Consider the following 70,100-nt stretch of genomic DNA (forward strand, 5'->3'; position numbering starts at 1 on the left):
CGTGGTGAGGCGAAGCCTGACCCAGCAAAATAGGGTGTAAGGCTGGAGAGAGAGGGGACACACTAAGGACAGGATGCCAGTGTGTCACAAGGCACCCCAAGAAGGACTTGAACCCCAGACCCACCAGAGAGCAGGACCTGGCCAAACCTGCTGTGCCACTGCTCACCCCAGTAGTGTACAGTTGACAAGGAGGTTTTGCTATTGCTTTACAGTAAATGTTGGCTTTAGGGAATGAATTGAATGCAAAAATTTCCAAAGTAACAAGAAGATGGTGACAGAAATGTGACACAAAACAATTTTTCTGTTCACAAAACCTGTTCTTTCTGATCATTGACAACAGAGCACTGCTGCAGACACCTCTCTGTGCTTCTGTACTGGAGTCAGTATATAGTAGGACAAGAATATCATCATCATTTTCCCATCATGTGTTTGACAAGATATTAAATTCTGCTGTTCAGTAAAGTGTTTTGGTGCTGTCAGTAGATGGAGAAGAAACACATTGCATTGTCTACAACCGCCCATCCCTTCTCCTGGAGAACTTGAACCAGCTCCTGGAATGTTTCAGCAAATTTGGCCATCATCTGTTCATGCATGCCTAGTAGCATGCCCTGGGATGAAAGTGCCTACTGTAGGCAGTTCATTGTTGCTGGGTCTGAAGGTGAGGTGGAACCTTCTGTCATATCAGCCAGGATGAGAAGGACCCAAGCGCGGTTGCACAATTTTATTCTCCACAGTATCAGCAAAGGGACAGGCAGAATGTAAAGTAGTAATCATGGCATGGGTTACCGATGAGCAGACATCAATACAAAGTAGAATCCAAAGTCATAATCCAAGAAACAAAGTCAATGGTCAGGGTACCAAGAGACCAACCAGGAGACCGAGGGACTGGGTTCGAGGAAGACAGGAACAGGGCAGGCTAGGAACCAGGACGTGGGTGAGCGGACGGCTCAAATGAGGTTCTGCGATCTGGTCAATCTGGCGCCATCTTCTCTGGCTCCGTCTCTCTGATCATCCACAGATGCATTGAGTCCCGACAAGGTCATAGGCGTGACACTCTAGGGCTCCTGACCAAGGTACTTCTGATAGATTGCCCAATAACTTAACATGTCACTTTAGAGAAAAGCATTGTTATATAAATATGAAAGTAGGTATCTCATTTCAGTGATGGGAGGAAAGGTCCTGTTAGTGAAAGCAAAATAAAAAGTCTTACATGGAATTTTTACAGGGATTTTCTTTTAGCAGGATGAAACCTGTGAATAAATTTAAGGATTAAGATCTGTTCTGCCCACAGATTTGTTTAGTTCATGTGATTAATTGCTTTGTTGAGCGGAACCTTTATTTCCATAAGTTATACGCAATTTGTGCATGTGCGCTATTTCCATGATGCACTACTCTCGGGATAGGCATAGTGGAAGCGTCTTGAGTTCTGTGTGCTTTTCCCACGCCCGTGGAAGCAATAACTGTAAGTTGCGAAGTTCTTACAGACATTAGTTAAAATGTTTACTTGCCTTTAAGTTTGACCTCTGTAATGTGAACTCTGTTTATTCAGCCGTAACTCCACGTTACTGTCCTTGTGAAACGCGTGTGTGAGTTCGCGCTGTGAGTCCTGGTCCAGACCGTTGTGATGTCCTGCCTGGACTACAGCAACTCTCTCTTCTCTAGCATTCCAGTCTCTGACCATCAAGACAGTTGGTACAGAACGCTGCTGTACGAGTCGTGTTTGACCTTCCAAAGCGTTTTCATGTATCACCCCTCCGTTTTGAAATACAAAAACAATATAAATATACAGATTAAAAATACCGGTATAAATTTAAGCATGCACAAAGTATTTCACTCAGCAAATGCAGTATGTTTCCATAGATTACTGTATCATCTGTCTGATTTCTGTCAGGCCACATGTCCTCATTATCATCACATCTTACTCTATCTTTGTCAATGCAGCTTAGGAAGAAACATCTTGCACAGAGTTTCCACCATATTCCTGTACTGATCTCCTGCTATAATATCATTGAAATATGGAGTGGTCTTTGTGTTTGCACCTCGATCTTACTTCTGAGCAATGTTCTCAGAATTTTGAAAAAGAGTTGCTGACCTATGCGCTTTGTGTTTATGCAGTGAGAATGCATCTAGATCTTTGTAGAATAATCTCGCTACTATCAGGTTCACCTGAAAGTTTTAAAAATGTATTGAAATTTTGGATAATTGTGTCTACATTTACATTTACATTTACAGTGATTCATTTAGCAGACGTACAACTCAGTAAAAGTACAACTTATGCATTACATTAAGAGAAAGATACATAGCTGCAGACATGTGACTCTCAAGTAAACCTAGTTTTCTACCTACCACTTGTTGCTCCGAGGTTCGTCGTTTGAGTACGTGTATAAAAACACAGGATAGACAGATCCTGATACCCTCCTACCAATTTTTTTTTTTCATAAGTATACACAAGCATGCAAAAACAATGCCGGAGTAGTGGCTGAATAAACGTTTTATCTGGTGATGCTCATGAAGTTACGGTGCATGAACATTTACACCGTACATGAGCTGGAGAAATCTTGGGCGAAATGGGTCCGGAAAAGGTGAGTTTCAGACCCTTCTTGAATGTAAACAGAGTTTCCGCAGTTCTGAGTGAGAGGGGAAGGCCGTTCCACCACAACGGAGCCAGAACCAAGAAGTTCTGTGCTTTACCAAGTGTCTAAGCAACTGAGAAAAATTGTAATGATACAGACATCCCCTGTTTTATTCATAGTTTAGTTTTTGCAAAATCCTCACATGATGGTATGAAAAGGTATTCTTTGAATTTCATTGTATTGTTTTATGATGCTTATAGAGCGTGAGGGGTGCGATGGCACACGGGCTTGGCCTGTGCCTGCTCTCTGGCGGATCTGGGTTTTGAGTCCTGCGTGGGGTGCCTACTGGCATCCAAGCCTGGCTGTGTCTCCTCCCCCTCCAGCCTTGTGCCCTCTGTTACCGGGTTAGGCTCCGGTTCACCGCGACCCTAGGACAAGTGGATTCAGACAGCATATGCGTTTATAGAGCATTAACATGAAAACAAAACTTACTGAAAATAAAGGTAGAAAAGTTCAAAATTGCTGAAAATGAAAACATCTCATCATCAAAACCACCTGTTTAATCCTGATTGCTGACCTATTGATTCTGTTAGCCTGCACACCACTGTCACATTCTGCAAATAGCTAATCTAAAGTCAACAGGAGCTGCTGCCTTTGTATCTGAAGGTTGCTGGTTCAAATATGACCTACTGCACTAGTACCCTTGAGCAACATAATCACCATAAATTGTTCCAGTAAAATTACAGTTTCAGGAATGGGTAAATATTTCTAGGTACCTTAACATGGGAAGCTGTTGCATAGAAAATAAATTTTAAAAGAACTATCAATTGCCTGTAGGGCATCCCATCCAGGATGTGTCATCCCCCCCTTCCAGCCTTGTATCCTCTGTTGCCAGGTTAGGCTCTGGTTCACAGCAACCCTGCTTGGGACAAGTGGTTTCAGACACTGTTTGTGTGATTTCTGTTATAAAATTGTCAGACAGGCTGGAAACAGAAGGTAAGTGGATGGACCCAATTGCAGGTCAGTTTTATTTTCACTAAAGGCAGGCAAAGGCATTCGAACACAGACATCACAAAACTGAGTGGCCAGGAACCTAAGAACAAGGCAGAGCACCAAGGTCAAGCCAACACCTCTGAGCCCACAAATCCACAAGGGCACTTGCAAGAATCTGCATCCATATGCCCTCCCAAAACCTCCCTATATGCCGGGACTCATCACTTAGTCGCAGGTGTTGCCACTCTGCTTGTTCCTGGGGGTGTGACAGTTATATCACTAATGATTTAATCAGTTAAAAGAATATATTAGAAGATTAGGGCAAAAGACACATCGCATAATTTCAGCTGTGGAAGATAAATACATTTTTTTTCTTCGGTTTAGACATTTGTCGCTGTTTCAGACACACATGATTTTGAATGGTAACAGCTGTCGTGTCCGGAAACGATGAACACGGGACAAAGAGGCACACAGTGTATTTTCACAAAGGTGAAAAGTGAAACACGAATCTGTGAGCAGGACTTGAACACGGAGGTGTGATGAAATATCAAACTAGAACAATGGATCTGGACTGGATAATGAAAGGGAGGAGTAGACAGGACAGGCGTTTGGGACTGGAACATAAACACCTCTGGAATAAGACTGCGAAACAAGTAACTATGGTTCGTTAGGAAATCGCAATCCTGTCTCAGTTCTTTAGTCCTTCTATACTTATAAAGCACTGCACTCTGGATTCGGATGGGGCGAAGAAGGGTGCACAGGCAGTGTTTATTATGAATGTTTATTGGAACACTGCACACAGCAAGAGATATAAGCACAACCACAAGGAAATAATGTTCTCAGTCAGAGGACATTTTTTCTCCAAGAATCTACACCTCAAACTTTTTTCCATACTTTATTTTCTACCATAAGAATAAGAGTTAAAACCCTCCAAAATTCTACATTACGAAGCACAGACACGAAACCACATCCAAACATATCATCATAAAAATATCTCATCATAAACATGACAGAGTTTATTCACTCATCTGACCTGGGACTTTAAAACCCTTAACTGTTAAAATTGTTTTAAGAAAACAGCAAAAAAAATACATCAGTGTATAAAACCCACAAGAAAAGTACCCAAGCGCCCATGTCAAACTTCTACACTCTGACTTTACTCTGTTATTAAAAACCATAAACATTCATACAATATACATCTAAAACTTAACATTATTAAATTTAAAATGGTACAAAATCTACAGTTTTTTTTTATTTTTGCATACTTTATTTCATATCATAAGAATAAACGTTACAACCCTCCAATATTCTACATCACAAATCACAAACACGAAATCACATCCAAACATTTCATCATCGGGCAGCATGGTGGCACAGCAGCACAGTGAGTAGCGCTGCTGTCTTACAGCGCCTGAGTGGTGTGAGAGAACATGGGCTTGATCCCTGCTCAGTCTGTGTGGAGTTTGCCTGTTGTCTCGGGGTTTCCTCCGGGTGCTCTGGTTTCCTCCCACGGTCTAAAGACATGCTTTTCAGGTTCCCCCACAGTGTGTGAGTGACAGAGAGAGTGTGTGTGTTCCACTGATGTATGGATGAGTGACCCATGGTAAGTAGTGTATCTAGCAGTGTAAGTCACCTTGGTGAATAAGGTGTGTGGGCTGGTAACACTACATAGAGTTCATTGGAAGTTGCTTTGGAGAAAAGTGTCTGCTAAGTGAATAAATGTAAACATCTCTGCGTCACCCTGCGGGGACGGTGGATAAGCCACCTGAAACCCTGCACCTTAGGCTCAGCAGGCTACCCAAAAAATAAAATAATTCCTACAAGGGAGCAGAGCTTTGCCCCAGGAAAGCTGCAGTCATGCTACACACAGGCTTGTACTAGGCTCCGCTCTGCCCCTGCTAAAATCTCCGGTACTGCACTTCAATCTTGACCAAGAAGCAATAGTTAACCAAATCTACAAGTTAAACGAGCCTACTTAGCACTTTTCATTCTACCTCACACTGCCCAACAAACACTCACCCCCTTATATTCCCTGTGAGTCCCCACAGCAGTTGAACAACTCATTCACATTTTACTCACAATTCTCAACTATTTACAATAAACCCATTTTCCTGCTCAAACATAACACTCTCCAGGAATGCGGGCTGTTACAGTATCATGATTGTATTTGCGCAGTTGTATTGGCTCTGGTGTAAAAGATGCAAATTCTAATTCTAAACCTGTCTTTGTGTCCCAGTCACAGACTTTCTGCAATATATCTTTGTAGCAAGAATTACACTAATAAAACAAACTCCACATTCCAGTTAATTTCAGTTTTTATATTGTGTTTGTATTCATAATGTAAATTTTGCTTCGTGTAGAAGGTTTCTAAATTTAGCACTGTGTCATTCCCTTTTTCTTAAAAGTCCAGTTACTGCTCCAATTATTGCTCTAATTGCTGCTATAACTACTATTCCCACGGGACCCCATACTGCTTCGACTGCTGCACCAATTATTATTCCTCCTGTTAAGAATCCTTCTAGGTCTTTAGCTGTGAAAGTATTTGATTTCTCAGCCAATGCTCTTGTTTCTTTTTCAAGTTTTTGTTTCATGCTATCAATTTTCTTCTGATATTCCTTTTTCAGGGGGTGCGGTGGCGCAGTGGGTTGGACCACGGTCCTGCTGTCCGGTGGGTCTGGGGTTCGAGTCTCGCTTGGGGTGCCTTGCGACGGACTGGCGTCCCGTCCTGGGTGTGTCCCCTCCCCCTCTGGCCTTACGCCCTGTGTTGCCGGGTAGGCTCCGGTTCCCCGTGACCCCGTATGGGATGAGCGGTTCTGAAAATGTGTGTGTGTGTGTGTGTGTGTGTGTGTGTGTGTGTGTGTGTGTGTGTGTGTGTGTGTGTATTCCTTTTTCAACCTTTCAGTTTCTTCAGCTAGTTTTGCTTTAACTTTGTCTATTTCCTCCTCAAGTTCCTTCTTCTTCTGCTTATCTTCTTCTTGCAACTTAAGCATTTTCTGCATCTCTTTTTCATGTGTTTCTTTTTGCTTCTCTGCATAATTTTTCCACTTTTCTTCTTTGTCCTTCATTTCCTTAAGTTGTTTTTGACATTTTTCTAATTCTTCTTTCATCTTTCTATTATTTTCTTCCATTTGTTTGAATTTTTCTCTGTTTTCTTCTTTGACCTTTTTTATCTCCTCCTCAAGCAGCCTTCTCTCATTCTCCCACTGTTTCCTCTCCTCCATTGCTTCCTCTTCCTTTCTCCTTTCTTCATCCTGCCTCCTTTTCTCCTCCTCCAGTTTCTCTTTTTCCCACATTTCTATCTTCATTTCCATTTCTGCTTCCAGTTTTTGTTTTTCAGCCTCTATAGCTTCTTTGATTTGTTCCTCATAAACTTTCTTTTCATCTTCAAACCTTTTTCTCTTCTCTTCATCTTCCTTTTTTCTCTCCTTTTTTTCCTTCTTCATCATATTCTTCTTGTTTTCATAATCTCTGTCCATCGCTTCTTTCCAGTCATCTAATTTCTTCTTTTTTTCCTCCAGCTCTTTTTCTTGTTTCTCTCTCGCTTGTGTTTCTTCCTTAAATCTCTGTTCCCACAAATATTTCTGTTTTTCTCTCTCTTCCTCTATTTTCTGCATTTTCTCCTGCCACTCTTTCCTTTCTTTTTCTTCTTGTTTCCTTCTGGCCTTTTCTTCCTTTTCTCTCTTGTTATTCTCTTCAATCTGCCATTTTATCTACTCCTCTCATTCTCTTATTTGCTTTTCAATCTCTTCTCTGTTCCACTCCAAATTATTTCTCTCTTCCTCCATCCTTTTCCTCATTTCCTCCTTTTCTCTCTCATATTTAGCTGTGATCTCAGCTTTAAATCTTTGTATCTCCTCATCTTTCATCCTTATTAATCTTTCCTGTTCCTTTCTGATGGAAGCTTCTGCCTCCTGAAAAATTACATTGGTGTAGAAACGTCACCATGAGACTCCACAATTCTGTCTATCTTGTCCAGCAGCTCAGTTACCTGTCTGAGGTTTTTACTGTCATGGTTGTTGAAGACATGATACCTTCCACCACATTCATCAACAAATATTTTGAGGTCATCATCGCCATCACTGATGAACTCTTCAATAGGTTTTCCATGTAACTTATCTCCATGTGTGAACAGCACTATGATATATTCTTCAGCCTTTTCACCAAAAATCTCTTTAATTCGTTCTACTGTTTTCTTCTCCTCCTCAGTGAAACGACCCAGTTCTAGAACCAGAAGGAATACATGGGGACCAGGAGCCGACAGGGAGATGCATTTCCCAATTTCCTTCAGAACTTCCTCCTCAGAAGCTACTGTGTTAAATAATCCAGGGGTGTCGATTACAGCCACCTGTCTACCATTTACATCTCCTACAGCCTTTTGACACTCCCTGGTGATAGATTTTGAACTTATTTTACACAAAAAAGCCTCTCTCTGCAGAATGGTGTTTCCTGCAGCACTTTTCCCAGATCCAGTCTTTCTGATCAACACAATCCTCAGAGGATTCTTGCTCTGATCAGGGCTGATTAGACCAGCTGCAAAGAGAAAATATTTCCTGTTACTGTTTTCTGCATATGAAAATATATTTTAATATTATTAAAATACAATGCAGATCTCATATGTTGTATTTCTGGTGAAAATTTCTCAGTTTTCTTGACCGCTCCATATTTGCTGCAGAATATAAAGCTGTTAGAAAATATCTATATCAGAGCAAAACATTTCATTATCACGCACTAATTACTTTCTAATTCAAAGTAACTTTGGTGTTTGTATTTTATGTACTTATGCCATATTGAGGGAAGTGGCAATTTTACCAATTTAAGGCAATACTTCATGTTAGTTTTATATGAGGAAATACTGTTTCAGGTTATAAAGATTCAGTTGAGCTCTTCCTTGTAGCAGATAAGATCAGATTTGAGGTGGGGTATCTGCTGCTCCAGTCATGATTTCACTGAGTGTTCAGTAAAGATTCATCATCAAAGCATTAAATGCACAGACTGCTTAATGAGATACAAAAGCGAAAAGTGATTCTTAAGTAGTGATAGTATGAGTTTAGTAATGGGAATAACACTCAGATGCTCAGGCCTGAAATAAAGTTATTAGTTCGGACTCATTTACCCCCAGCGTAAAGTAACCTGAATGCGCAGGAGTAATCCTTCATTTAAGATATACGGTGTTTAAAAGCACCCAGACTTACGACAGCTGTTTCAGTAACCTTATTATATTATTAAGTCCTCACTCCTGGTCATAATGCTTAATGTCAACTGTTTAGTATGCTGCACAATATCAGCTGGTGATGCTGTTGCAAGACATCTACATGTGTCATTGAGTCTCACTTAGCATTTATGTATATTGCAGTGACTGTATTTTATTTAGAAAAACATTGCTTTATTTAGAGAATTTTTCATTTTTGATTCCAGTCAAGTTACTTTATATTTAAAATGGCTAGCAAGCAAAAAAGGGAGTGTTTTGGTGGTGCTGTGAAAAAAAAGCAAAAGAAAACAAATTTAAAATGAAAGAAAGAGTACATTGTGAAAATAAAATACTGTAGTGTTTTCAGACCTCTTTTTCATGCAGTGTTTCCATGATTTAGCACACAGTCAGTATTTAAGGTTATTTTTAAATTGCTCTCCTCATGTGATCTTGCATTACTGCCTAACTTATTCCTTTCTGTACCGGATACACAGTTGCAACATGGCACTGTCTTCCATGTATAAACAAGTAGAACACACACAAGTTGTGCGCATAGGAGGTTATGTATTGTATCCCTCCATCCATTCATATTCAGTAATTGTCCTGTACAGGGTTGTGGTGATCTGGAGCCTGTCCCAGAATCACTGGGTTCAGGACTGAGGTGGGTACACCCCAGACAGGTCACCAGTCCTTCGTAGGATAGCAACACACACACACACACACACACACACACACACACACACACACACACACACACACACGTTCACCATGAGCAATTTAGATTCCCCTGTTCACCTGAAACACATATCGTTGGACTGTGGTAGGAAAGACACACAGACATGGCGAGAACATGCCAACTCCACACAGTCTGAGTGGGGATCAAACACACAAACTTTCACACTCGCTGTACAAACAGTGCTGCCCAGTGTGGACATAATCTGTTTCATGTTTCTGTCATTTTAAAGACTTAACTTTAATGCTGTTTCAAGTTAGTAAAAGATGGTAAAATAGACTGGCATCCTGTTTAACCTTTTCCTCCTCCACAGAGAACTACTTACATCTCGCAGTGTATTTATCCCAGATCACCTCCTTCTCTTCTTCTTGGTCCCTCATACTGCTCTCCACCCTGGTGTTCTCCTCTGGATCAGCTCTCTTCCTCCCGCTGAAGGAGTCCGCAAGATCTTTCAGGTTGAAATCGATTAAAAGATCCTCCAAAGACGACCTTCTCTTACAACTGGGACAGTTCCTGGTTTTCATTTTCTCCCAGAATTGTTCCACACAACTTTTACAGAAGCTGTGATTGCAGTGAAGAGACACTGGATCTCTGAAGGTCTCAGAACAGACATGGCAACTAAGAAAATCTGTTAATAATCTCTCAGCCATGACCGAAGGAGTTAGTATTTCTCACTACCCTGTAATGGCATCTTTGTCTGAACTTTGAAAATATACTTTCACATATATTTTCAGTCTCATCTCCTGAAATGTGAAATGCCTGTTCTACTATGTTCAGCCAGTTTAGCAAGTTTCACACGTTCACTTTCAACTTTTCAAAACTGGTATTTGACACTCGCACAACTCCCAATAGGTGGAACTGAGCGATGTGGACCTGGACCTCAAAAATTTTCATGGAGCAGGAATTTGAGCTGTATAACATGTTATATGTGTACTCATTAGACACATTCTGAAAACTGACCCTTACATCAAATTAAGGACCAAATCCATGTCATGCTTATACACAAGGCCACAGATGTGAACCTTTACCCACTGTTGTGTGATTAATGCCATGGTTTAAAACCCAGAAACCATAACTATTTTCTCCAGTTGCTTTTCTGGTTCCTCACAAACGTGACACAGATGTTATGTCTTTGAAATGTTAATTGTAATGAGAATTTCCTGCAGTATGAGAACATTTTTCTCTATTTTACTGACAATGAAAAGAAGAATGGAAAACTACAAGTGTTTTCTCTCCATCCATCTTGTAATGCTCCTCTACAGTATGTTATTGATGTGCACTAGATATATTGCTGTATATTCTGTTTTGCAAAAAGCAATGGAGGCAATTATTACTGGATATTCGTGTCTTCTCATTTACATACGTCCCCACAAGCACATACAGTCTTGGTACATTTCTGCCGCTTTGTTACAAATCTGAAAATGACCTTTGTTGTGTTTCCATGGGGCTCAGAATACAGATACACAAGGAAGGCCAGAGGGCATTTGGTTGAATACTTTATTAATATTATTAACATAGTCTTAACTACAGGTACCTCAACAGAACAACCAGTACAGATCAAATCAAATGTAAATTCACAACTTGTAATAATATTTCTAAGGTACATTTAATTTTCCTCAGACAATCTTGACATGTTCTGAATAAAAAAACGGAAAATTCTATAACAAGTATTATTCAAACAAAAGCATGCATCGAAATATCATTTTAAAGAGTGTGGTGTTAAATTTCATTGTGGAGTGGCTCAGTTGCAGTTGGTTTGGTGGCAGGTATGAAGGTAAGGTTAGAAGGTAGGTATAGCGCTGTGGTCAAATGGCTGAGGTTGCGGTAGTTGTTGAGAGTGAAGGGTATCGAACGGGTGTGTGTGTGGAGAGGGGTGTGTCTGGGACGCTGGATTGCACTGTTGAGCCTTCCGGAGGTATCGTGGGCTTAATTCAACGAAACACCGATGAAGGGGGGTGCCCACTTGATAACCTCAACGAAATACTCATGTTGGTGCCCAGCTGGTGTGGTTTGTTGGTGTGGTTGATTGCTGTGGTTGGTGAGTTAGGCTTGGTCTGATTTGGCTTTGTTCGAGTTGGCTTGGGTTAGACTTGGTTTGTTGGTTTGGTATTTCTGGTGGATGTGGTTTGATGGTTGGTGGTTAGGTTTGGTTTGTTGGCTTGGTTTTGCTGGTGGTATTTGTGGATGGTTCTGAGTTGATGTGTTAGACCTGGTCTGTGTGGTTTTTTGGTTAGTTTTTGTGTTGGTGGGAGTAGGCTTGGTTGGTTTCTGTTGGTGGTTGTGCCCTGGTCTGGTTTGGTGGCTGGGTATTGTTAGTGGGTTGGCTGGATGGCTGGCTTGTTGGGTTAGGCTTGCTTTAGGTGTTTTGGTGGTAGGCGTCGCTTGGTGTTTTGTAGTCGGTTAGGCTTGGTTTGGTTATTTGTTGGTGCGTTAAATCTGGTTTAGTGGTTTGGATGTTGTTGGTGAGACTAGTTTCAGTTTTGCGGGTGTGTTAGGTCAGTTGGTTTCAGGGCATGAAGATGTATGGTGGTCATGCTGGGTGTTGTTCTCTGTGGTTTTAGGGTAGTGGGTGGACTGGGTCCTTGTGTGCAGCCGTTGAAAATTGCGCATAGTGTATAACATCTTTTCCTGTGTATTGTGAATGTTTCATCCGAACATGACCTAGACGTATGCTTTGATTATACATTTTTAAAATGTACGCTTAGTAATAGAAAAATAAAAACAAAAAATAAAAGCAAGCAACTAAGGGTGATCGGGGAGATCCCAAATTTATTGGGCTCTCCCATCGGCCGATGTTGTGAAAAGTCTTTCGGGGTCTGAGTGTGTTTCTTTCAGTGTCTCCTATGGCTGAACGGGAAGGAGAAAATTTGTTTCACAAGAGTTTCTTGGCCACACTAACAAACTGAACTTTAGTTTAGCAAGTAAAACCAAAATACAGCACTTCCAAAGAACAGCATACTAACTAAACCATTCATATGCTATTAATGGTACGAGTTGTTTAATTAAAGCAGGTCTAAGCATCCAAGAATGATAAGAAATCCTGGTGTATCAGAGGAACTGTCACTGATCTGTAGGTATGACACCTGACTGCAGTAAAAAAAGATCTAGAGCAGAAGCACTGGGTTTTGGTCACGTGTTAGCATGAACTCAACATGAATCTCTCATTCAAAGTTTAATTTATTCCACATTCTTCACTTGTCCTTTTCAGTGCTGTTTGTCCAATGGCTGTTCATGATTTGGATACCATGAAATACATAGTTGAAGCTGTTCTGTATTTTTTTTTTGTAATTTTTCACTCAAAGTATGATTCCTCTGCCAATTTTCTTGTTTCTTCTTCTTTTTCATTGGACATTTTTCTCAATTCCTCAATTTTCCTATGATATTAATTTGCCAGGTTGTCATATTCTTCTGTAGCTCTTTAGCGCTACTAGTTTGTGCGTTCACTTTTTGAAGATTTAAATAAAGCTTCATAAATTTGATATATAGTTTGGCTGAAGCCATGCCAACACATGTTGGAACAGGTGCAACCTACATGTCATGTCAGTTTTGCACTTATTGCAAATTGATTGGGGTTCGGTTTGGGGAGAAGTTCTAATGAGAGGAAAGATGGACGAGACTGGACGGGACAAGACAAGCTTCGAGATTTTTGTAGAAGGGTCGAGAAGGAGAAGGAGAGAAGGAGGTGTTCTGGAGAGAGTGCTCTGGAGTGTGAGGAGCGAGGAAGTGATATTTTCTGGTTGCTCGAAGAACAACCAAAGAGAAAAAAATATTTCGGTTTGATTGTATAGTGCCGAGGTTGGAGATAAGTTTCCGTTGTGTATTCATTGTCCCACGAGACATTTCGTTAGGAAACTGCGAGTTTTCAGCCCGTCACGTCGAGTTGCCACAGTCATGGAGGAGGACTGAGGAGATCGCTGGCGAGGTAAACTGCGGGTTTTGTTTCTTTACTCGCAAGAGTGAAATGACCATTATTCTTGGGTCTCAACGTACACAAGCTGCAATCAGACCTACAACGAGGGGCTGTCTTACGTGTGTTTGAAGAACTCCGGAGCAGTATTCAGGCACTAATTATTGGGAGAAAGAAGGTTCTGTACGAAACTTCTCAAGTCTGTGTGTCGAAGTGTAGCAGTGAGGTTATTTGTTGTTTGTAGTGCACTTGGTGAAGTTTGTATTTTCTTCATGTTTTGGTTATTTAGATTTGCTTTGATCAGATGGGATTTTGGAGTTAGTGTTGTATATTGGACAATAATCTTTGGGTTTTCTATTTACGTGGCGTTTGGAGAATTTAATGTTTGTTCTGTTATTGAGGTACTTGAGTTGGGTTATAACATTTCAGTTGTTATAATAGAACCCAGGGCACCACCCTCGTAGTCAGGTAAACGGAGGGTGGCGCTACACTTTCTTTACTTGCATTTCATGCTGCTTTATCTCCTCTTCACATTTTCTCTTCTGATGTTCTTGAAACTTAAGTTTAACTTGCAATTCATTTCTTTTCTCTGTCTCTGCTGTCAGTCTTGCATTTTCCAATCCAGATGTTTGTTCAACTTTTCTTTTTTCTTAATTTCTTTAAGTTTGTCATCCTGTTGTTTTATCTGCTCCTTTGTTTCTCTTATTTGCTGTTAAATCTGTTCTCTGTTCCACTCCAAATTATTTCTCTCTTCCTCCATCCTTTTCCTCATTTCCTCCTTTTCTCTCTCATATTTAGCTGTGATCTCAGCTTTAAATCTCTGTATCTCCTCATCTCTCAGCATCATTAATCTTTCCTGTTCCTTTCTGATGGCTGCTTCTGCCTCCTGGAACATTTCGTTGGTGTGGAAACATCCATCATAAGACTTCACCATTTTGTCTATCTTGTCCAGCAGCTCAGTCACCTGTTTCTGGTTTTCACTGTTGTTGTTGAAGACATGGTACCTTCCACCACATTTATCAACACATATTCTGAGGTCATCATCGCCATCATTGATGAACTCTTCAATAGGTTCTCCATGTAATTTATCTCCGTGTGTGAACAGCATTACAATATATTCTTCAACCTTTTCACCAAAAGTCTCCTTAATTCATTCTACTGTTTTCTTTTCCTCTTCAGTGAAATGACCCAGTTCTAGAACCAGGAGGAACACATGGGGACCAGGAGCCGACAGGGAGATGCATTTCCCAATTTCCTTCAGAAATTATTTCTCAGAGAATACTGTGTAAAATAATCCAGGGGCGTTGACAACAGCCACCCGTCTGCCATCTACATCTCTTACAGCCTTTCGACACTCACTGGTGACAGATTTTGAACTCATTTTTGACAAAAAAGCCTCTTTCTGGAGGATGGTGTTTCCAGCAGCACTTTTCCCAGATCCAGTCTTTCTGATCAACACAGTCCTCAAAGGATTCTTGTTCTGATCTGAGCTGATTAGACCAGCTGCAAAGATTATTAAAACATAATGCAGATCTTATGTGTTGTGTTTTTGGTGAAAATTTCTTAGTTTTTATAATCGCTCTATATTTGCTGCAGAATATAAAAGTGGTAGAAAATATCTATATTAGAGCAAAACATTTCATTATCACGCACTAATTATTTTCCAATTCAAAGTAACTTTGGTGTTTGTATTTTATGTACTTATGCCATATTGAGGGAAGTGGCAATTTTACCAATTTAAGGCAATACTTCATGTTAGTTTTATATGAGGAAATACTGTTTCAGGTTATAAAGATTCAGTTGAGCTCTTCCTTGTAGCAGATAAGATCAGATTTGAGGTGGGGTATCTGCTGCTCCAGTCATGATTTCACTGAGTGTTCAGTAAAGATTCATCTTCAAAGCATTAAATTCACAGACTGCTTAATGAAATACAAAAGTGAAAAGTAATTCTTAAGTAGTGATAGTATGAGTTTCGTAATGGGAATAACACTCAGATGCTCAGGCCTGAAATAAAGTTATTAGTTCGGACTCATTTACACACACATTTTCAGAACCGCTTGTCCCATACGGGGTCGCGGGGAACCGGAGTCTACCCGGCAACACAGGGCGTAAGGCTAAAGGGGGAGGGGACCCACCCAGGATGGGACACCAGTCCGACACAAGGCACCCCAAGTGGGACTTGAACCCCAGACCCACCGGAGAGCAGGACCCGGTCCAACCCACTGCACCACTGCACCCCCCTTGGACTCATTTACCCCCAGTGTAAAGTAACTTGAATGAGCAGGAGTAAGCCTTCATTTAAGACATACGGTGCTTAAAAGCACCCGGACTTACGACAGCTGTTTCTCTCACACACACACTTTCAGAACCGCTTGTCCCATACAGGGTCAGGGGGAACCAAAGCCTCCCCGGTAACACAGGGCGTAAGGCCAGAGGGGGAGGGGACACACCCAGGATGGGATGCCAGTCCGTCGGAAGGCACCCCCAGCAGGACTCGAACCCCAGACCCACTGGAGAGCAGGACTGTGGTCCAACCCACTGCACCACAGCTGTTTCGGTAACCTTATTATATTATTAAGTTCTCACTTCTGGTCATAATGCTTAATGTCAACTGTTTAATCTGCTGCACAATATCAGCTGGTGATGCTGTTGCAAGACATCTACATTTGTCATTGAGCCTCAATTAACATTTAGGTATGTTGCAGCGACTGCATTTTATTTAGAAAAACATTGTTTTATTTACAGAATTTTTCATTTTTGATTCCAGTCAAGTTACTTTTTATTTAAAATGGCTAGCAAGCAAAAAAGGGAGTGTTTGGGTGGTGCTGTGAAAAAAAGCAAAAGAAAACAAATTTAGAAATGAAACAAAGAGTACATTGTGAAAATAAAATACTGTAGTGTATTCAGCTTATTATTTCTCTGTATTAGTTAAATATTGCAAATCCCTATTATACAGCACAGCAGTGACACACACAAGCCGGAGCCCAACCCGGCAACACAGGGTGCAAGGCTGGAGGGGGAGAGAACACACCAGTCCATTGCAAGGCACCCCAAGCAGGATTCAAACCCCAGACCCACGAGAGAGCAGGCACAGGCCAAACCCACTGCAACACCGTGCCCCCTGGAACATTGCATCCCTTTTTTTCACCAGGATTCACTTCACAGTGTCATACAGGCCAGGCAGCAAGAACACCAAGGCCGATGCTTTCTCCCGAGTACACGAGGGCTGTCCATTCTTGGGTAACCCGGAACTCATCCTGCCCCAGTACTGTGTGATTGCCCCTGTGCAGTGGCAATTCACCCAGGACTTGAAGAAGGCGCAAGAGACTGAACCTGGACCCCGAGATACCAACAGGGAAACAATACATAACCACCAGTATGCAACCAACACTCCTGAAGTGGGCGCACGATTCCCCAGCAGCAGGACATCCCAGTTTCTGTAGAATGCTCTCCCTTCTCCGCAAACAATTCTGGTAGCCCACCATCCAAGAAGATGTTTTGGACTACGTTAGTGCATGTGTCACCTGCACCCAGGCAAAGACCCCGAGCCAGAAGCTGTCAGAGCTCCTCAAACCCCTGCCAATCCCAGCCCGTCCCTGGTCCTATGTGGCCCTCGGTTTCCTCGTGGATTTTCCTCCATCGGAAGGTAAGACCACAATGCTCACAGTGATCGACCGGTTTTCCAAACCGTGCCATCTTGTCCTTCTCCCCAAGCTCCCCACAGCCCTGAAGACTGTAAAACTTCTTTTAAATCATGTGTTTCGTCTCTATGTGTCAAGCAAGAGGACTTAAGACAGGAGGTAAGGTAATGGACCCAAGTGTGGGTCGGCTTTATCTCAGGAGGGAAATGTTAGGGCAGACGAAAAGAATGGTCAGAGACAGGCAAAGGTTGTTCAAGGCGCAAACATCGATACACGGGCTAAGCAAGTCTCAGGAGCCGGGAAAATACGCAAGGGTCAGAAGCCAGAAGATCAGAATACAAAGCAGGACGAAGGGGCAAGAAATACACACTGAATCCGCAAAACTGCTAATGGAGGAGTTTGCAAGAATCCGCACCTCTCTGCAGTTACAGAGCTCCCTTTATAGAGGATATCATCTCAGACCAGGAGCCCCAGTTCACAGCCCAGGTTTGAAAGACCTTCTGGCACAAGTTGGGGGTCTTGGTGAGTCTGACATCGGGCTATCACCCCCAAGCCAATGGGCAGGTCGAGCGGCTGCAGCAAGACATCGGTCGTTTCTTGCGGTGTTACTGCTTCTCCAAACAACATCAGTGGGCTCGATACTTACCTTGGACTGAATACACCCCTCTTTGTTCCCTTGGCACCCCAGCTGAAGCAACGTACTGGCTGTGGACACCTGATATAATGACAGCACAGACACCTGGCAAGCCATCCAGGACAACCTCCAACGCTGTACCCATAGGTACAAACAACAAGCGTACCACCACTTGCATCCACTCTCCTTTTTGCCCGGTCAGTGAGTGTGGCTGTCCATGAAGGATCTCTGGTTGAAGTTGCCGGCTAATAAACTCAGCTCCCCGTATATCGGTCGGTTCAAGGTGTTCCGTCGTGCCCCGGTCACCTATAGGCTCCAGTTGCTTCCACAGTTGCGGGTGAATCCGACCTTTTGTGTGTCTCTCCTGAAACCGTGTGCTATGTCCCTTTACCGACCACCCATGGCTTCGGCACCACCCCTGCCAATGCAAGTTGATAGGGGCCCGGCTTATGCCATCCAGGAACTCCTGGACTCTCACTGCAGGCAGGGGGAATTGCAGTACCTCATAGACTGGGAGGGATATGGTCCGGAGGAGCAGTGCTGGGTGCTGGCACAGGATGTGTTGGATCCTGTAATTGTTTCTGATTTTCAGAGGGACCACCTGGACCGGCCGGCACCCAGGCCACAGGGAGTCTAAAGACATGCTGTTCAGGTTCCCCCATAGTGTGTGACTGACAAAGAGAATGTGTTCCACTGATGTATGGATGAGTGACCCATTGTAAGGAGTGTATCTAGCAGTGTAAGTCGCCTTGGTGAATAAGGTGTGTGAACTGATAACACTACATAGAGTTCACTGGAAGTCGCTTTGAAGAAAAGTGTCTGCTAAATAAATAAATGTAAAAGCACAAAATTAGAACTCCGCCGTTGCTGGTCCTAAACCCGGATGAGAAAGGAGGAGGGTTGGGTGTCGGGCTAGTGACCCGTCCCCATAAAACCCATACTGCTAAAGAAACGACGAATATCTCCTCAGCTACTATTCCTGCAAGCGAATCGCTTTGTTTCTGATGATCCAACCTGTATGAGAGACACTGATGTCAAACGGAAGCTTCCTACAGCACAGAGAGGTTTTCCCCGTGTGTTTTCAGAGGTGAAAATGGAAAACATACCTGCATGGGTTGTTGGAGTTGGTGAAAGAGTCCATCAACAGGAAGGGAGTCATTATATACAAACCCAAGAATCCATTCTGGGTTTTATTTCTGAGGAGTGAGGATGCAGATGTTGCCTGTGATTCAACAGCTGCACATCTTATGTTGAAGAAGAAACCCCAGAGGATCCAGGTTCAACTGGATTATGACACGGTGAAGGCGTCCTTCTTCAACCCCACTGAGATGTCACACATCAACACTTTTAAAGACATTTTCACTGATAAACTGTTTCCACATTTCTCTCCTTATTTAAAAAATGATGGAAGAAACTTTGGAGCTCTAAAGATCTGTCCAGTGAAGGTCTCTGGAACTAAAATGCCATCATGGTGGAGATGTCTATAACTACTGTTTTTGGCAATTTATTTGACTATGGTTTGCAGAAGTGTAGCTTTTGAATACTTCAATTTCTACTTGAAAATAATTAATAAGATAAACAAGATCCATCTGAAAATAAAAGTCTACCCTTGAGATTGTTTGACCATTTAAATTTCAGTGCAATAAATGCTCCAGATCACACCCGTACAAATGAGCCATTAAAACACATTTCTGTTATTCTCTTGACTTCAGCAGTTTTCATAACATCAATTATCTCCTGACATTTCCAGATGCATAATAAAAATGGTAAGTTTCATTGTTGTACATTACTTTATGCTGTCATTGCCTTATGTTATATGCTGACATTACTCTCCACATGCCTGTTGTGTCTGTTCTCCTCCTCATCCTCATTTCAGATCCATATTTCATCCCACATCTGCTTGAAAGTGAGACTGGAGATTCTTCAAGTAACTGAATCAGTCCACTTGAAAGCAACAAAAGTCTTGGACTCCAACAGGTTATTCCTTGTTTTCCACAAGGTTCTCTTGTGAAGATGACTCCAGAGTGAGAAAATGCATTCCTCTGCCCTCTAAGAGTCATGCATGTGACCTCGGACTTGCTATATTCAGAGTTCGGAGGAACCGATACACCCGACAGTGAATCAATCTGTAAAACTGAATCAGGACATAAAGCGTTATCTCAGTGGAACATGTACAAGAGGATTTTTGTGTTTACTGGTGTTTTTATCTCAGCTTTAACATGTCTTTGTGTATTTGTTATTTTCCCCTTCCTTCTCTCTCAACAAACTCATCAGTGCTGTTCATGTCACAACAATATGAGTAATTAATGTTTTCTCCCAACATCTCTAAAAGTAGGTTGGCAGCTGCCCACTATACTGCAGTGACATCCAGGTGCCACTAGATGTCACTGCAGCAAACTCTAGCACTTTACAAGGGAAGGGAAGGAGCATGCTCATCAACTGGTGTGGCTGTGTCATCACTCCGCTGCTCCAGGCTGTCTTCAGCACTTAGTGTGCTGCCAGAAGTCGGCGGGGTATCAGGAGAGAGTTTGTGTTGTTCATTTGGTCTGGGCTTAGTGGGAATGACCAAGCTGCGCTGCTGGGTGGATTCTGTGTGTGAAGTTCCACCCCAGTGGGAGGGTCTCTGAGTTACTCCCTCCCCCAATCCCAAGGTAAGGCCCTCCCCCAAGACCAATGAATGGTTCTTCTCCACCACACACCACTGAATCACACTGGTGTCCTTGCCCCCTGTGGTCACTAGATGGCCGTCGTCATACAGGAAGCTGACGTTGGTCACATGACTGCTGTGGGCGCTGTACTTATGGCTCGGAGCCTGCGGATGGAAAATCAGACAGGTAGAAAAGCTGACTGACCTTTCAACTTCATTTTAGACAATTCAGCATCCTGTCAGCACTGAGCTGCACATAAAGGTTGACATGCCTTGGGCCGGGAGCAGGGGTACTGGTACAGGTGCACTTTGCAGAAGTCATCCGCAAGCGCGAGTATCTTGCGGTTGTGAGACCTGACCAGGGCGTTGATGTCTGTACCATCGGAACCCTCGGGCCATACACCTGTATCAAGGAACAGGAATTAATTAAGAATCACCCAGATGAGAAAAAATATTGTTGGTTCTTTCAACGGGTACCAGCACAGTGCTGTATGCCAATAGGATACCGATAACTGAGCCTTCACTGGTCGTACAGTAAACAAGCCAGATGGAGACATACCAAACACCTGGAATCCCAGCACACAGGTGTAAGTGGCCCAGTCCACATCTTTGCACTGTGAGCGGTTCCTGATCAGTGTGCACCCTTTTGGAATGTCCCCTGAAAATAAAAAAATGTTAACAAGGGGACAGAATGATCAGATTGAGAAGAATTAATGACCACAAAGTATTTTTGGAACTAATCTCTCTCTCTCATAGTCTCTCCAGACTACCAGGTGAAGTGACAGTTAGGGTGGGTGTTTCTAAACACAGGGAGATTAACTGATCTGGTTGACCATCCCTGTGAATGGAGGTGAGAGAATGAGGAGCTGTGAACCAGCTGACTGCTCACAGTAAAGTATTTCATAGTCTCCTGAGTTGGACATGATGCAGGTGCTGTCAGTGGACCAGTCAAGATGCGTGATGTAGCTGGAATGACCCTGAGGAAGTTAGACACAGAGAGGAACGTCATTCATAATTATATTTTATATGACTGCAGACTTAAATCAGTGCTTTATTAATGATACTGGAATAAGTGATAATGGACAGTCATTTGCAGCTTATGCAGAATTTGACTCACGGCGCACTTCCCGTGTCTGCTGTACCGTCGCCCTTTCTCCCAAACGGTGTAGATATAAATGAAGTTGTCATGTGACCCCACTGCTAGTAGTGCGCCATCTATGAGGGCAGAGAAGAGGAGGCTAAGGGTGGAGGCAGCGAGTGAAACTCTGCCTACTAGTGGAGTAACAAATGAAGGACAGCTGCTTAACATGACTTGGTTCCACCTACCTGTGGAGTAACGAATGACAGACAGCTGTTCGCTACCATCGGTATGGATAGCAACCAGGTCCCTTGTCTCTGCATCCAAAGCATACCACCTGTCACCAACATGTGTGTCAGGGTCAAAGGTAAAGAGGCCACAGAGTAAACGGACCATTTAGTCCAAACCATGCAATCATCACTGAAACACAAACATACTTTCCTGAGTGAGTCCCAATAGCCACGACAGCACCACCAGGGTGGAAATCTGCACAGTGCCCTGGTTCCTGGGGCAACAAGGAGAGAAACATGGATGAACATCAGGGAAAGACAGGCAGAGAGATACGGAGGAAAGAGCAGTCAGAAAAAGGTGGAGGGGGAGAAGAAATGGAGGCAATAGAGGAAAACTGACAACTGGAGGAACAACAGCTACATTGATATATATGAGTTAAAAATGCTGATCAGCAAAAAGCAACAAAAGATATAAATTTAGAAATCTGATGCAGACAGCAATTTATAGGTATTTTACAGTAATTTTAGTATTTTAAGCAGCACAGTGGATAAAGCCAATGCCTCCCAGCTCCCAGAAGCTATTTGTTTGGACATAGCTTCAAATCCAGCTCTAGGTGTGTGGAATTTGTGTGTTCGCACCATGTTCATAACCCAAAGACATATGCAGAAGAATAGAGTGGGGAATAAGGGGGTGCGGTGGTGCAGTGGGTTGGACCGGGTCCTACTCTCCAGTGGGTCTGGGGTTCGAGTCCCGCTTGGGGTGCCTTGCGACGGACTGGTGTCCTGTCCTGGGTGTGTCCCCTCCCCCTCTGGCCTTACGCCCTGTGTTGCTGGGTAGGCTCCAGTTCCCCGCGACCCCGTATGGGACAAGCCATTCAGAAAATGTGTGTTTGTATACAGTGGGGAATAACTTCCTAAGAAAACCACAGAAGTGGTTTTTATGAGGGGGGGTGCGGTGGTGCAGTGGGTTGGACCACAGTCCTGCTCTCCGGTGGGTCTGGGGTTCAAGTCCCGCTTGGGGTGTCTTGCGACGGACTGGCGTCCCGTCCTGGGTGTGTTCCCTCCCTCTCCAGCCTTACGCCCTGAGTTGTCGGGTAGGCTCCGGTTCCCCGTGACCCCGTATGGGACAAGCGGTTCTGAAAATGTGTGTGTGTGTGTGTGTGTGTGTGTGTGTGGTTTTTATGAGTTTGAATTTAACTCGGTGGAACTGATTCAGCCTCTTTATATTTTGAATGCTCATTCATGTCTCTGTACTCCCAATATGCAGTGCAGATGAATGATGACGAGCTTACATCCAAAAGTTTAGTCCATTCCAGGCAGTGGTCCACAGCATTCCACAGGAACACCTGCCTGTCCTGAGCACAAGTGAGGAATAGATGCTTGAAAGGGTGCGAGGCAAGCCCCCACAGTTCATCTGTGTGAGCCTAGGGACAAGAAAGGTGATGGGGTGAGCAACTACTGTGATGCAGAGGACTCAGTAGACTTAATAGAATAGGCACGGAAAACCACCAGTTATTCTCTATGGATATAGCTGTTAGAGCTTCTTACATTTACATTTATCTGACACAGTTCTCTAAAGCAATTTACAATGTTAAAATTATTACAGTTACAAGCTAACAATTATTTACCTATTTATACAACTGGGTAATGTTACTGGAGCAATTAAGGCTAAGTACCTTGCGCAAGGGTACTACAGCTGGAGATAGTAACTCTAACCACGATGCTATCAGCTATTCTTAAAAGCTTGCTCTACCAGGCTGATGGGAGATGGAGTCCAGAGCCAGTTTGACATGTGAAAAAATAGCAAACCCTGTTTTGACAGCTTTAGAGAGGACAGTCAAACTCCTCACCTGTACTTCTGCCAGGAAGCCATCATTAAACGTTCCTCTCAGTATGAAGTTGCGAGATGTCCCAACAAAAAACTCATCTCCTTTTCCTTCTGCCAGAGCACGGATGGCTCCATATTGGTCAGGGACCTACAAGGGCAGAGAAAGAGCTAAAGTAAGTGGCTGTTAAAATGTAAGATATCAGACCTTGGTATAGTTCAGAGGTTACTGTTTCTCACCTCAATGTCCCTCTCCGGGTTTAGGTCATGGTCCCACAGGATGATCCTGTGGTCCTTTCCTCCTCCTGTCAACAACATCCCATTTCTTATCTGGCACATGGTAAACAGGCTTCCATCGTGAGCCTTGATCTGATGACTGATCTGAAACATGTTCACTGGGTGGGAGGGAAATAGGAAAAGTGAGGAATGAGGAAGAACGAATGAACCAGATTACCTCATGGAAATCCTCCCTTAGAAGGTCATCTGGGAATAGTACAATCTGTCGTGTAAGTACCTTTTGGACCCTTCCCTGGAGCAAGATCCATAGCAGTGCTGCGGCTCCACACCAGCAGAATCCCCCCCGAATCACCTGTCAAGATGTTTCCACTAGGGAGGAAAGCGACACACTGGACAAACTTCGGCTTCTCGTATTTCTAGGAGGAGAGAGTTAGGACAGAAACTGCTCTACAATTAAAATATTTGAGATACTGAGCATGTGTGTGAGACAGAGAGAGAGAAACAGACAAAGAAACAGAGATAGAGGCTTCATCATTTATCCTCACCCCAAAGATGCCCTGCTTGCGGACTAGTGACGAGCAGTTCCAGGTCCAGAAGAAGACATGTGATTTTCCACAAGTGACAATGGTGCTGGTGTCTGTGGGGTGGAAGTCCACTGCCAGCACTGTCTCGTTTGTGGTCTGTGGGGAGGGGGGGTGGAGACATGGGCAGTCTGTCTAATGAGTAAACAAATCACTAACAGACGTATTGACAGTCCTGCCACTAAGAAACGGAACAGAGACACAAGGATAAAGAAGAACAGTAGAGTAATGTATAGCTCGTCCTCGCATGACCAGATAAATGAGTGGAGGAGGGTCTGGTCATGCAATTCACCAAGAATTCCAATGTATCATATATGTGATTTTTTTAACATGATTTGACAGTCTAGGAAAGTCTGGGGAATAAGTATAAAAGTGGCACTTGCCAAAGCACCTTACATTTTCATTTAGCAGATGTGTTTCTCCAAAGCAATGAAAAATGATGTCGCTTTTCTCCAGTGACGTACAGCCTATATGATGATTCCTTACTGATTGTGCATTTAATAATATTGTGGGCTAAATGCTATTACTATTCAATACCCTCATCCTCTACCTCTTATTACATTGGTTCTGGAAAAAACTACTGGGGCAAAAACATTCAATAAATTAGACCTCTGGAGCACTTAATTTGACTCAGGTTAGGGAGGGGGACAAATGAAAAATAGCTTTTAGCACCACCCTTGGACATTATGAGTATCTCATTATGCCATTTGGTCTGGCAAATGCACCCTCTGTGTTCTAGGCTTTCATAAATGAGGTACTGTGAAATCTCTTTAGAAGGGAAGGAGAGATAAATGTAAAAATAAATCATTGTATATTAGTCTATTTCGATTACAGTGTTTTCTCAATCTTATGAGGAATATGCGATGCATGTCATGGAGGTGTTGAAAAGACTATTACAGCATAAGTTATTTGTGAAAGGACAGAAGTGTTAATTTCATAATGACCCTGTGGAATTTTTGGGGTTTATACTGGGGCCCAGAGAGGTGGAAATGGACCCCAAAAAAAGACAAAGTATTGTGTTCTTTGTTGAGCTGTATGCTTTGAAAAACTTGAAGTATTTAAGTGTAAAGAGGTTATTTTTAACCACACACACACACACACACACACACACACACACACACACACACATTTTCAGAACCGCTTGTCCCATACGGGGTCACGGGGAACCGGAGCCTACCCGGTAACACAGGGCGTAAGGCCGGAGGGGGAGAGGACACACCCAGGACGGGACGCCAGTCCGTCGCAAGGCACCCCAAGCGGGACTCGAACCCCAGACCCACCGGAGAGTAGGACTGCGGCCCAACCCACTGCGCCACCGCACCCCCTATTTTTAACCAGCTACTGTATTTTGCCCAAAATCGTTGTCGCATACGCAGGGAACATTACACAACAAGTCTCCACTTCCACTATGAACAGGCCACCTCTGAACACACAAGGATTTTATCGTCTGAGTTCACAATACCCAGTGCTTCAAGTACAGGTTCTCCTGCCTAATGTTTCAAACTCCTGTTACCAGTGTGTTTCTGTACCTCAGCCATTGAACTTACCTTCAGTATTTCCATATCTCCAAGATTTCACATCTGCAAGACCTGATGTTTGAGTCTTCATGTATCACTAACTGTACACTTCAGTTGTTAATAAACTCTTGAGTACATAAGTCCAAGCCTCCATGTATTTATGACAAAAAATTCCATCATATTGATAGAGTGGAATTTGTCCAGGTGAATACTGCTCTAACTGGAACTTTCCTAGTACCCCATGAACCAGGCTGGGTCAATGGACTGGATGCTATAGGTTCTCATGGGAGAAACCACTTTCTCATTCACTATTCAACCCAGATTTTCACCACCACTTGCACTTAATATATCCATAGGGCCAAATGCAACAGAACCCCAACTACTACTCTGAACAGCTCACAGTACAAATGCAAAGGTGCATGCCCAAGTTGCTTGGACTCATGTTTCTTTGGACACATTTGTCATTAGCACCTTCTCGAAAGCTTGTCAGTTGATCCTTCTCATTGTTCATTCTTCTTATTCCTTCCTTGTTCTGAGTTCACCAAAAATTCCCCTTGGCATTTCTCCACTAACCTTTTTCCTTTCTAATGTGTCTAAGCATATCAACAACACTTATTTCCTTGAACCCCCATCTTCAGTGCACTCCTTCCATTGATTATAGTACTGCTGAGAGTGAGGCTTCCTGAATGTCAGTCCATGTCCATCTGCTAAGATCTTCATCTATGAGGACCCAGATATATCAAGTTAATAAAAAGTGACACATGATACTGTACCAACCCAGTCAGAGAGTCTTACTTTTGACACGTGACATTAAACTCAAAACTCTCTTCTAAGAAGCTTAGTCCTAAGTACATCAGTCAATCTAAGGTGATACAAAGAATCAATCCAGTTACGTACCGATTTTAATCGCCTCATTACAGAATCTCCCCGACCTTCCAAGTGTCTGTTCTCAAGTCTGTCAGGTCTACTGTACTCCAAGCTCCTGTTGGGACTTCACATCCACATCTACAGTACATATGACATCCTGGATGCATCTTTCATTTTGACTTTCCTGAGAATATCCTGATCGCACTTCTTCATGCTCCAAGGTTGGTCTCTTTCTCATCATTGGAAAGCAGTTGGAGCCACTCCTGGGGGATACTGTCACTGACTCTGAAAGCAGTACACTACAGGTATACTTCAAGGCAAAATCTCATTAATTGTTACCAACACAACCTGCCTGTCCAAATACACTATACCCAGTGCTTTGAGTATGTGTTTCTCCTGCCTAGTTGCCAAGTTCCTAACTACAATGCATGCCTATTCTACACAATGTGTCATGTTATTGAATGAGAACGGTATGCTTGAAATTCACTTAAAATATTATAGAAATATTTTTTAACAATTTGTGTTCCTCTTTGCCATTTTTTTTCCTTTTTTCAAAAATTCTGGAAAATATATTTAAATATATAGGGTGGCGCGGTGGGTTGGACCACAGTCCTGCTCTCCGGTGGGTCTGGGGTTCGAGTCCCGCTTGGGGTGCCTTGTGACGGACTGGCGTCCCGTCCTGGGTGTGTCCCCTCCCCCTCTGGCCTTACGCCCTGTGTTACCGGGTAGGCTCCGGTTCCCCGTGACCCCGTAAGGGACAAGCGGTTCTGAAAATGTGTGTGTGTGTGTGTGTGTGTGTGTATATATTTAAATATAATATTATGATGCATTTGGATTGTCCGATCATTCCTATATCCAATCATCCAAGGTCTGATCATACATGGATGAACATATATATCACCATAATCACTGGTACCTTAATCTCAGCTATCCTGGACTTCTTCTGCCAGTCCCACACAGTCAGCGTGTGCTCAGTGGAGTCATCAATGACACTTAGATGGCTGCCTGAGTCCTGTGTATGATGGTAGAAAGAAGATGTGTTCATATACACATACAAAATATACACACATATACCAACATTTTCCCTGGCCTGTAAGAATGCCCTGTAGGAGCTCATGGTTTCTCACACTCAGTCTCATGACCCACAATGACAAGCATGACAGGTGAGACACAAAGACTCACAGCTTTAGAGAAAGCCAACGTTGCAACTCCTCTCTCAAAGGTTCCAAGCCCAATGACCTGCAGGGTGGACAGGCTGACCGAGTCCCAAACTCTGACATGGGGCTGCAGAGGCTACGAATGGGGAGCACATTGGCAACAGATGATGAATTTAAAAACTGTTAATTTATCAATAACTATAGTAGTCCCACTAGAAAACAAGCCTCATTGCTCCCTTCAATTGTCTCTAAGTTCTCTCCCATACACCTTGTCTCCTTAACTACTGAATTCAATTTATGTTCAGCAGTTATCAGCAGCTGACAATAATTAGCCAAAGTGAACAGCATTTAGCCTAGCTGGCAATAGTTAGCCACAGTCTGCAGCAGTCTAGCACAAATGGACACAGTTAACAGCAATTTGCATCAGACAGATGCAGTCAGCTGCTGTTAACTGCATTTAGCTACAGTTAGCAGCAATTTGGCAAAAGCAGCTACAGTTAGCTGCAGTTAGTCATATATAGCAACAGTTTGTTGCAGTTAGCTACAGTTAGCAGCATTTTCCCACAGCTAGCTATTTCCATCCCAGAAATGTTATTCATTCCAATGTATATGACAGGTCTGTTTTTCAACTGGTACAGAAAATTACCCTTCCATCCTTGTCCATTCCAGCAGTCTGTCCAGTGGCGATGCGAATCTTATCAGGGTGAACAGCAAGGCTATGAGAAACATAGAGGAAAGCCACAGTTACAACAGAGCAGGTATGCAGGAATGCTCTTCACCACACTTGACGTTCGTAACCCATTAGAGCACTTAAATGCTCCTAGTTGGTATAGAAACTAAGGGGGGTGCTGTGGTGCAGCAGGTTTGGCTGGGTCTTGCTACGTGGTAAGTCTAGGGTTTGAGCCCTACTGGGGGTGCCTTGTGGCGGACGGGCATCCCTTCCACCTTCAGCCTTGCTGGGTTGGGTTTTGGCTCACCGTGACCTGCTCAGAATAAGCGGTTGTATACATTGTGTATGGGGTATAGAAACTCACAAACCCACAAGAGTGAACCCATTATAGAATCAATTTGAATTAGAGAGATGGCACAAGAAATGTTAGAGTGCAACCACCTGCAGACATACATTGGATGAATTCAGACCACCCCTATGTGAAATCAGTCATCCCTCAAATACAACTCACACACACTGGCCTAAGTGACTTGTCCTGGGCAGGGATGTAGCAAGCCAGAGCCTAACCTGGCAACACAAGGCATGGGGCTGGAGAGGGAGGGGACACACCCAGGATGGGATGCCAGTCTGTCACAAGGCACCCCAAGCAGGGCTTGAACCCCAGAGCCACCAGAGAGCAGGACCTAGCCAAGCCCACTGTGCCACCGCACCCCCCACTTAAATATAACTGACACAAACAATTTGACTTCCTTACAAGATGTCAGACAGAGCTACACTTCAGCATGCAACATGAAGCGAGGTAGCAAGTGTGAGAAGATGCTGCTTAAATAAATTACACAAATGTGTGCATTATTTAACAACACATGCACTCATTTTGCCATGACCCTTTGGGCATGTAGGGCAGAGAAGATTACTGCAAAGAAGAAGAACAGAAAAGTGGCTAGAAAAGTGGAGAGCGGTACGGAGGTGAGCCTTAGAAGGGTAAGCAGGACAAAGGACTTAAGGCGCAAAGTGTCAGACACCATTTGACGCAGTCGGTGTGTCCCAGGTAGTGGCGCTGTGTCCTCTCCTCATAGTTGAAGAGCACAACTACTGAGGCAATAAAGTACACGACCTCCCCAGTGGGCAATAGGTGTATGTTGGCTCGGCAGTCACGACCCCTGTAGCCATACCTGGAGGAAGTGGGTTAAGGGGCAAGAAGACACCAGTAGTAAAAGATGAAGGTTGAAGAGAAACCTCAAATGACAAGGATACACCCACTCCAGCTTCAGTGTCTCTGATGGAAGCTCCACACAGATATCTTCATAGTTCTCCACACTGGATGGGATGGACATGGTGATGGGGCGTCCTCGGATGAACATCTTAATATGGTCTCCATCTGTCAGTCAGTGAGTTGTGGGAAAAGTGTTTATTTACTGATGCTTTTATAATGTTAATCTACCTATACCTCTTATTCATTTGTACAGCTGGGTAATTTTACTATAGAAGCTTTAGGGTAAGTACATTGCTCGAGGATACTACTGCTAGAGGTGAGACTTGAACCTATGGCCTGTGGGGTCCAAAGGTAGCAGCACTAACCACTACACAATCAATTTTGGGTGACAGGCTTGATTCCCACCTTTAGCTGTAGTACCCTTGAACAAGGTACTTACCCTGAATTCCTCCAGTAAAAATCACCTAGCTGTATAAATGGGCAAATACTTATAAGTACCTTAATGCTGTAAGTCGTTTTGGAGAAGTGTCAGCTAGATTAATTAATGTAATTTAAAAACACACGAATAACTTAAAAACCAAACCCAGCTGACAATGAAATGGTGTAATGTACTGTGGTTCTTTCTGAGACAGTGTTAAAGCCTCTACACTTCAGGTGTTTCAAGGAGGCTGATAAAACATCAGTGCACTTAAAGAAATCTTTCCAATTTCCATCATGCAGATTTAGAAGGTACACTCTCTCTTTGAGGGCACCAAAAAACTTAAAGCAAGTTTGAGAAAGTGACATCATAAGCCTATAACAGACATATTTGATCCTTACTACTAAGAATCCTCAACAGAGAACATCTCAAGAAAAATGGACAACTCCTTAGAGTCTTCTACTTTCATAACCACTAAATCATTACAGTTAAATGAAACCGTGACATGGTCCCACATTGCCAGAAGGAGGCGAGTGGAAGGCCTTTATGAAATCTAAAAATGCCACTAGAAGAGAATTTGGGGGCTATCTCACCTTGACTGATCACAGGGTCCCAGTGCCTGGAACAATGGGAGAAAAAAGGTCTGTCAGGAGAAGGTACAGGGGTTAAAGATAGAGCCATCATTCCCGCAAGTTCAACAACCAACTTTTAACAAACAACTCCATGACAAAGTAGACTCCCTCCAAGCGAAGCTTCCAGAAACTTACAACACACCCATCAATCCTTCAGTAGCACCCCCAAAACATACATAGTTCCCCTTCAGTAGCCAGAAGAAGGGTACCAGCCAGAAGATCAACACTCACTTCTCCATGCTCTTCGTCCCTTTGGCCAAGAGCTTGGAGGTTGATGCCGCCTTCACCAGCTTTCCCCGGCTCTCCTCCGCCCTCTCCCATGTGCTGCTCTTCGACCGTTCCATCCTTGACCCCCGCTTTCTGCTGCTGCACCCACCAAATCCCACACATGCGTTCAGAAACAAGAGGGAGGGAGAGATAAGGGGAAGAGGGGAAGAGTAGAATTTGCCAGAGAAATGGAGATGAGCCACAGAGATGCCATTTCTAAGACTGTCTCCTTTACTATGTGTTCATTTGACAGAGAGATCTTTTTCCAAGAAGAAACATAAAGCAACACAAGTAAACCCATACATGTGTACCAAACTTTGCATTTATAGATCCCTCAGCGCTTGAGAGAACTGTTTCGTTGAAGCTCAAGAGCTTCAATTTCATTTTTGATGTGAGATAAAGAGAAGCAGGCAATTCTGTCCTTATACGCAAGTTCAACAGAATAGAAAAGGATCCGTCACAGATCAAGCATCTCAGTATTTGGCCTACACAGAGAGAACATACACTGTGAGACCAAAGAAGAAACAGGTCCAACCTTCAGAAGAAAACATGCCACAGTGCGAAATAGTACATCAGAGACAGAGACAGAAAAGGTGGATTGGTAACATTGATCTGATGCTTAATTGAACTGGTTTTTTTCTCACCAGGGGAATGTAATCTACTCAAACTCAATCTCTTCAGCGAGACCAAGGGGTGGAAAAGGAAGCTCAAAAGCGATTAGGAACAAAGAAGACAGTAGTCTTCTGGCATAGTTGTGAGGAGGGTGCCAAAGGTGTTAAGCAGAGGCCCTGAGAAACCTTTGGGCTGGTGAAGACTTCCTGGGTTCTCGGAAATGCCTTGGTGATTGGGATAGGACTGGGGAAAGGGGCAGGGCCTTGAGCATTGATGGGGCTTCACTGTAGGCTGATAGCTTCTCCTTCATCCTGCGACCCTGTACTGAACGCTTGTTTTTCTCTGTTTCTGGGTTGCTGTAAGACATACAGGAATGGTTTACTCCAGATACACCAGGAATTTATTCCTGAAGCATCGATGGACTAGTGAAAAAAGATCATCATCATGTAGCCATTCCAGCAATAAGGAAGGATGTTTGTGACAGTAGACCTGTGACAGCTTTTTCATCCACCCTACATAGGTACCTAAGACAAACATGAAACGGCATACATAACTGTCCTCTTGACAGTTCCCCTTCTTGCCCCTTTTCATCATCAAACTCTGCTTGCGCTCCTGCGTGTACCTGTTTGAGAAGGTGAGTATGCATATCTCTGTACAGTACAGATGTACATGTAAGTGTTTGTAAGTGATGTACTGCACCTCTTGGCTGCTGAGGACAACGTCTCCTTCCGGATGAGGGACACCGAGGAGCCGTTTCTGTGACCCAGCTTGTGGCCGACGGAACTCCCGTTTGCGATGCATGACATGGAGTAGGCCTCACGCAGCATGCTCTGACCTGTAGGGGGTGACAGAGGTTTGGACGGTACAGATTTTACCATATTTTTTACATAGTAATTAACGTCAGTAGGAATGATAAATCGGTTTCTGTTGGTGTCAAATCCATATCTGTTTTAAGATGCTGGCCGTCTATTCTTTGCTGATGCTCTATGTCCCAGTCCGGTATTATGTGATTGAAGGCTGATGTGAGAAGACAGGAAATTCAGGACAGGGGTCTGGAAGCAGCTGGACTCAGGAGACAGGAAAGATGCAGAGTCGAGGGAGAGCAGAAGAAGGAAGAGAGCCAGGTTTCTGACAACCAGTTTTTCCCAAAGCCACACGTATTGTCAGGATGTAAGGAGAGACGATTAGGGAAGCAAGGCTCATTTCGTAACATGACTTATGGGAGATCTGGTGAAGGAGACTCAGGGTTGGGCACATTTGACACAGCTAATAAGAGCCATTGCTAATTCCAGCTCATGGTCGACTTGAGCCAAAGTGCTGTGTGACACAGGCTGGTGGTGACACTGATTATTCACACGGGCTATTAAAGTCAATAACACAGTTACATTCCGATCAGCACACCCCAGGGTTTACAACAGTGCCATGATACAACCTCCTACACACACCGTGTACGTGTGGCGCAGTAGGGAGCAGGGATGCTGCCATGGTAACGGGATTATTCCGGAGGTGACAGCATAATAAGCTAAAGAGGCTAAATCTGTGACAGCAGACAGGAAAAGATCGACATGGAACGTCACGCCTACCCTGGTTGAGCTGGGTAGCTGGGACCAAAATGCCTTGCTGCTAAGCTCAACTCACACTGAGGGTGTTGTACTGAGACACTGGACACACACATATACGCAGTCTGTGGAGTGCGATGGTTTATTCCACGAATCCTGTGACTGGAGCTGAACCCAGTGCTGGGCAGGGATGGACTCAGGGTGGGAGTGTGGGTGGGACCTACCCTTGCTGGGGGTCTTCCTGCCAGGGACAGGCCCCTCAGGGAGCGACAGACGTCTCAGGACATCGGCCAGAGCGGCCTTCATCACCGTCAGCTCATCTTCCTGCTGCTGCACCCGCAGCTCCAGCGCAGACAGGCGGTCCTGCACGTCCGAGGCACTTGCCGCCGAAATGCTGTCATCTTCAGAGAGAAAGACGCACGAAAGTCTATGTTACGGGGCATTCTCATAGTCATTAAGCTTTCGTCCAAACACACATATCATCTCAGGTTCCCCCAAGGACTCTCCATAGTCTCTACATGCTCAGCAATCCTCTGGCAGGAACAGAACCTGCAACCACCTGGATCTCCAACTGCTGGACCATGCTGACTGCCAGGAGCAGTGTGTTAGAGAGAGAGAGAGAGAGGACAGAACAAGACGGGAGGACAGAGACAGGACTGCTTACTGCAGCACTCCTTATGTAACCAATTTTCACCTACGACGGGACTGCATGCATTCATGATGCAACACTGCAGTATTTTACCTTTTTATGTACTTGTATTTGATCAATTCATATGATATATTTCCCCTTTTCCAGCTCAATATTTCACCTATTCCTGAAAAGGGCTCAGTAATGTAACACTAAAGTATGACTTTATGAATTTATAATCCAACATTGCAGCATAATATCACTCCTCAACAAACACGCAGCGATGTAAGAAAATGACTATTTTAGCATATTCCATAAAGTGTAACAGACTTGAGGAATCAAAAAAAAGTCCCCTGCTACAATCTCAAGCATTGACTGCCATGTAATTATTTTTTTACTGTTGGAAAAACATTTTTATTGAGTCAGGAAAGAAATGTTCAACGGTGTTTCAAATCAGTGATATTCCTTCGACGATAAAAAGAAATTATGGGGCTGGTTGTCCCAGCACTGTATGAAATGAAATCACTTGGTCTAAATAACTGAACCTGAGCAGCGTGTGTCTCACACTCAGAGAGCATGCCGGGGAAATCACCTGACACTGAACATCGTCCTGTTTTCTCAGAAAAGAGAAATTAGTCATCGACAAGATATATACAAACACGTGGGGACCGTGCATCACAACTGCGCATCACAACATGGATTTCATTTCAGATAAAATTGAATTTGAGTCATTCTTTCCAGCTCCATCACCTGTAGACAGATGAATCTGCCATGTAGCAATCCAATCTTTCTCAGTCTGCAGTGTAATAGCTTCTCTTAGATGGCAGCTGGGACCAATCAATACAGGCAGCTGGTTTTCCCATGACGCCTTCCACCGTGGCAGCCAATTTCAGAAATGCAAGCACATAAAAATGTCACAGTGCTAAGAGCCCATTGTCTCCCACACATAAAACTGGAGAGCTCTTCTACTCTTGCATTGCTTTGGTACTTTGGGGACTATCTGTCCACCCACCAACCCCATCTCTGTAAATGGGAAGCTCAAAGCTCATGAACCGCCCCCCCATCATCAATACAAGCTTCCCATCAAGAGCACTCACTGCCAACACAAATACTAAAGGCAGAAGAACAGTAATGAGTCTTGCAGGAACTGCTCACCACAGCATCCAACCATCAAGAATGATACACTAATGCTGCTGTGTGATCAGTCTGGTACCACAAAACTAACCACCAGTCCTCCCTTCCTTCACAGAGCCCTGTATGTCTCAGACCTGCATAAAGGTACCATACAGTCTACAGAAAGTGTAGAGTAAAGTCTGAGTACAGTCTAAAGACATGGTGTAGGGTAAGGGTGCAATATAGTCCCCAAACACAATACATGGTAAAGGTAGAGTGCAGTGTACTGACTGACCCAACATTGAGGAAATGTTGACTAGAGTCTTCAAACATGGTCTAAAGGTCGAGTATAGTGTACAGAAATAATGACAAATATAGACAGAGTGTAGTCTTGAGACAGTGTAGAGTAAAGAGAGTACAGTCTACAGGTGCAAGGTAAAGTAAAGATTAAATACATTCTTAAGATGCAAGGTAGAATAAAGTTTGGTTACAGTCTACAGACACAACAGTGAGTGCAGTAGTCTTCAGACACAAGGTAAAAGTAGACTACAGTTTACAGACACAAGATAAAGTAAAGGTACAGTCTTGAGATGCAAGGTAGAGTAAAGGTAAAGTACAGTTTACTGGTTCAGTACCATCTACAGACTTGGCGCAGTCTGTTCTACCAGCTTTCCAGCCCAGCGTACAGAACCTCCACAGAGCTCTTCTTAGTGCAGAACCTAAAGGAGGCCCATCAGATCATGCCTCCTGCCACTTCCTGCACGGTAACAGTGGTCTTTACCCGTGATGCTGTGGTTGTAGGGAAGTCTCGCACCCGTAGTTGAAGCCAGGCGGCTTTGTTCCTCCATGCTCCTCGTTGATGGGGTCCAAACAGTACCCTGACTAGACGGGGTGTGTATGTCTGTGGTCCTGACTGTGAAGTGTACTCTGTGTGTGTGTGTGTGTGTGTGTGTGTGTGTGTGTGTATGTGTGTGTGTGTGTGTGTGTGCGCACGTCAGAGCTCAGTGTCTCTCAGTGACCCATCTTGCTGTCCTGCTTGCAGTTACGAGAGGCACCAAGACACTCCACTCGACCCAAACATGTTACCCAGCTGCTACGTTCCCCCACAACGATCCCCCGGCTGTGTCTCTGCGCCTCCCCTCCCGTGTGTGCGCTACCCTCCCCCCGCTCCGAGCCTTCTGCTCTCTCTCCCACCCCGGACACACCCACGCTCGCTCACCCTCATCCAGCCCAGAGGGAGGGAGGGAGGCAGGAAGGCAATCTGGCTCAGGGAGCCTAAAGCTTCTCTGCCTGCTCTTTAAACTGCAGTGACCTCCATGTAAATTCAGCTGAGCGCAGAGGCATGAAGAGGAAGATCAGGAGGAGGGAGACGAAGGCGAGGCCAGGTCTAAATGAAGAAGAGGTGAAAGGCAGGTCGTATGGGTGCGAGGTGGTGTAAGGAATGGGTCCATTCGAGGAAAGTGCCAAAACTGATTAACAGTCTGACACATTTGATGATAATCTGATTAGTACCACTACCCAGGTGAACCGAAGCACCACAAAAAGACTTCATCACAGAGAGGCAAAAGACCAACATCCAATACACCGAGTCAAAGACATTCGACATGTTTCTGACAAGCAGCCAGATGAATGATAGGATATCGCCATATAGTCACATCAATATTACCATAACTCAACCCGCTGAGACTGAGTACATTTTTACGTGAATACTTTGAGCATCTGACCTCCTCTCTGTTACCTGGATGTGCAGCAGGACTGGCAGGGGTGGCGTATTGGGGGCGTTTTGGGGAAAGAACTGACCCAGATGGAGAAGGGAAGTCAGATTCTGGAATAAAACAACCGAGAGCTGGCAGCAGAGAGAGCGCTCTCCCCGGGTGGAAATCCTTCTCAGCATGGTAACAATGGAGCAGGGCGCGATCACGGGCTGGGGGGGTAAACACCAGGAAGTGGTCTGATGTGGACCCCCGAGGGTAATCTCGGACATTGTCTTGCACCAAACGACTGAGCGTCAGCAGTGTGTTTTAGAACATCATAGGGTAACAGCCCAGGTTGCTCTCACGTTCATTCTTGCTGCACTTTTTTTTTAAAGAAACAGACTCGATGTAGAACGTACACAGGCGCTTGAAAGTATGTGAACCCCTGTTGTATCTCAGTTTTATCATGAAATGGTTATTTAATACGGGGGGCGCGGTGGCGCAGTGGGTTGGACCGGGTCCTCCTTTCCAGTGGGTCTGGGGTTCGAGTCCTGCTTGGGGTGCCTTGCGACGGACTGGTGTCCCGTCCTGAGTGTGTCCCCTCCCCCTCCGGTCTTACACCCTGTGTTGCCGGGTAGGCTCCGGTTCCCCGCGACCCCGTATGGGACAGGCGGTTCAGAAAGTGTGTGTGTGTGTGTGTGTGGTTATTTAATGAGAATCGTTGCTTCTCATGTGACATAATAGGTGTGTAATGACCAATTCCATATGTTGTTTCAGAGGAATTAATGCATGTAATACAAAAAGCAGTGCAGGTGCAAAAATAACTGAAGCCCAAGTTCACTGGTTAAACCAAGTAGGTAAGTAGAATCAGGTGTGTAAGTCAAAACCATTTATTTATTTTATAATTTTACTTTAATAGTTTAAACAAGAATAATTACCATCCCTATAAGGTTCACGTACTTTCTAACAGCACTGTATGAAATACAGTGTCCATAACTCACAATTTGACCAGAACTATGGCTACAGTTCCACCTCCTGTGGGACAAAACTGTTTGATTTCTCATCATACATCCGAGTCCAGTGAGTTCCTCCAGAGAGGAAGACAAACTGGCCAAGGAAACAGAGGAGGGTGCGGGGGGAGCTGCGTGAGTAGCTACACATGGATTCAGTCACCACGGAAACACATTTTTTCACTGTCCATCTGAGCTCCATGGCAACAACCCTCCTCCATATGTCCACATGGTTTCCATGGAAACACTCCTTTTTCTAGAGCCACATGGTCACCAGGGGAAAACCCACATCAAGTCCTTCGTGGGAACCTTTTCTCAAATTACCTGGCCCCCATGTAAACAATGTTAACTCCTGATCTTCCACCCAGTTGCCATGGAAACAAAACAGCCTGCCAGCACATTGTAAACTAAAAGCACCAGGTACCTTGTAGATCTGCAGAACACAAACCTATGAAATATTTATCTCATGTCTGCACTGCGCTGTGGAACGGAGTGAGGTCGAGGGAGTGCAGACCTGCATGCTGACACAGGTGAGGTCATCAAAATGCGACCGACGTGCCTCTCCGAGCACTGTCACGTGTCTCTTATAAACACAAACACCCCTCACAACTTTGCTGATATTTCCAGATATTTTTCCAAAATATAATAAAAAGGCAGGGCAGCTGGTAGTTGTGTGGTTAGTGCTCCTGCCTTTGGACCCAAAGATTACAGGTTTGAATCCCAGCTCCAGCTGTAGTACCCTTGAGCAAGGTACTTACCCTAAACTGCTCCAGTAACATTACCCAGATGTGTAACTAATTGTATGTATCATAACATTGCAACTCACTCTGGAGAACAAAGTCTGATAAGTGAGTCAAAAGACAATTATCATCTATGGTATGGAAATGATTCTCTGCCATCCAAAGAGTAAGAATGCAGCCCCACAGCGCCCCCCCCCCAAGGACACTGTCAGACCTCAACCCCTAAATGGTGCATGTGGAGAAGAGTGACATCCTGGATGCTCTAGATCACATGCCTTGTCCTCGTGATGCTCCTGGTGCAGTGGATTGATGTTGGATTTGTGGTGTGAGGGTCTGTAGGAGATGGAACTCACCCAAAATTCCTGAGCAACCATTAGTTCCCATAAAACTGCAGTGCAAGTGCTTGAGAAACCACCAGCTTCTTTATAACTCACAAAAAGTGTTAAAGAAAGATCAGTGTCACCAAAAACCCAGAAGTGCGTGAGAAACCAGCAATTTCTTCGAATTCCACTGAAAGTACCAGATAAACCTTGAGTGTCAGGGGAAAACTCACCCAAAGTGCCAGAGGAACCATCCATTTCATTTATTCAAAAAAAAAGCTCAAGGCTCAAGTGATGCAGATCAGCTTCTTTGTCCTCCCAGTCCCTGCGCTGCTCTGTCCACGTGGTCCAGCACTGACTGGACACCCTGACCTCCTCCAGTGTCCCACTTCCGCCGCACTGCAGGACTCTCTCTGCCGCTGCTGGTCTCTCCGCTGCTGCTGGTCTCTCTCTGCGGGTCTCAGAGATGCTGCGAAGCGCTGCAGCTCCCGCGCCTTTCGCAGCCCTCCTGCTGCCCCCGTACAGCGGTGCCCCCCCCGTCGCCCCGCCGTTCGCACTTTTCCATCCGTCGCGTGGGCAGGGAGGACTGCCTCTGCTGGGGGTCTGCTGAAGGTCCGGTCGCCGCGCGACGTCCCGCAACGCGTGACAAAACTGGCTGGGAGCGGAGGCGACGACACAGTTTCCAGTTAGATGATGATGATGATGATGATGATGATATATTTGCGGACGCGATTGCGGTGCGAGGAAAAGCCGCGCTGCAGAAACAGGCAGCGCTGACGTGACACGCAGATGCTGTAATGTTTGGGGGGGGGGGTAGAAATCCCGTTTTCAGCGGATCGAAGTGACGCCGCAAAGGATCGCGCACCTGACACCCAGAACTGTGTAGCGGGATGGATGCAATGTAGCTGATGTGACAACGGGAAGCGACTCTGAATAAAATGCCACACTTACTAGGGACAAATTATAAGAGAAAAAAAAATTCTTCGGGGAAAAGTGTCACACAGGTGTGACTGGATCACACACGTTGCGCTTCTTCAGAATGTTATTCTGTTCATCTTCCTCACAACTTCCTCCGCAGGTGTATGCAGGAGGAAAAACACACACACACACACACACACACACACACACACACACACACACACACACACACACTTTCAGAACCGCCTGTCCCATACAGGGTCGCGGGGAACCGGAGCCTACCCGGTAACACAGGGAGTAGGGGGAGGGGGCACACCCAGGACGGGACGCCAGTCCGTCGTAAGGCACCCCAAGCGGGACTCGAACCCCAGACCCACCGGAAAGCAGGACCCTGATCCAACCCACTGCGCCACCGCACCCCTTTGGAGGCGAAATATTTAATACTTATTATTTTCTCTATTGCTTAAGCGCGCTCTTTACTCCGTTATACCACACATATACACAGGCAGGAACTTAAAAACACACCCTTTTACTAAAATGACAGACATGGTAAAACTATGTTCCGTCGTAAATGTGGTAAAGTTGGTTGGTTCTCTAATACCCGAGTAATAATACTATAAGCACTGATGCTTATTTAAATGACTAGTAACACACTTATTCATGTCATGCTTTAAATCATACTCCAAAATATTATATTGGCGTTGTTTCCTCCACTTGCTATTAGTTATTAACGTAATTATTTATTAACCAGTTCTGGTCCTGAAGGATCTGTTATATGCATACATTTGTTAGAGCTGAGCACTTAAATCTCTTTGAAGTGGCATAATAATAATAATAATAATAATAATAATAATAATAGGCCTAAAAAAATCGAACGAATTGTGAAATAAAAGATATAAAAGAGGAATTGCTTTAGTAAAATTAACTCAATGGTGAAGTTATAATTCTTCGCCACTAGATGTCGACAAAAACTCCCAGAAACCCCACAGGCAATGACGTCTAATGTTTTGATCCTTATGGCAGAATGAAAGCAATATACTGTATATATTCAGTATATTGTAGTATATTGTAATATACTGAATATATTTGTATTGTATTATAGTTTAGTATATCTAAGTATTGTAAATGCAGGGTATATACATATATTTTATGGATCAATGAGTAATGTATGTACTTACTAAAAAAATTATATATTAATATAATATTAGTATATATCATAAACTCTGAAGAAAAGTTGATATTGATTTTTCCCTAGTCTTTCAACAGTCATTTAATTTGCATCTTACATCCCTGAACTGAAGAGGTATTTTCTCAAGCTGGCCCCACACTGGTGGAAGATCTCAGTCACAGGCTCACATTTGATAACCGGTTGTCCTGATCGGGGTAGTTGCACTCTGGGACCTATCCCAGAATCACTGAGTCCAAGGCTAAGGAGGGATGGCATGTTTGCACACACCCACACTCACCCATTCACATAATACAGCAAATTTAGAGTGTTTGTTTTCACCTTAGCTGCACATCTCTGGGCTGTGAGAGAAAACCCATGCAGACATGCGGAGAACATGCAAACTCCACACCAACTGTGCTGGGTTCAAACCTACACCCAACCAGCCCAGGTGCTGGGAAGCTGCAGCACTGCTCCTTTCCCCTGGTGAAAAATCTCAGAGCAAAAACACTTATCACCAGTGCTCAGCTAATATGAATATTCTGATATTATTAGTTATGATGTGATGACCTGGTGCCTGGTGAGAGATACACAAGAAATGGAAATCTTTGCTTGTATTTAAAAATTATTTTAATAATGTTTGATTCTTCTCCTGTTTTTCATCTGTTTCAGCACTGAACACCCCAACAAAACCGTGTAGAAACAGAGAATCAACAACATGGCAACATTTCAATTTCCACAGTCACACCCCACAGCTGACATAATAAAAATAACTGCCTTTTAGCCTTTTCATTGGTTTTTACAAAAAGTTTATAAATATTCTGTATATTCATTTTCCCATATTCATACAAAAACTATACAAATCAAGTTTTCAGAGGTACTGATATACGATACAAACGAAATGGTAGGAAAGTCAGTTTTAAATAAACTCAAAGTGATAATGGCAATGAGAAGCTGTGGAAAAAGACAGTAAAGATCTTCACCTTGGTAGGCAGACTGAGAAGGCTACAAACATTAAAAACAGCAAAGTACACAACGAAAAGCAATCAGTTTTCTTTTCCCATTCAGTCTTAAGGCAACAATGTCCTTCAAAATGTGGGCTTTGCAATTCTCCGCTGCTTTCAGAGGACGATCACAAATGTATTTATGTTATGGGATCATTCATAATTGCACTGTGAAAGAGACAAACATGTAGTGTACATTTTACTACAGAAGCAAAAAGTAAATGAACAACCGGTCATCAATACACACACACACGTTACTTAGAATCTGCCATCAACGGCCACTTTCTAAAAGACACTTGCATTTCATAAACCTTTCTTTACTCCAGCTTCCCGCTCTTCTGTTGCATTCCTTCCCATCCATCTACATTCCTCCTTCGAATAAAGAAACATCTATTGTAGTCAATCACTGACAAACTTTTAGCTCCGCTCATAAGGAGCATTTACCCTTCGACTGAAACAGGCTGAGAAAGCTGAGCCCCGGGAGGAAAAGGTCAGAGATCTGACATGTTGCCTCCGAAGTCAGTTTACACGATCGTAATGAGTACAGGTTAAAATACACACATAAGAGGCTTCTTCTTCAAAAAACAAAAAGCTCAGGAAACAGTTCTGCACGTTGCTCACAAATTTGTATTAATTTACAAAAGGACAACATTTTAAAGGTAGAGATCAGGAAAAATGCCCACATTAAAATGTCAGAAAGGGAGGCTGGAGGTCATTGTTATCTTCCCATCACAGGAAGAGCTTTGGGAGTTTGGTAATTGCACATTGTCGTTGACAACTCTGCGATGCTAAAATGCCTAGGGTATTAAACCCTGGTCCTCTGGGGCTCTGAACATTTCAATATTTGTCATATTTATACATGACTGGCATCTGAATCCCTAGGTGAGGGTGAAGTACAACAGTAAAGCCATGATGAGTAGAGTTAAGTAAAAACAAGTGCGTGAATACAAGAAAATTTGGGCCTGTTTACAGGAGGATTGGCCTCAGTTGCTCATTTCTGTCCCCTGCAGGATGTTGTAACAATTGCAACAGGCCTGGGTTCTCCTGCAAATAACTGTCCTGTTACAGTTAACATTTACTTATTTTGCAGTTTGGAGGTTTTTCTCCAAAGCAATATACAACTGAGAGGACAGCAATTTCAACCTTAGAGAAATCTTGTACGGAGACTGCAAAGTCCGAAGGCTCGTCCAAAATTACGCATCGTATCAGATCACAGTATCGGTGCTCTCTCAACATCTGTCGATCTGTGACACTGAAACGACAAAGAGAAACTGCCACCCAGGATGCACAGCTGCAATACTTCTTCAGAGTTATAGCCACCTGGGCAGACGACGCGAAATGCGGAAAACTGAACGTGCTGCATTACGAGCAACAAAATATTCACAACCCTTTTAAATAAAAGAAAATAAAAAAAGAAAAATTATATTAACATTACAGCCCCAATCTGAGGCTCTGCATCACCCCATTCAAATCCACTGTAAAGAGGCTGGGGTCACATACCTGTAAGGTACAAAAAATACACAGACTGAAAACAAGCAAAAAAAGGTGTATAACGTAATAATGAGTAATAAAATACAAACAAAAAAGAAAAGAAAATGTAGGGTATTTCTGTGTTGCAGCATCTTCTGACAGGCAGAGCCATCAGTAAGACAGACAGGGTGCTGAAATGATCTGAGAGCAGCTGAAGGCCAGGGAAGCTGCCAGAAAAATGGCATGTGTGCAATCTCACAAGAAAATAATGTGAACATTTGGGACCGGAGATGCTTTCCCTCTGCAGAAATCGCCGGAAGCTTCTTCATGTAAAACTGCTGGGAGAGCAGGCACATAGGGTGTGGCCTGTGGAGTTGTGACCCCTCTGGTGACTCAGTGTCCTCTGTTTGTTCCATCAAAAACCTGCAGAATCATCAGAGGTTGTGATGGATGAATCTTAAACACCGACTAGCACTCCAATATGCTGTTTACGGCCGCCTCCAAGACAGAATCCGTGTCAGCCACTGGCAGTAGGCTTTGCTCTAACCCCGGCCCCTGGGGTAGAGCATTAACTTCCATGTAGTGCTGTGCTGGCCTTTGACAGTTCTTCACATCTGGGTTGATTCCAATCGCTGCCGAGTGTGGGTCAACCTCCGACCCCTGATCCCCAGCTGCCTCTGTCCTGTACCCATCTATCGCCAAGCCTGAAGTGTCACTATGGCAACCAGCAGATAAATGAGCACCCCCAACACAGCTGGCTTCCGCTGGCTTTACGACGCAGCAAAAATCCTCTAGAAATCCCTCTGAAAGAGAAAAGCAGAAATGATGCCTCCTGGAATTCATCCCAGAGAACAGATATTTGATTTTTTCCAACTTATTTATTGTGTTCTGTGGCACCTCTCTCTTACCAGGGTCCACCAGAGCCATCCGCTTGTCCTGGGTCAGCTCTCGACGTTCCTCCTGGTTGAAGGTCCGGGCAATCATCACTATCTCTGACGAGGGACTGGTTCGCTGCACAGAGGGCAGGAGGTCGGGGGTCATATTGCGGTAGGAAAAAGTGCGGCTTATAGCACCACAGGTGCACAGTGATCATTAAAGAAGACATTCTGCTCTGTGATAGGAGATTCTCTGCTGATCGTTTTCCCTTGTGAACTGTGACTGAGAGTCCAGGGACCCACCTCTGCCTCAGCCAGCAGGAGGCGCCGGTACTTGCTCAGCATTGCTTGTGTTCTCTTGAGCACATCCGTGGCCACTGCCTCAAACTCCTGGTCCACTGCAGGCGGAAGCAGGACACCATCAGGGATATGTAAGTCAACCTGTACGTTCTGCACCAGAGGAGTGGGAAAGCATGCAGGAGGTCACCTTTCACAAAGTCCGCATCGGTGGGCAGGGCCCCCTGGAACACGTGAAAAGGCAGCAGCCGGAGGAAGGCATCCTCCCATGAGGAGAAGGGAGACCTGTTCGCGGACAGGACCCTGACACGGTCCTCATGTAGCTGCTGGAGGACCCTGTGACAGTATGGCTGGAGTCAGGAAGGGCCACACAGCTTCACACAGGGTCATATATAGAGCCCTCAGGGGTCCCCCACAACACTGCACCCACAGAGTCACATCAAGTCATACAGAGTGCTCAACAACAAAACACAACATAGCCATTTGGACATCCTAAAGTGTCCTAACAGCATCCCTAGCCTTCTTCAGTCACACCTGGACAGTAAAGGACAGCAGGACCCCCTAACTTACAGATCTCCCTTGGTGAGCTGTTGTATCGCGGGTCTGTTCTGCGGGTTCAGCTACAGGAGGAGGAAAAACAACTCACTCTTAATGAAAATAAAACTCAAGCATCTGTCTCAGCTGCACTTCTGAGGCACACATCCAGCATGACAACAGCACTGCGGCGAAGTGGACGTCCTTACCTTTGAGGATACTGTGTGGAAAGATTCCACTTGGCTGGAGGGAGGCAAAGTTTTCACAGCTTGGAAAGAAAAAATGGGACAAGACTAGTTAGTCATGTTAGACACACACAGAGACACACACACACACAATTTGTCCAGTCCGTACCCTTTTCCCCCAAAACGTTGCCCAACCGCAGACTGGGAAGTGCTGATGAAGAGCCCTATGGGTAAAAAGAAAGGAAATTACTCCAATCCCTGTAGAGCAGACCTAGAGCTTACGACTGAGAGAAGCAAAAGTATCTATGTATATTTTGCAACTAAGCTAAAATTAACCATTTTGATGTATTAATTAAACGTTAACTATATCATCAACAACAACACGTATGCTCCTTATAGTCTTACGCTGATGATTCTGAATAAAGCAATCGTTTTACAAAATAATAGAAAATAAAAATGTAGAAAGTGAATGGGAGTGCAGAGAAAAAAGAGAAAGTAGAAAGAGGATGGATGGTGAGGAAAAGAGAAAGTGAAGATAAATCTGAATGAAGATGTAAATGTGGAGAGGAAAAAACATAATATGGACATATGGTCTGAGAAAGGGACTGAAAACAAACTAGGTGCTCATCTCACCTGGCCAACAGCGAACACCTGTGTCTGAAATTGCTGATCCGACACCCCTATCTGAGAGGAGGAGGCGGAGCCTTGCGCCACGGGGACCAAAACACGTTGACCCAGATTAACCGACACCTGCGGTTGTGCCTGGAGCCCTACAGATACCCCCCCTGCAATCTGACTGGAGTACTCAGAGGAGGTGGGGCCAGTGGAGTTCACTAGGGTAAAGTGACTCTGGATGGGCATTGCCTGAACAGGACTGGGGGTGGGGATAGCTGAAGTGCTGCTGGACAAGCCCACCCAGGCTTTGGCCGTGGTCCCTGGTGTCCCAGAAACCTGCAGGAGTGCGGGGGCACTCTGCCCCACCTGGCTGCTGACGATACCCTGGTTCACAATCAGATGCCCACCGGTCGCAAAGCCCTGCCCTGCAACCAGCTGCACAGTGGCTGCTGCGCTGTGATTGGTCAGGATGGAGTATGTGGTGCTGGTGGTGGTGTCTTCAGCGGTGACAACCGGCTGTGCGGGCTGCGCAGTCTGGAGCACTGGCCCATTCAGCGCCTGTAAGCTGTGGCCAGAGGGGTCTGAGGTGAGGGAGATTGAAGTGGGCAGTATAAACTGCCCCGCAGACAGGCTGCTTTGCTGCTGCTGCTGCTGCGGCTGCTGCCCCAGGGACGGGTGGATCACAATGCTGCCAGAGTGGCTGACCACCTTGACCTGCTGGGTGGACTGAGGTGAGCCAGCAGCTGTGGGGATTTGGACACCCAGGCTGTATACTGTCTGCCCGCCCACTGAGAGGGGCTTAGGCTGGATGGGTCTGACCAGGGCCTGAGGAGTAGGTCCCCTCTGGATGATAATGTTCTGGAGAGGAATGGGGGCCCCGCAGCCACTGAGGGGTACAGGGACCTGCGCCCCACCAGGGGTCGGGTTGAACACAGAGCCCTGCCCACTGGCACTAACTTGTCCTGCTGGCCTTTGTACCAACATGCTGGTGGCTGTCATCACAGAGGGGGCACCGCTGAATGACCCAAGAACCTGGATGTGTCCCACAGAGGAGCCATTCTGCAGAGATTGCTGAAGGAAGCCTTGAGGTTGAGTCCCAGAGAAAGGAATCCCCGCCGCAGCCACTCCCTCAAAGCCAGCTCCAGAAACCACCTGCTGGGGGAAGACCGCAGGAACTGGCGTGGATTCCAACAGTGCCTCCTGAGCCAATGTCTGCTCGGTAATGTCCGCTTCCAATAAAGACTTCTGGAGGATGTCAAAGGGCTGCTCCTCCCCCAGCTCTGCACCCGATGGAGAAGCTCCACCCAGTTCGTCCTCAATGAATTGCAAGCTGCTGGAGAAATTAAGATCCACCCCTCCAGCTTCCCCTCCCATAGCAAGGTGGTCACCATCATGCTTCAGGCTTGAGTCAAGGTCACCCTATAGGAAAAGTAAAGATGAGCAAATCAAATCTGAAAGCAAATCTATGGAACAATGAGAAAGGATCTGTAATGCTGCTATACAAATATATACATTTGTTCAGAAGTTAAAAAGATGCCATTAAAGGCCCTGCTACTTACTCCTCCCAGTAAGAGAGCCTCCCATTCAAGCAACTTAAATATTATACACACACACACACATCTTCAGAACCGCTTGTCCCATATGGGGTCGCGGGGGAACCGGAGCCTACCCGGCAACACAGGGCGTAAGGCCGGAGGGGGAGGAGACACACCCGGGACGGGACGCCAGTCCGTCGCAAGGCACCCCAAGCGGGACTCGAACCCCAGACCCCCTGGAGAGCAGGACTGTGGTACAACCCACTGCGCCACCGCGCCCCCTATATTATACATTTACATGCTATTTATGTTGTCAACAGCATGTAAATAAAATTTAAACCCAAAAACCTTCAGATCAATGCATGCGTAGTTTGCTCAAAGCTGCCGTTCACCAGCTACTCACAGCATTATTCGCAAAGAAATTGTCGGCCGAGCCAAAGGTGGCGTTCGCTACGTCATTTGCATCAATCTGCAAAAGGTCACAGCAGATAAAATTCAGTTATTTCAAACAAATTATAAAAATGTTAAACAAACCCCACATCCATGAGAACAGGAAACGCTCCATAAACTGAAAAGCTTTTCTTTCCTCTCATTATCATAACATGTATATTAAACTTTTTTGCATTTGTTATTTGCATCAACTTACAGTTAAAACATCAGTGCCGGTTAGCACTGTGATACACCCACTTAACACAAATCTCATCTAGTGTTTTTCATTGAATGCAGCTGCTCTCAGACACCACATTTGGTCCAGATTCTTCTGTTGGAATTTCACTTTAGAATTCTAACAGGGAAAGACCTACCGACTTGCTGTTGGATCCATGAAGATAGTCGTTCAAGGCCTGCACATCTCTGCATGAGAGGAAGCAGTAGAAGAAGTTAATTGTGTATGTGTGTGTGTGTGTGTGTCTCCATCTGGTGCACAGGAAGCAGATGGTGGTCAGAAGCAAGCAGTCAGGGTGAGTGTAGTCAGAGTATAAAAAATAAAAAATAAAAAAAAAAAACACTCCTTAAGTTCCACAGGTCCACTCAACTGTCACAACCTCTGCTGCTTGATCAAGCAAGGGTCATGGTGGTCCAGAGCCTATTCCAGCACTAGGCTAAGTATTGTTAAACCCTGGATGGAATGAGATTTTTCATGGGGCAGAATGGACACTCACCCTATAATATCTAGCAGACGTTGATCATCTTCATCATCCATGGCACCTAAGGAATGAAGAGACGTTACATATATGTGACACAGATATGTGTGTGAGTGACACAGAGAGAGTGTGTTTCACCGGTGTATGGATAAGTAACCCATTACAAGTAGCGCATCTAGCAGTGTAAGTCACCACGGTTAATAACGTGTGTGGGCTGATAACACTACATAGTATCCATAGGAAGTCGCTTCAGAGAAAAGCGTCTGCTAAATAAATAAATGTAAATGAAGTATAGATATCTCACACGCACAAATTTAGAACACAACATGACATCAAAAGCGAAAAAAGATGAAATTTCAATCTCTATCTTGTAAAGGCTTGTCTGATTTAACCAAAATACACCAGACAGGAAACCCTGTGGTCATGATGGGGTGGTACTTACTGACTTCTGCTGGTAACCATGGGGTAGATCATTTAGCACCTTTGAACTTCTGCATGAAGAGATGACAGAATTGAAGTAGTGAGCATTACTTCAAAATTGTGAGATAAAACCACTCGGGACCATCTGCACAAAACAAGTCACACACTTAATGTGTACACAGCTGGACACTTGACGTGACATGTCTCCATCAGTATGGACTATCAGTCTAAATCTAAGCCTAAAGGGGCCAAAAAATGGGATATCACACCTGCTGGACCTGCCTGTCATTTTTTTCAGTGAGAAAACCCAGCAGTAGTCCAGGGTATCCAGCAATGCCAGCTATAATTTTGGGAAGTGGTCATGGAAGCCACATGGAGTGATAGTGACCAAGGTCAACAGTCCAAGGTCAAGATGTTAACCATGCAGCAGCTGATGTGAATTTGTGGTCATTAGTTCTGGAAAGTTTGGAAAATTTTCAGAGCCCTCTTCTAATGCTATTTTACTATTAAGATACTCAAAACAACTAGAGAGGGTGTCTCCTTGTCACCTTCAATGTTGGGCTTCATTGACCAACAGATCCCACCAAACACATCCACCACACCTTATCATTCTGAAGATGGGAAATCATTAAAAGGACACTGTTTATTATTTACTTGTTGGATCAATGTGGTATCTTGAAGATAATAAAACATGTTTGTGTTTTGCAGATCTATTAGGGGTTAATCATTACCCTGCTTCAGGGACCCACTGAGATACCATCTTGACGTGGATTTCATACTTATATGGACCACTGTGTTTCACTGGATAAAAGTTAATATACTACATTTTAATGCGTGTAATGCCATTTATCGCCGTTTTAAAGCTTTGTATTCGGTATTTTATGACAGCATGTCGTTTAAAAATTATTTGTAAAAGATTAGAAACTCATTCGTATGTGAGCGAGACGGGAGACAGCAGATCAAAATGGCGGATCTCCTCGGAAGAAGGAGGTCCTTTTTGGCAGCGGGCCAGACGGACATGAAGCACTTTAAACGTTAATAAAAAGATAAAAGAAAATAAATACCAATGTCAGGAGAGAAACTGACAGTAAGCGTTTTGCCAGCGTCGAAATATCAGCGAAATAAGACCCGGTATACTGGTGGTGAAGAGAGGGAACGTTGAATAATATTTTGATGATAAATTCACTTGACCAGTTCGTTTTGTGTAATAAAATAGTGACATTTAAACAGCGAACTTTGGGCTGTTACTTAAAGATTTACAGTTGGGTCACAAGAAATCGAATTATTTTGGTGAATTCCGAGATTGTGGGTCATCTGAACCGTATCAATTCAATACTGTAATTTAAAGTAAAACTGCCTCAAATCCAACACAAGGCAACGGTAGTCGCCATTACGAGCTCAAATATGAAATTTAGCTGTCCCGTGGCAACTGAACATTTCCTTCTGCAAATAAAATGTCTAAATACTAAGTTTTAAATAAAATACGACACGTTATATTTTAACATTTTATTTTAGCAAAAAACATACAGTTAAGTGTGGAGTTGACACGCAGCACACACATCACCTTAAAATAATTCGATAAACAAAGAGTGGGCAGCAGAAACCGGTTGCCATAAGAAAATGTCGTTTATAAGATAATTTTGGTAATTTCATTCAACATTTCCACAAAGATAATGAAAATAACCGCCCTGGTTGGGTTCAACACCACATCAGACGACGAACGCGGAAAAGACCCGAGTAGCAAGACAAACGAAACGGACTTTGATTTTGAAAAATACATTTAAAATAGTGTTATATAAAACAAAATGGGAGATTAAACTGTGTTTTATTTCATCTTTTCCTTCGGCTCTTAGAGACCGGCATAACAACATAGTGTGGACACACTGACATGAGCGATAAACACTTTAAATGTCTTTGGATACATCTCTGAATCTTTGAGAACATAAGACTTATGTAGCAACTTATGATAAGTTCCAGTTTCAGAGTGTGACTAGTAACCAGTTTTAATCTCTCTGGACGCAAGAGACACGTTTTACTTGTTTACATTAGTTACCAAGTGTTTACATTGGTTACCAATTTCATGCTCCTGAATCATTTAATTGGGAACATGATTAGTAACCAATTTTAGTATCTCAGGAAACATCATCGGTAACCATTTTTGAGCCTCGCTGGACCTTTGGAAACATCGGTTTTAGTCTCTAGATGTATGAACATCAGGGGTTCAGTCTCTCTGGAAACGGCAGTAACCATTTTCAACGTCCACGAATCGCTGGAAACATTAATGACCATCTTTAATCTCCTTGGAAACGTGTGTACCCAGTTCCCCTCCGCAGGATCCGGCTCTTTTTCACCGAGCTCCTCGGGAAGCCTGTCCACACATGCTCGCGCTCGCGCGCGCGCACACAGACACACTCGCTCAAACAACACACACACACACTGGGCTCCGGGTTCCACTGCGGCTGCTCCTCTCCTAACTGCGACACGTCTGCACGAGCGTGGATTCGCCCCGCTAGGCGCGCGCCTGTCCGCGAGCCCATCCTGACGTGTGTCCACGCACAGCCCCTCCATTGCCGGCCCACAGTGGCAACTGTCCCCCCCCTCCTCCGTCGCGAACACACTCAGCTAATGGAGCACCACCATAAATATTTATTTAAAATTAGCATAGGCCGAGAGGTCCGAGGTGACGAGGCGAGTCCTCTGGAAACACAATCTCCGTCTGGCAACTTTTAATTTGCTCTCCTCCTCCTCCTCTCCCTTGCACACACTGACTTTCCCTCTCTTCTGTCTGTATTCTCTCCCGCTCATCTTTTTTTCCGTCTCTCACTTTTCCCTCCCCGAAGGAAGGGGAGGAAGGAGGCTGTGTGTGCGCGCGTGTGTTTTTTCCCTTGAAAATTTTATCACAAAAATTATAATACACTCGAAGGGGGAACTCACCGTCATGAAAAAGCGGTGCCGCGTCGACGGGGTTTCCTCGCCATGGCTGCACGGGCCGGCGGGGCAGCGCCGCTCGCGCACACAGCAACAGCAACAGAACCAGCAGCGGCGGCGCAGCAGCGAGTCGCACGCGAGCGGCCCCGAGGACGCTAACGTGGTCGCTGCACGCGCGCGGCGCCCGGCTCGCGGGGCGACCGGGGGCGCGTTACCGGCGTCCCGCTCGTGTACGGCACGCGGCGAAAGAATTTACTCAACATTGTGTTTTACAAATTAATTTCCTCTTCAAACAGTGAACGTTTACCCAAAAATAGCAACTATTTCCTGGAAGTCTGTACAGGTGACGAAGTTGTAGGTGGTGGAATTGGGCGGCAGAGGGAGACAAATCCACGACAGAAAGGCAAGAGTGGAAAAGAAAAATTCTGCTAATTTCTGTCAGTATCAATTATATTATCTGCAAATATTGGAATACAAAACGCTATTTTTTGCACCACACACACACACACATCTTCAGAACCGCTTGTCCCATACAGGGTCACGGGGAACCGGAGCCTAACCCGGCAACACAGGGCGTAAGGGGGACACACGCAGGACGGGACGGGACGCCAGTCCGTCGCAAGGCACCCCAAGCGGGACTCGAACCCCAGACCCACTGGAGAGTGGGACCCGGTCCAACCTACTGCGCCACCACACCCCCTATTTTTTGCACCACAACAACAAATTGTTCTGGAGACTTTTCCTTTAGAGACATTTTTTGTAATAAATAATGTGAAGACACTGGATCTGAACTAGACATTCCAGGCTTCTAGAAGTTTACATTTAAATTTATACTCACACACAGTAAGAGCATCATGGCAAAAAAAAAAAAAAATCTACAGATCACTACCTCGTGTTGTGAGAAACAACTCCAGTTAAATCAGGATTATGTTGAGAAAGCGAAACCAAAGTAATGAGCGGGACTGAACCCATGTAAGTTATTAAAGTTTTACCTTCATATATGTATAACATTTATTCACCATTCATTACACTGGACAGGATCATTTCTGTTCTCATTATGACCCCCTTGCTGTGCCCTCCAGCAGGACTTGATACCCCTTTGCACGCCATTTACTCGCAATGACCCCCGGGGCCTTGAATCAGAAATAGCCCCTGAAACCCTCTTACAGAAGTTATGAGTTTTAAATGAAATGGACAGGAAAATCGTGTCTTATATTTAGCCTCTTTGGTGCCTGAAGAGAGGTCCAGTGCGTGTTGTATTAAATGTATTTGTCCATGTTAATCTCACGAAACAGGACAATATTTTAACATAACATTTAACATTTTGTGTCATTTACACCTTTCTGGCCTGGTGTTTTGACTGTAAAGGTGTGATCCTGAATCCTAAACAGCATGATAATAGACAAGTGTAAAGGAGTAAGTTACAGTATGTTATGATAAGATACTGTAACTTATTTTTTTTTCTAATTTGATAATAATTATCAAATATAATTAAAATAAAATAATTATCAAACAAACTCAGATGGGATCTTGGGGGACTTAATTTGAAATTTTGTTTGCTAATAGAAGTGTACAGTATGCTTGAAAAAAATTGAAATGAGAAGTGAAAGAACTTGATTTAGATTGACTGTGAGCATTTATTTTATAACGGATCAGAATAATCTATATGGATAATAATCTATAAATCACATTATTTAGACATTTTAGAAGACTATGTTTTAGCTGAGACCCTGCTACTGTATATGTGGCTTTACCTGAAATGCACTGCTAATATAAAAAGGTATTTTACCTTAAAATACACCGGTAATCATCTACACATGGTAGCAGGTGGCACTGTGATTGCGGCATTGTTGCTATGATAAAACTAACTGGCTGAAATCAAAGTAAAAAGTTATGTATTATTTAGTCTGACACACCGCAACAACGCATGCATATAATAGCATATATAATTTTATGAAACGATCTAAGTTAAAATGTGGTAAAACAACTGCGGAGAAAGTTTAAAACTGAATTCTGCACAGCGTTGCGATATAAATATGTTCTGTTTCTTTAAGGGAAGTCAGCAGCGTCATTTTGCGTAACTGGTTTCCACCAATCGGAAAGCACTTTACTAAACTATTTTCGGTCCTTGGCCCAATCGCACAAACGCTTGTAGCGATACGACGGAAGCTCGTTAGCTACGATGGAGGCTGTAGTGGGAGCAGAGACCGGGTCCCAGAACAGGAATGGGGAGATGGATGTGAGCGGCGCTGTTAAAATCCCAGAGCGGCTGCTTCGGAGGGAGCAGGAGCGGCAGGAGGAGGTTGAGCGGCGCAGGGAAGCCATGGAGAGCCAGTCTGTCACGGAGGAGAAAGTAGACTACTTCTCGAGCACGTTTGGCGCCGAGAGGGCCGCCATTGAGGCGTTGCTCTCCGGCGTCTGGGATGCTGACAGCAGCCGGGCGGCGCAGCTCCTGGAAGAGGTCTCATCCCGGACGCAGCAGCTGCGCAAGTTCCTCAACGACAGTATGGCGTTCCTCACCAAGTACGAGTGCAGGCAGGCGCAGGCGGCGCTGCAGAGGCTCCAGAGCTCCCTGGATGAGAAGCGGCAGCAGGTCCTTCCCAAGAAGAAGTTCAATTTCAAGGCCCGCAGCGCCGCAGCGACTAGGACCAAAGGCGTACCTCTTCCAGAGAAGGCGGGGCCGTTGGAGTCGAAACCTGATGCCAAGGGTGGTGCTGATGTCGGCATCCAGGTGGTGGATGGAGGCGGGAACAGCTGCGGCTTTTCCAGTGCTCACGCGCAGGTGCTCACAAAGGACCCCGAGGACATCCACCAGCGGGACGTGCTCCTCACGCATCTGACCGGCTGCACCGTGAAGCTCCTGGGCACCCCGGCCACACTGCACATCAAAGACGTGCGTGACTCGGAGGTGCTTTGCGGCCCCGTGTCCGGCTCGGTGTTTGTGGACCGCTGCTCCGGCTGCACCCTCGCCTTTCCCTGCCAGCAGCTGAGGACCCACAACACCACGGACACCCGTGTCTACCTGCACGTCACCAGCCGGGCCATTGTGGAGGACTGCAGCGGCGTCAGCTTCGCTCCGTTCAGCTGGAGCTACGAGGGGATGGACGCCCACTTTGAGGCTTCTGGACTGGATCGTGGCAAGAACAACTGGGACAAGGTGGATGATTTCAACTGGTTGGCTGCGGATACACCGTCTCCCAACTGGTCCATCATTCCCGAGGCGGAGCGGCGGACCACCTGGGACTGATGGCATCTGTACCTTTGTGCACGCAGCAGCTGTGACAATGACAGTGACACTCCTCACGGGTCAGTCTTTCAGCTCTGTAAAGGTGTCTCCAGCAGTATCACTTGGGCAAACACCCAGCTTGTACGCTGACACCTGTAAGGACGGTAGTTTAAGAGCCTTGGGCTGGACTAATGATTCTCACTGCTGTGGACTGATCACAACTAAACCTCAGCTTTAGAGGTGCCTGAGAAAATATGTAATAAACATGAAACTCATTCATTCTCATCCGCCCTGTAGTCTGCACCCAAGCGATGGTTAAAGTGCTGCTTAAAGTGTTTTTGAAAAGCTGGTCTTCAGTGTGGAGGTGCCAGAAGAAAATTACTGCACTTGATTTTAGCTTCCTTACCCTAAACTTCCACAGTTTTATTGAAAGACTAATAATGTATAGCAAAAATGATTTATGAGATTATTTCCAGACAGAACTACTGGAAAACTAAAATAATACTCTTTAATTTAGCCTTAAAAATGGTTTAAGTTTTCAGGGGTGCAACTGCGAACTTATTTGCACAGTGTCGTATGATGTGTCTGTCTGAGGATCCTCAGACAATCTGGTGCTAAACCTTCACAAGCTTGAAGTCCAGTATCAACATTATGATTTTTTTTTTTAAAATTTGGAAATTGGCAAAATCACATGCTGAAGTATAGCATTTCTTTTTACCCTTTCATGGACACTGCATGTGAGAAGTACGCATATTCAATATATGGAAAAAATGCAGTGTCGCTTCTCCTGTTTGTTCCAGTCGAGAGGCATCCTGCCATCATGTGGACAGAGGAGATGGTTTGGAATCCATACCCTTCCAATGGGCTGTGCACAGGGGCGGACTGACCATCTGGACTTTCTGGAGAAGTCCAGAACAGCCGTCCGTCTGACGGCCGTTGGCCTGGCTGGTTCATCATCAAAGAAAAACTGTCAGATTAAGTGACGTTGACAGCCGACAAAAGGGGGCACTAATACAATATTTCTTTGCTTATAATAAACCGAAACTGACGCAAAGGAGAGTGGGCTCATGATGGCAAGCAAAAAACGTAAAGATAAAGGCGGTTGGGAGAAACTAAAAGAAAAAAAGCGAAGTCCTTAGAGACCGGCGCTACAAAATGCAAAAAAATAACAGATGTTTGGCACTAGTGTTGCCAGCCGTAGTAGCCCTAATCTTGAGCCTGATGAGGGAGAGACAGCAGCAGTCGCTCCTGAGCCAATGGTTCTGGTGAGCAGCCTGTCAGGACAGTTACATCAGGTTACCTTTGCCCGCCTCTCTCACTATGTATAGAGCATGTAGCCTATGAACAGCACTATAGTAAAATTCCAGGTCCGAACGTTCACTGCTATTTATCACTCCGCGTTGTCTGACGTGAATATTCCATTCATTCATAATGAGACAGCAGCGATTCTACAACGGGTTACAACATTGCTACCGAGTTAGAAAATAGAGTAAATGAAGTAGCCTAAGGTGATTGCTCCGATTAACGTGTAACATGAAAATGAGCGAGTTTGCAAATAATTTGTGCACATATCGTGACTTTTGTCGTTGCGTGGCAACAGTAGACACCAAAACGATATTATTTTGATCGTGGCATGTAGGCTAACCCAGCCAATATCCAAGTGCACACCCATTCATCCCGTTTTAAATTGCCCACGAACTCACTCAAAACAAACAGAAATGAACAGTTCTAATGGTGCTACGTGTCAGTTTTTGCAAAATCAGGTGTTCTCACGTTATCTACAGCTGAAATTATAGCAAGGCTATAATTCTCCCCAAGATTGAGATAACATCATGCAGACAACCATTTTGTTTGAAAATAAACCTAAAACAATGTTTGCTTTCCATAACATTCAAAGTGTTATAAGAATATATAAGTACTCTAAAAGTAATTTAGGATTGGTTTAATATTAAGTGACAGATGTTATACGGAGATTTATGTGAAATCAATTTATCTGTATTCATTTGCTTATTTGGGGTGAAGGTAGTTGCAGGAGCGAAAAGCATAGTGTCAGTGAGAGTCAGAATGATTGCTCCATCTGTCAATATTTCCAAAGTCAGACAGTCACAGCCTGGAGAAATTTTTCTCTTACTACCCCCAACAAAAAACAAAAAATTTGTCTCTGCAGAGAGTGTTAAATTCTAAAGATGGCACCAATCGCAAATGGCTCACATATTGTGAGGAGGAGAATCCTACGTTGTATTGCTCAGTGTGTTTAGCATTTGCCAGGCCAGATGAAAGTAGTCCATAAGTGTGATGCAGGACTGGAAGCATGTTGGCCAAAGAGTAGAGGAGCATGAAAGGAGCAACATTCACAGAGTTTGTGCAGAAGCCTATTTTTTAAGAGCATCAAAAGCTGATATAGCCAGTTTGCTACATGGTCCCTAAATAGCGTCCCACAGAGATCAAGTACGGAAAAGACGGCAGGTGTTGGAACATGTTGTTGATATAGTGAGGCTTATTGGCAAGAGAGGACTTAGCTACAGAGGAACACAGTCTGAAGCTGCTTACACCTTGGAGGACAACAGCACTGATCATGGGAACTTTTTAGAGTTTGTCATTTTACTTGGGAAATATGATGTATGCATGAAGGAACATCTCGCAGAGTGCATAGAGAAAAGTAAGAAGATGCATCAGACACAAAACAAAGGTCGAGGATCTCTTCTGACATTTTTGTCAAAAACAACAGTCAACAAGGTTATTTCTACAGTCCAGCAGCTTATTCAGGAAACCACTGCAAAAGAGGTTACTGAAGCTGAAATGTTTTCTGTGCAGAGTGACACAACCCAAGACATTACATCCCAAGAGCAGTGCTCTATCATTCTGAGGTACATCAAAGACACAGTCCAGGAAAGGCTATTTGCAGTGGTGAAGTGTGAAGCATCCACTGGCCAATATTTTGTTCAGATGCTCACAGATGTGATGGAAAAATCCAATTTGGAAATCAGTAACTGCATCGGTAATGCCACCGATGGTGCATCAAATATGCAAGGCCAATACAGAGGTTTTTCCACACTGCTGTCTTCCAAAGCACCAAATCAAGTGCATGTGTGGTGTTACCCACATGTCCTAAACTTAGTTCTGGCTGACACAACAGAAGTGGCCATTTCCAGTGGGTCCCTCTTCTCATTGGTTAATGATGTTGCCATCTTCTTTCGTGAGTCATACCAAAGGATGAATGTGTGGGAGCAGGGAAGCCAGAGTAGTCGGCACAAGTGCCTTTCCATTATTCGAGAAACACGGTGGTGGGCCAAGGATGCTGCACTGAAGAAGATCTTTGGGTCCTTTGGAAAGCCAGAACAGTGCATCTACATTGCTGAAGACACTGAAAACCCTTGAAGGCCAGGAAAACCTGAAAACAACAATGCGTGTCAAAGCAAGAGCGCTCTTAGAGGCTTTAATGAGGTATGAGACAGTTTTGACTGCTCAGCTTTTCCTCAGGATTTCTGAAGTCACAACACCACTCTCAAAATACCTGCGGATGAATGGTATAGACATCTTATCTGCTCACCGAATGGTTCTGAGCACTCAAGATGTTCTAAAGAACATTACTAGAGATTTTGAGTCAGTGAAGATAGCTGCAGATAATTTTAAGTAGGCAAATGCAGAACTCATGTCTGAAGAGGAATGTGAACTTGAAGTGGAGGAAACACTTCCAGAGAAACGAAAAAGAAAGAAGAAGATGATGCCTGGTGAAACGGCAAGTGATGAGAGCTTTACAGATGCAAACAGTGCTTATGAAGCCAAGGTACATAACCAGATCATGGACACAGCCACAGAGAGCATTCATTGACGCTTTTTAACTCATGGTTCCCTCTATGCAGACTTGGCTATCCTGGATCCCAGAAATTTTCCTGAAGTTTCTTCATCAGGCTTGCCTGATACTGCATTTCAGGAACTGAGTAAATGCTTGCTCAGATTTGACAACATGGCAACTCCTGCCCATTTGCAAAGTGAGTTAAAGTGCCTTGCAGTCCAGTGGCCAAGACTTAAACAATCTGTTCTTGAAGAGTATAAGGTCAGGACAGCAGAGGATAATTCTGGTGTTTGGGAGGAAGGAGAAGTACAAAATAGCACCTGCAAGACCTGTAAAAAACTGCCCAACCTGTTGCTATCAACTCCTCACAAGGTACAACCTCCTGACCAATATCTATCACATAATTGGATTGGCATACAAATTCTTGCTGACTCTGCCTGTGACACAGGTAGCTTGTGAGAGGAGTTTTTCCATCTTGAAATTCATCAAGAATCACCTAAGGAGCACAAATTCCCAGAAACACTTGGAAGCATTCATGCTCATGGCCACAGAGAAAGACATTCTCATGTCCCTTGAAAGTGACACTGTCATAGACCAAGTTGCTGAGAAAAGTGACCTGTTGAAGAAGCTTTTACTCCCTCAACATTAAATGCAGACACACACACACACAGACATATGACTACTCAAATTGTAGAATAGTTCTGTTGTTTCAGGTTTCTAGATTCTAGGTTTATGTTTATCATTATATGTCATATTATACATTTTTGCGTTCTGCTCTTTTTATGTATATTTCAAGTATTTTAGTTCATACAATAATAAATTTATTTCAATCACCATGGGTTTTGTGATGTTATTTGCCATAAATGCGATACATCGACTACTGTAATATTGTGAGATAGTAGCGGCTGTTTTTAGTTGTGGTGGGGCCTATTTGGGGGAAAATCCAGGGCCGTTTTTTACTCCCAGTCCGTCCCTGATGGCATCTCTCTCCTCTGATGAAGCCTTTACTTGCTCACCCCTTGGAGCAGTTCAGTTCTTCTCTTTCAGGAGAGCAGCATTGGGATTCCACTGAGAGGTCACTGCGACGTCACTGCAACCTTCAATGTACACAATGTGCTGCGGCGTGAGGACTGTCGGCAATAAAACGAGGATGAAGGGACCGTGTGCTGTGCACTGTGATGGATTAAATGCGATAACACTGATCCAAGAAGGAAAGGACTGAAAAGCCAACAAAATCACATGGCTAAGCTCCCAGGATGCAATGGCAGCTGGAAACCAAAGCTGATGATCCCCTTAACATCGCAACATGAACCCACCACCATCACGAGACACCTTCCAGAATCTACCAAAAGACTTGCACCCACGGGGGCAACGTTCCAACTTTTGGTGAACGAAGAGTGCTGTTTGTAGCTACCTGGGCTGCACAGTGGAACAGCGAGTAGTGCTGCTGTCTCACAGGGCCTGGGTGGTGTGAGAGGGTGTGGGTTTGATCCCTGCTCGGTCTGTGTGGAGTTTCCATGTTCTCCCTGTGTCTGTGTGGGTTTCCTCTGGGTGCTCTGGTTTCCTCCCACAATCCAAAGAAACACTGTACAGCTTTACCCATAGTGTGTGAGAGACAGAGAGAATGTATGTGTTCCACTGATGTACAGACTTTGTGCTGTATGTGTACATGTGGCTCAGTTTTTTGGGTCTGAATGAACTTTATAACCATCTGGATGTGGAAATATGATATAAATGACCCCTGAGGATGCAGGTGATTGATCATTAAAAAGAAATGTCACATTTTTCAAGCTAGTTGTGACCCTTGTGTTCCAGTAACTTCCAGGACAACCTGTACGTAGACGTGATTCCACCCAACGCCTTTCTGGGAATGACCACTGACATTGTGGAGGACCTGTAAGTTGAACGTCAAAAGGCATACAGTTGAGTTGTAATTGGTTTGGTGTCCGGTCAGTGCCAGACTGTTATAAATATAAATAGCGTTGTGTATTGCACTGGTTTACTCTCTGGGGGGGGGGGGGGGGGAATTTAGCTGTTCATGAGGTAGATGGCCTGAGGAAAGAAACTTTTCTTGTGCCTGGCTGTCCTGGTGCTCAGTCAGTGCCAGTTACCAGACGCTTTTGTCCAAAGCGAAGTACATCTCAGCAAAAGTACAATCATGCATTACATTGAGAGAAGGAGACATAGCTGCAGACATGATGAAAGTCTCAAGCAAACCTAGTTTGTTCCCTCCCACTTGCTGCACCGAGGTTCATCGTTCAAGTAGGTGCATAAGACACAGACAAATCCCGATACCCTCCCACCAATTTCTCTAAAAAATTGTTTTAATATTACAAGATATGCAAATGAGCAAGTACAATACGCGAGAGTAGTGGCTGAATAAGGTTGTATCTGGGGATGCTTGTTATAATAATAGAGTTACGATGCGTGAACGATGCCAACATACCCACGTAACGTCAGTTTCAATTTACTTTCTTGTTAGAATAGAGTTTTTACCGAAATCACTCAGCAATTTCACTTGTTTTTTTGCAAATACAATATTATTACCACACTACATGTGCCCGATATTTCATACGAATCCGCCACGTTCAGTTTCAAAAGTGTAGATTACATACAAGTAACCGTCAAATGAAACGCAACACTCTAGTGCACGCACGCGCAGCGCCGTGGGTTTGGATGAGGCGAAAAAGGGCGCAGAGGCAGCGTTTATCTTCAACGCCTAATTGAACACCGGCACACAGAAATAATGCTCTCGGTCCGAGGACCCCCTTTCCGCCAGGATTTATTTATTTTTTTCCCCCTATAGATCACCAGCCCACCGAGGGTGTCTGGCTCCACACACTGTGACTGTTCAACTCTACAGAAATAAATTTCTCCATTCATCATTTAATTATTAAAATCTTTGTTCAATCAATAAATTAATCCTAAAAATTGTCCTGCCAATACACACATTTTCAGAACCGCTTGTCCCATACAGGGTCACGGGGAACCGGAGCCTACCCCCACGGAACCCCAGACCCACCGGAGAGTAGGACTGTGGTCCAACCCACTGCGCCACCGCACACCCTATCATTAAATGGAAACTTACCAGTAAAATTCACTGCTAAAGAAGAAGGGGGGGTCCCCTGGCCTGTTCCCACGGTGTTACCATACACCTTACCTACCGTTTTTGGGTGATTCTCTTTCCGCAACACGTCTCCCCTATTGTTGTTTTAGTGGGATAGGTGAATGATAAAAATACATATGCGAATTAAAACATAACACGCACCCACACAACAAACTAGTCTACACTAAACACGATAAATAAATGAATAAGAATAAATAAATGATTAATACTGTCATGTTTATGCTGAGAAATGTTTTTATAATGGAATGTGAGGATGTTATTTTGTGTTTGTAATTTGTGATGTGGAATATTTTAAAGTTTTATTTTTGTTCGAATTTATTTTGTTTCATTTTGTTCGAATAAAAAATGAAAAAAAAAAAAAAGATTAGAACCTTGCACCTAGCATAAAACACATACCACACCACGAAACACAACACTTATATTTTTTCCATAGTGCAACTATTTTCAATAAACAAATCTTCCCGCCAAAACACAGTAACGCGGGTCGTTACAAACCAATTTGCAATTAGGAGAAAGACAAACATAGTTACAGACATGTGATTACTAATTGAACCTAATTTGTTTCTTTATGCACCCATGTTCATCGCACGAGTCGGTGCATAAAACTCAGAATAAACGAATCCTGATCACCTTCCTACAATTTTTTTTTTTTTTAAGGTGCACAAACATTTACGTATAATACAGGAGCAGAGGTTGTGTAAAGGCTTATCTGGGCATGATCATAAAGTTATGGTGCATGAACAAAAATAATAATGAAAATTAAACTGAACTTAAATTAAAATTTAAATGAAAAATTTACATTCATTCATTTAGCTGACGCTTTAAGTGACGTACAGTTTTGAGGTTACAATTATTTACCCATTTATACAGTTGGGTAATCTTTCTTACTGGAGCAATTTAGGGTAAGTAACTTGCTCAAGGGTACTGCAGCCGGAGGTGAGGCTCGAACCTGCGACCTTGGGGTCCAAAAGCGGTACTGGGGCGCTAACCACTACACTACGAACTGCAGCAAGTTTGAGTGAAAATAATCAATTTAATTTGATTTAAAATAATTTGTAACCTATTTGCTTGAAAATCTCGAGTTTAAGATAGCTAAAAAAAACTGCAGTTGTTAGCGCATTAGTATCTGAGTTCCTTCAACTTTTGAAGGGGGAGTATCTCAGTGCTGGGGGGCACAGTGGGATGTACTGGGTCCTGCTTTCTGGCAGGTCTGGGGTTCGAATCTCGGTTGGGGTACCTTGCGCCCGACTGCATCCCGTCCTGGGTGTGTCCCCTCCCCCTCCAGCCTTATGCCCTGAGTTGCCGAGCTAGGCTGCGATTCCCTATGGGACAAGCGGTTCAGAAAGTGTGTGTGTGTGTGTATCTCAGTTCTTCAGATTTAGAATAGTAAGTTGAGTTGACAAAGATGCAGTTAACAAAGTGGTCCCATCAACTGTATTGTTGAAGTCTAATCAACAAGTTCTTTTAATGATACCAACAAGAGGTTTCTAGCTGTGCAAAAATAATAATACAAGTTGCTTTAACCTTTCCTTAAAGTTGAATTAACATGTCTTCTTAAGGCAGCCAGGTTACTTATCAAGAGTTGTTTTTCCAACAAGTTGAACTGCATAATTTGCCCACACAACTTAAGTTTCTCTTTTCTAATAGTTCTACAAGAAATTAATTCATCATAATAATTCACCTTTACATTTAATAAAACTATGCAAAACAGCCTTACTGTGCTTTTACCACAAGAACAACTGCAGGTATAAAAGCAGAAATTGTGAAACAAAGCCTAAGCAATAAACATTTTGTAGCTCTTGCAGAAGAATGTGCTCCTCCAGTACAACAGCAACATCAACAATCTCTTTTTCCATAAACTCTTGCTTGCTATCACTTTATTCTGCAGTAATGAGAAGGCCAATGTTCACTCCTTCTGTAGCCTCCTCCACCAAACTGTTTAGCTATATTAAGTCCAGTAGCTAAAAATCACACAAGTTTTAAAATTGCCTATTAACAATCTTTGGCGTTTGAAGCATGATTACAAACTGCAGCTGCAGGGCTCGCTTTGACAGCCCTGTGCAACATTTATTACCTGTAGAACATTTCCTTTAATACCCATTTTGGTAAATACAAGCAGGCCAAAAGTTTGTTCTGACCTTGGGAACTGCTGATTTAAAAAAGGGAGTTACTTGTCATGCACAGTGCTGTACAAGGTTAGACGGGCCTTGTTGGCTCTGTGGGGATGTCTGTGTTTTTTCAGGGGCCACACATTCAGTAGTTGAGTCAAGAAATCTATGTTGCCTGAACAACTCCGATTTAACTCATTAGTCGGGCACGGTTAAACGTGATATTTCAAGTACAGGTGGTCCCTGATTTACGAAGGGGTTACGTTCCCCAAAACCCGTCATAAGTCAAATATCGTAAGTCGAAAATGCATTTAATAGACCCAATGCACAACTCTGTGTGACAGAATGGGAGATCAGAGTATCGCTCCGAGTATCGCTCCATGTATCGCTTGCCCGGGAAAAATTCAAAATTCGAAGTACGGTTTCTACTGAACATCTATTGCGAGCTCACCATCGTAAAGTGGGAAAAATCGCAAGTCAAACCATCCATCGTAAATCGGAGACCACCTGCACACCCAACTTTTTAGTTGAACTGACTTAGGAAAATGAGCTGAGGCAACTAAAACCTCAAATCCTTTTTTACAGTGTTGGACATATATGCACATGACACTCAAAGAAACAATTTTTCACACCACAGGAGCAAATGTTGTTTCGTGTTGTTCCTGGTCTCTCTCTCACGAACCCCCCCGTTCCCATCCCGCGCTCGACACTTTAAAACCGCACAGACGCAGCACCCCTTCTGCACCGTCCACCTCACCAAAGGAGCCACTTTGTGCACCATTTACTTAGTTGTAGACACCGGAAGTAGCGCAGCTCACAGACGTGTAGCTGCAATTCCCATATGTGCGGTACACTCCGTGCAAGATATTCTCTTGTCCTGATATGATCTCTGCTTTCAGCAATATTCTGGCTATGTTGACCTTCCAGAATCTAGCAAAAGACTTACACCCACGGGGGCAACGTTCCAACTTTCGGTGAATGAAGAGTATTGTTTGTAGCTACCTGGGCTGCACGGTGGGACAGCGAGTAGCGCTGCTGTCTCACAGGGCCTGGGTGGTGCGAGAGGATGTGGGTTTGATCCCTGCTCGGTTTGTGTGGAGTTTGCATGTTCTCCCTGTGTCTGTGTGGGTTTCCTCTGGGTGCTCTGGTTTCCTCCCACAGTCCAAAGAAACACTGTACAGCTTCACCCATAGTGTGTGAGAGACAGAGTGTGTGTGTTCCACTGATGTATGGATGAGTGACCCAGTGTAAGTAGTGTATCTAGCAGTGTAAGTCACCACGGTGAATAAGGTGTGTGGGCTGATAACACTACATAGAGTTCATCGGAAGTCCCTTCGGAGAAAAGCATCTGCTGAATAAATGTAGCTGTAATAATCAACTTCAGACTCTGATAGACCTCTGTCCGCTGGACGTTCCTGTTGGATTTTTATGGGAACCGTTATCGTGGAACACGAGGCAAACAGCACAACCTCAGCTTCCAAGCATCTACATGACTATGATGTTGGTTACAAGACACATTTAGACTGCTAACAGAGAGAGACTACTGCTATCGCTTCTCGGCCTTTCGGCTAAGATCAAAGTGCAGTACCGGAGATTTGAGCGGGGGGCAGAGTGGAGCCTAATGCAGGACTGCGTGTGGCATGTCCACAGCTTTCCTGGGGCGAAGCTCTGCTCTCTCATAGAAGTTTGTTTTATTTTTGGGTAACCTGCTAAGCCTAAGGTGCAGGGCTTCGGGTGGCTTGTCCGCCATCCCCGCAGGGTGACGCGGAGATTTTGTTTCGAACTGTTTTGTACCAACAGGGGGTGAGGTGGTGCAGTGGCTTGAACTGGTTTGGACTGGGTCCTGCTCTCTGGTGGGTCTGGGGTTCGAGTCCTGCTTGGGGCGCCTTGCGATGGACTGGCATCCCGTCCTGGGTGTGTCCCTTCCCTCTCCAGCCATGCGCCCAGTGTTGCCGGGTCAGGCTCTGGTTCACGCCAACCCAGCTCAGGACAAGCAGTTTCAGACAGTGTGAGTGTACTTGACCATCAAAACAAACCCAAATGTTTCTTTTTTTTTGCCTTTATTAACTGCAATTAAAAATAGAAAGACTGCTCAACATTAGCAAACAAAACAACCAGGGACAGCTGGTAGCATAGTGGTTAGAGCTACTGCTTTTGGCCCTAAAGGTTGCAGGTGTGATCCCCACCTCTGCTTGTAGTACCCTTGAGCAAGGTACTTACTGTAAAAAATTGCTTAAGTAAAATTACGCAGCTGTATAAATGGGTACATAATTGTAAGCTTGAAATTGTAACCTTAACACTGCAAGTTGCTTTGGTGAAAAGCATCAGCTAAATCAATAAATGTAAAACTAACACACAACTTTCAGTATCTGCCATCAATATTATATGGACATTGACAGATGCAGTGTTAAAGGTTAAGGTAGCTGGGGTCAGAGCTCAGCGAAAATCGTTAAGTGACTCCAGAGAGTGGAGGGTATCATTGCGGGTAGACACCCAGACTCTTCTCAGGGGTGAGGGCATCTCGGTGCAGTGCACCAGCGCTCTGGCTTTGAAGAACCCAAAGCGGCTGGCCAGAAAGAAGAAATCCCTCTTGAAGGTCTTGGTAAATATGACGTAGAGGAAGGGGTTGGAGCATGAGTTGATGGGGTAGAAGAACACCAGCAGCACCTTGGCATGGGACATGGTGATGAGGGGTAGCTTGAGCGCGGCCAAGATTGCAAAGATGGAAATGGGAGCCATGCAGAGGAAGTTGGTGAAGATGAGCATGGCCATCCGCTGCGCCATGCCTATGTCGGCACCAGGTGGAACAAAGTTGGGATTGCGCAGAGTCAGGTAGATGCGCAGGTAGCAGATGCAAACTACCAGGAAGGCCAGGACGTTCAGCAGCAGCAGCCCCACCACATACACCTGGGCTACTGTCGTCTCCACGTCCATCGGCAGGCAGATGCTCACTTTGGAGTAGCTGCTAACCCCGACCACAGGGAGCACGGCGGCCAGCAAGGCAAAGACCCAGCCAACGGTCATGATGGCGCGAGCGTGCCGCAGCAGTGTGCGTTGGTCCGCTAGGAGCGGAAACATGATGTGCCAGTTCGCCAGAGCGACAACCGTGAGCGTGTAGACCGACAGCTCGCTGGCAAAGACAGTGATGAAGCCGGCAATGGTGCATCCGGGCCCTGTCTGCCAGTCGATCCCGTAGTTGTAGTATTGCGAGCGAGTGTGGTTGTCCATGGCGGCAATGATCAGCAGGTAGACACCAATGCAGAGGTCAGCAAAGGCCAGGTTACACATGAGGAAGCGTGGCATGGTGAGCTTGTAGTGGCTGCTCAGCAGCGCGGCTAGCACCAGCAGGTTTCCAGCAATCGCCAACATGCTGATGAGCCAGATGAACACGCGGAGATAGGTGGAGCCCATGATGTCCTCGCACGGGTTGAAGGCATCTGGCTTGGGGAAGCAGGATACCTCGTTGTTTGTCTGACAGTTCTCCCAGAAGAAGCGTGGCTGTTCCTCCTCGATGTTGGGTAGACTGCACAAGGGGCTCTCCGTGGACCTGCGAACATGGACACATGCACTGTGGTTAGCAGAAATGTCCCCGCGAGGACAGGAAGTCACATACACGCCGGCTTGGTGAACCGTGGTGCAACACCTACGTGTTCCTCCTTAAGTTGGCAAAGGTGCAGCAGTGGCTCGGGTAAGTCAGGTTGGCCTCGACGAGTTGAGTGAAGAGCTCCCCCCTGGGCAGCTTCTTCAGGTTCTGCACTGCCACGGCCCTCAACAGCTTGAGGCCGTGAAGCATGTTCTCCGGCAGGGTGCTGACAGCCGTCTGCGAGATGTCCCTGTGCCGCCAAATACACTCAGAGGCTCATGTAACATTCTCGCAGTGTTTTAGCAAACTGTAAGATGGGTTAAGGTCTGAGGCTAACAAAACACCGCACATCACCCATGTGAGATAGGGAGCCTCACGTTCAATTTGGGCAGCTGGTTTGAAGCTTTTGGACCAGCTCTGCTCATCTCTAAACTCAGCTATGAACAATGGTTTCAGCATTAACTGATCCAGAGGGTCTCCACCTGTGCTTGAGGGATGTGACCAGCGCAGGGCTGGCAAACAGCCAGGTGGGTAAATAACATGACACTACTTACAATACACCGGGGCCTTCTGCTCCCGTGAAGGCCTGGCTGTGGATGTGCCTTAACTGCTGGTTTCCCATGAGAAACCTTGAGGATGGAAAGAAGAAGATGAGTTCCCTGTCCAGCCACACCTGCTTCACCTGCTTTTGCATCTGCACGGTAAGGGTGCGAAAGCTTGAAAAGGAATGAAAGGAATTCTCACAGCCTCGTCATTTTCGTGCCGTTAAAGGCATGGCTCTGCACCTCAGTGATCCCGTTCCTGGACAGTCTCCTGTAGGAAGAGGGATGGGTGATTAAATACACTTTTCTTTGAGAGGCTCAAGGAGCTGTCTGAATGGACTCAAACATCTAGCTTCTGATTACCAAACCAGTTACAACTCAACTGTATGCCTTTTGACGTTCAACTTACAGGTCCTCCACAATGTCAGTGGTCATTCCCAGAAAGGCGTTGGGTGGAATCACGTCTACGTACAGGTTGTCCTGGAAGTCACTGGAACACAAGGGTCACAACTAGCTTGAAAAATGTGACATTTCTTTTTAATGATCAATCACCTGCATCCTCAGGGGTCATTTATATCATATTTCCACATCCAGATGGTTATAAAGTTCATTCAGACACAAAAATTTGAGCCACATGTACACATACAGCACGAAGTCATGTGCTGCTGAGTGGATCTTGGTGAAATCAGGCAGCCGTTTGAGGCCGGTGTTCATGATGGACCTGGAAACAGACACACACACACCATCAGTGCTCTGTGCTAAGCGTGGCTTTCTAGTGCAATTGCTGCATTATTTCCTGCAATGGACAGAAGGTGCTGTTGATGCTTTGGGTTCAATCTGAGCCTGGTAGTATCCATTGAGACCTTCAACAAAGTTGACTGCAACTTCAGTCCTCACGTTGTATGATCCCAGTTGCATTTACATTTATTCATTTAGCAGACAGTTTTCTCCAAAGTGACATACATCTCAGAGAAAATACAATTTGTGCATAACATTAGGAGAAAGAGAGACACAGTTGCAGACATGTGATTCTTAAGTTTATTTCTTTCCACTTTATGCACCAATGTTCAAAACAAAAAATAATAAATCCAGACCTACAGGTATCTCAGATTCGGCAGATCCCAGAAGGCATCCTTATGGATCACAGCCAGATATTTGGATGCGGTGATTGTTCTGTAATGGGAAAGCAGAGCTGAAGAGTATTCTGGGATGTAACAGTTTTCCACATCGTTCACGTGGAGTTGAACATGAGGGAGAAAAACATACATTTCAACCACGTTAGAGAGGTTGGCGAAGGCGAGTGCTCCGATCTCTTCCAGGAACCCGTTCTCTGTCAACATGCTGGAACAGGACAGCAGGGAATATAATAAATAAGGTTTATTATTTGAAAAAAAATAAAATACTTGTTGCATATTTTTTTTTTCATGTGTTACATTGCCCTTTTCAATAAATCATCCTTGCTGTAGCACTAAAGGGCGGCAGATGTGTGGCTTGAAAAAAAAACACTAAATATCATACCCAAGTTACTTAACGTATATAACTATATAGATATGGAAGTAAATATAGCATAGTGTAGATATGGTAGCCCATCTGCCCCACGAACACCCAGAAAATAGGCTCAGAGCCATGTCCCTGAACCTCCAGTGACTCCCATGTCCCCCACCACGGTACAGCTGCATTGGAGAGAACTCCACTTCTTGCGAGTGAACCCTCGAGTGCTCCTGCCCATGATCTCCATCTCTCGTGTTTGTACCATGTTTGTACCATCCCCACACACCATGTTCTGGTTCAAAGACTGAACACGGCACATGGAAACTAAATAGCCCTTATTGACTCTTTGTTCGTTCACCCCAGGGGGGAGGGGAGTAGGCGACACGCAATACGTTACAGTCAGGCCTGTGAGAGTCGCTGACCCTCGGCATGATGGGATATGTTAATAAACTGTA

General features: G+C 44.5%; 4 protein-coding genes and 2 pseudogenes across 8 annotated transcripts in view; 1 reads left to right on the forward strand and 5 right to left on the reverse strand.

Annotated features, from left to right (window-relative positions):
- Positions 1–7,285: 7,285 nt before the first annotated feature.
- Positions 7,286–10,011, reverse strand: LOC114910178 (GTPase IMAP family member 7-like; annotated as a pseudogene).
- A 4,095-nt stretch (positions 10,012–14,106) lies between these two features.
- LOC108932626 (GTPase IMAP family member 7-like) lies at positions 14,107–15,990 on the reverse strand (annotated as a pseudogene).
- A 2,868-nt stretch (positions 15,991–18,858) lies between these two features.
- Positions 18,859–39,474, reverse strand: LOC108932634 (echinoderm microtubule-associated protein-like 4). 3 transcript variants are annotated; one of them, XM_018749174.2, is made up of 22 exons: positions 38,918–39,474; positions 33,404–33,580; positions 32,320–32,455; positions 30,973–31,107; positions 30,703–30,728; positions 29,733–29,856; positions 29,501–29,650; positions 28,455–28,524; positions 27,834–27,944; positions 27,568–27,663; positions 24,232–24,366; positions 23,964–24,102; positions 23,690–23,844; positions 23,475–23,600; positions 22,917–23,048; positions 21,832–21,899; positions 21,643–21,731; positions 21,434–21,531; positions 21,206–21,293; positions 20,876–20,974; positions 20,589–20,719; positions 18,859–20,481 (listed from the first exon to the last, which is right to left on the reverse strand). In XM_018749174.2, exons 1-22 carry the CDS (start codon positions 38,940–38,942, stop codon positions 20,077–20,079), a joined length of 2,715 nt encoding a protein of 904 aa, XP_018604690.1. In that variant the 5' UTR covers positions 38,943–39,474; the 3' UTR covers positions 18,859–20,076. The 3 variants fall into 3 exon arrangements, with proteins under 3 accessions (XP_018604690.1, XP_018604689.1, XP_018604688.1); XM_018749173.2 differs by lacking the exon at positions 38,918–39,474 and adding an exon at positions 38,718–38,784; XM_018749172.2 differs by lacking the exon at positions 38,918–39,474 and adding an exon at positions 35,702–35,875.
- Positions 39,475–41,422: 1,948 nt separating this feature from the next.
- On the reverse strand, positions 41,423–52,252 carry LOC108932623 (BRD4-interacting chromatin-remodeling complex-associated protein-like). 2 transcript variants are annotated; one of them, XM_018749164.2, is made up of 13 exons: positions 51,779–52,252; positions 48,867–48,915; positions 48,443–48,488; positions 48,086–48,134; positions 47,686–47,751; positions 45,766–47,166; positions 45,302–45,356; positions 45,157–45,215; positions 44,984–45,033; positions 44,604–44,749; positions 44,420–44,514; positions 44,150–44,252; positions 41,423–44,044 (listed from the first exon to the last, which is right to left on the reverse strand). In XM_018749164.2, the coding sequence occupies exons 3-13, from the start codon at positions 48,481–48,483 to the stop codon at positions 43,710–43,712; spliced, it is 2,400 nt and encodes a 799-aa protein (XP_018604680.2). In that variant the 5' UTR covers positions 48,484–48,488; positions 48,867–48,915; positions 51,779–52,252; the 3' UTR covers positions 41,423–43,709. The 2 variants fall into 2 exon arrangements, with proteins under 2 accessions (XP_018604680.2, XP_029106570.1); XM_029250737.1 differs by lacking the exon at positions 51,779–52,252 and having other exon boundaries at positions 48,867–48,932.
- Positions 52,253–53,940: 1,688 nt separating this feature from the next.
- tbcc (tubulin folding cofactor C) lies at positions 53,941–56,822 on the forward strand. Its single transcript, XM_018749171.2, has 2 exons — positions 53,941–55,078; positions 55,799–56,822. The coding sequence occupies exon 1, from the start codon at positions 53,955–53,957 to the stop codon at positions 55,017–55,019; it is 1,065 nt and encodes a 354-aa protein (XP_018604687.1). The 5' UTR covers positions 53,941–53,954; the 3' UTR covers positions 55,020–55,078; positions 55,799–56,822.
- Positions 56,823–66,317: 9,495 nt separating this feature from the next.
- LOC114910273 (lutropin-choriogonadotropic hormone receptor-like) overlaps positions 66,318–70,100 on the reverse strand; it is a 6,307-nt gene continuing 2,524 nt past the window's right edge. The window contains exons 3-10 of one of the 2 annotated variants that reach the window (XM_029250720.1): positions 69,421–69,495; positions 69,253–69,327; positions 68,801–68,875; positions 68,564–68,644; positions 68,357–68,425; positions 68,167–68,241; positions 67,677–67,862; positions 66,318–67,576 (exon numbers count right to left, since the gene is read on the reverse strand). In XM_029250720.1, the coding sequence (XP_029106553.1) occupies positions 66,466–67,576; positions 67,677–67,862; positions 68,167–68,241; positions 68,357–68,425; positions 68,564–68,644; positions 68,801–68,875; positions 69,253–69,327; positions 69,421–69,495 (1,747 nt within the window). In that variant the 3' untranslated portion in view covers positions 66,318–66,465. Of the gene's footprint in view, positions 67,577–67,676; positions 67,863–68,166; positions 68,242–68,356; positions 68,426–68,563; positions 68,645–68,800; positions 68,876–69,252; positions 69,496–70,100 lie in introns of both variants that reach the window. The other variant, XM_029250719.1, reaches the window with a different exon arrangement.

The sequence above is a fragment of the Scleropages formosus genome, chromosome 3 (assembly GCF_900964775.1).
Source record: "Scleropages formosus chromosome 3, fSclFor1.1, whole genome shotgun sequence".
NCBI lineage: Eukaryota > Metazoa > Chordata > Actinopteri > Osteoglossiformes > Osteoglossidae > Scleropages > Scleropages formosus.

Bases quoted from the DNA above. Each gene is read 5' to 3' on its own strand.
- LOC108932623 (XM_018749164.2), bottom strand. From the start codon at position 48,483: ATGGATGATGAAGATGATCAACGTCTGCTAGATATTATAGG. The intron at 47,752-48,085 runs GTAGGTCTTTCC...GACCTTTTGCAG, and splicing joins ATGGATCCAACAGCAAGTCG to ATTGATGCAAATGACGTAGC. The intron at 47,167-47,685 runs GTGAGTAGCTGG...CTTTTCCTATAG, and splicing joins ATTTCTTTGCGAATAATGCT to GGTGACCTTGACTCAAGCCT.
- tbcc (XM_018749171.2), top strand. From the start codon at position 53,955: ATGGAGGCTGTAGTGGGAGCAGAGACCGGGTCCCAGAACAGGAATGGG.
- LOC108932634 (XM_018749172.2), bottom strand. From the start codon at position 35,768: ATGGAGGAACAAAGCCGCCTGGCTTCAACTACGGGTGCGAGACTTCCC. The intron at 28,525-29,500 runs GTGTCTGACACT...TGTTTCTCATAG, and splicing joins CACACCGACTGCGTCAAATG to CCTTGCTGTTCACCCTGATA. The intron at 23,049-23,474 runs GTGAGGAGTTTG...TCTTGTCCCTAG, and splicing joins GCTTCCTGGCAGAAGTACAG to GCTCACACAGATGAACTGTG.